Source organism: Eriocheir sinensis, chromosome 4 (assembly GCF_024679095.1).
Source record: "Eriocheir sinensis breed Jianghai 21 chromosome 4, ASM2467909v1, whole genome shotgun sequence".
Classification (NCBI taxonomy): domain Eukaryota; kingdom Metazoa; phylum Arthropoda; class Malacostraca; order Decapoda; family Varunidae; genus Eriocheir; species Eriocheir sinensis.
The window spans coordinates 13,412,032-13,484,120 of record NC_066512.1 but is presented as its reverse complement, the minus strand read 5'-3'; the positions used below and the strand labels follow the sequence as shown (position 1 = coordinate 13,484,120).

General features: G+C 43.4%; 3 protein-coding genes and 1 long non-coding RNA gene across 5 annotated transcripts in view; all 4 read right to left on the bottom strand.

Moving 5' to 3' along the window:
- Positions 1 to 16,870, bottom strand: part of LOC126982219 (nucleolar protein dao-5-like) — a 140,970-nt gene extending 124,100 nt beyond the window's left edge. The window contains exons 1-5 of the mRNA XM_050834126.1: positions 16,706 to 16,870; positions 7,321 to 9,223; positions 6,514 to 6,666; positions 585 to 761; positions 373 to 487 (exon numbers count right to left, since the gene is read on the bottom strand). Of these exons, the coding sequence (XP_050690083.1) occupies positions 373 to 487; positions 585 to 761; positions 6,514 to 6,666; positions 7,321 to 9,221 (2,346 nt within the window). The 5' untranslated portion in view covers positions 9,222 to 9,223; positions 16,706 to 16,870. The remainder of the gene's footprint in view (positions 1 to 372; positions 488 to 584; positions 762 to 6,513; positions 6,667 to 7,320; positions 9,224 to 16,705) is intronic.
- On the bottom strand, positions 3,733 to 5,218 carry LOC127008656 (uncharacterized). The gene is made up of 2 exons (XR_007761227.1): positions 4,902 to 5,218; positions 3,733 to 3,903 (listed from the first exon to the last, which is right to left on the bottom strand). It is a non-coding gene; the product is annotated as an uncharacterized LOC127008656 (long non-coding RNA).
- Positions 16,871 to 34,383: 17,513 nt separating the features above from the next.
- LOC127008635 (uncharacterized) lies at positions 34,384 to 59,864 on the bottom strand. 2 transcript variants are annotated; one of them, XM_050880924.1, is made up of 3 exons: positions 59,740 to 59,864; positions 52,561 to 53,050; positions 34,384 to 36,009 (listed from the first exon to the last, which is right to left on the bottom strand). In XM_050880924.1, exons 2-3 carry the CDS (start codon positions 53,019 to 53,021, stop codon positions 35,283 to 35,285), a joined length of 1,188 nt encoding a protein of 395 aa, XP_050736881.1. In that variant the 5' UTR covers positions 53,022 to 53,050; positions 59,740 to 59,864; the 3' UTR covers positions 34,384 to 35,282. The 2 variants fall into 2 exon arrangements, with proteins under 2 accessions (XP_050736881.1, XP_050736875.1); XM_050880918.1 differs by lacking the exon at positions 59,740 to 59,864 and adding an exon at positions 59,405 to 59,435.
- A 202-nt stretch (positions 59,865 to 60,066) lies between these two features.
- Positions 60,067 to 71,427, bottom strand: LOC127008647 (peptidyl-prolyl cis-trans isomerase FKBP10-like). The gene is given in 7 exon segments (XM_050880940.1): positions 60,067 to 60,782; positions 64,896 to 65,059; positions 66,231 to 66,284; positions 66,286 to 66,463; positions 66,671 to 66,834; positions 67,048 to 67,233; positions 71,265 to 71,427. Coding segments are annotated over 6 exon segments (789 nt in total). The 5' UTR covers position 67,233; positions 71,265 to 71,427; the 3' UTR covers positions 60,067 to 60,738.
- Positions 71,428 to 72,089: the final 662 nt, after the last annotated feature.

The window sequence follows — 72,089 nt, the reverse complement described above, 5'->3', positions numbered from 1 at the left end:
GTGTGTGGTGTGTGGGTCCCAGCAGTGCCCAGAGATTGACTATAATGAGCCTTTCTCTATTCGGGAAGGTACTTGTTGGTGATGACGAGTCCAGCTCGTGATCAGACAGTAGTGAATTACACACACACACACACACACACACACACACACACACACACACACACAAGCTCACTCACGCTTTGTTATACGAAACGTGCATTATTTTTTTTTCTTCCTTCAAGCCCTGAAAGCCACGAACAAAAATAGCCCGATTAAAAGTAAGCTTATGAGAAAATTAACTCCGTGACCAATCCACAAACTGGCTTGTGCATAGGAAACCTGACATGACACGCAGAGGGGAAAATAATGACACACACACACACACAGTCTTACCTGTACAGCCTCCTCCAGTCTCTTCTTGTGTTCCCGCAGCGTGGAGAGCTCTCGGTTCAGGCGATCCAGGTCACGGTCCGTGCAGCGACAGCAAGACGCAGCAGAGGGCTCGGATCTGCATGACGTAGGGAAGGAGCGAGGTTAAAGGGACACTCACACATGTGTGGACTTTAACACAATGTAAGAAGGTTATATATCCGTCTTTCTCTCACCTGGTCGCCTCCCTCCGTATCTCCGCCTTCAACCTCTCCTGTGCGTGGCGGGCCTCCTGTAGCGCCCGCCGGTGGTTCTCCTCACGCTCCCGCTCGGCTCGCAGCAGCTCGCACTCATGGCTCCTCGACAGAGTGTCCCTTTGTTGCAGCAATGTCTCGCGTTTCTCGTCCTCCAGTCTACAGGCCAAAGAGAGGATTCGTTAATTACTTGTGATCTTACTTGTGAACAAAGAGCTGTGTATCTCCCGCCGTCTGGTAGTTAATTACACAAATGTAAGAAAGTTGAAACTAAAATAGTTGTAACTCTCAACGCAGTGCCCGAACCCGAACTCTGAAGAGCCAGGTGTTAGACAGTTAGAACATGGCTTCTCGAAGTAATGGCCGCGCCCCAGCACTAGGTAACGATAGACTACTCAATGAGTCGCCACTTCTTCACAAATAAATGACTAAATACGAGGTGGCGGAACTTACCTCAGTGCCGTCGAGAAGTCTTGAAGTGGGTCGCGAAGGCAATATTTGTAATAAATTTTGGTCACGGAGAAAACTTTGAATACAAGTACAGTTTCGAACAGCAGTGCTCACCTGTGCTGCGACAAACCACCACTACAGACACAACTGGCCGAGTTGAGAAATGAGTACGTGGGTGATAATTATTATTTCCAGTCCATTTCCTTCCCGTTTCATCCATAATTATGCTTCCTTCCTACCTGTTCATTATTGCTCCGCTCATCCTATACACTCTCTTGCCATAACACACTACTGACTCGTTCTCTATCACACAAGCAGACGTCACGTCACTTTGCTGAGTCTGCTCAAAGTCTATTGTATATATCAAGTCAAGTCATACGCATCTTTGTGGGAGGAGACACGGCAGAGGCGTGGCTTATGCGTGACGTTGATTGGAGCCAAATTAGAGAATGTAGAAACAGGAACTTAGGGAAAACGAAGAAAGGCGGACTAATATAAATCAATCACTTCAACATGACCCCTCTCACACCCCACACCGCCGTTTGTAGGCATTGGAATTACAGTCACGCATAGCACAATAAAAATAGCATATTTTTTTCGTCAGTGGCTTGCCTGAATGCGCGGTGAAAGAAAGCGAGATTGCACATCCAAAGTGCACACACGGCCGCAACTTTAGTCACCCGTGAACTGGCTTCAAGTGACGTCATCCCGCTGCTCCGCCCCAAACCGCCCCCTGCGCGTGCTGGTCGTAGTTTTGAAGGCAGAGTGACTTGACTTGGTATATATAGACTTTGACTCTGCTCTCGTTGATTTAGAGACACGCCAGTCCTCGTCGACAGACCGACTTGGTCGGCTAGATTTCGATCGCCGATAGAGTCGGTCTGTCGGCACCCTGCCTTTGTCAACGGCCCGTGCTCCCCCGTGCAGGGAGGGAGCAATCTTTTCCCTCCCTCTCGTTGATTTTACCGTCACGTGCTTGAAACGAGTGTTTGGATGTAAACATTCGTTGCCATCTGTCTTTAAGTGCTGGCTTGTAGCAAAAAATATTGTTCTTTTCATGACCAACTCCAACAACAAAACGGATCAATAACTATAATGAATTCCGTACCGGTTACGTCCTTTCTACTGTAACTTCTGATATCCAACCCATTATAAGGTGTAGTAGGAGGAACACGTGACCCAGAATGACCAGCAAATACAGAAAGCTTATCATTATCTTAACTGTTCAACGTGTCAGCTCACACCTTTAACGACAATCCTGTGGGTCAGTGTCTCGTCACGGCACAACCACCGCGACTCGGGCAGCGCTTGGCGGAGGACGCATTCTCTAGCCCAGGGGTTCCCAAACTTTTTTGGTTGCGACCCTAAACACAGTCTTGATCTAGTCTGGCGACACAAAATCTGTGAACATGCAGTATTTATTTCCAATTAGTTTTATATTATACTTTCAGATATTCATAATTATATCCTCCGCCTGCTCATTGTCTGCTCGGCGGACGAGTATTATACATGAATGCGGTTAAGATTCGTTTTAGGTCCGTGCCAGTATCTCATTACCTACCTTGTGAAACATCAGTATCTCTTCATATATATTTTCTACAAACCTTCAACAGTCATGGAAACACTTTGAAAATCCAATTCAAGGACTTTTTTTTTACTCTTGAAAATAAGGGATAATGTTTACGAAAGCGCGTCGCCTCCTCTGGTGCTGGCCGCGGCGACGCTGCAGCCGATGTTGCGAGAAGTACCTCCTCGCTGAAATAAGTCACATATACATGAGGGGGGGGTCCAGGGGGGGGCGTACTCCCCCCTGGTTAGAAGGGGGGGTCGAGGGGGGCGCAGCCCCCCCGTTAGTAGGTCGTAAAGTTCGGTTGGAGTAGTTTAAATATGCTCCCCGACCCTAGGCCCTCTGCGAGCTATTTTACGGCTGCGGCGGCTGCAGCGTCGCCGCGGCCAGCAGAGGAGGCGACGCGCTTACGTAAACATTATCCCATATTTTCAGGAGTAAAAAAAAGTCCTTGAATTGGATTTTCAAAGCGTTTCCATGACTGTTGAAGGTTTGTAGAAAAGATATATGAAGAGATAGTGATGTTTCATAAAGTAGATTATGAGATACTGGCACGGACCTAATACGAATCTTTACCTACTCGTATGACGTGCCGTATGTACGTATGTGTATGGGTGCTTTATTACAACGTTACTTTAGGTAGTATGTGTTTAGGAGAATCTTCATGCTGTCCTACTAAGTAATTCAACTACGTCACTGAAATATCTATATTTGACGTAAGTGTGATAAAAAAAAATCGGCCGTTATAGTTTGATAAAATTACGGCGACCCTCAGAAACACTCCCGACCCTCATTTGGGTCGCGATCAAGCCGGTGGTGGTGTGGGTGACAATAGTTTATGGCTGGCGGTATCTTGGAGGAATAATACATGGAGTGGTCCTCGGCGGGCCGCTCTTCACTGTGAGGTGAACCATGGGGTGTAGGGGTGAGCGGAGCTTAGCCGGTGGCCTTGAGCCAGCAATTCCACTCACACCTTGGCTTTCTCGCTCCCAGATCGTCGGAGTAAATAAACTTGTCTGCCTTATTTCTTCCACATATCATGTTTTTAGTTATTCAACTGCTGCAGTATATGCACTAAGGATGTATGTACAGGTTTTCATTGAAGAAACACCAGCATTTCCTTATCTTTATTCCGTAGAAGCTGAGAAAAGATGTTCCACACCCGCCTTGATCCCTCACACTTCCTCTGTATAATATTCATTATACATTGATCATGGCCTTACTTTTAATGTAGAAGGATGTACAGCGTTCTATGTAGAGCGTCTCAGATGTGATCAAAACTCGCTATGAGAAAACAGAAGGAAGTATTGGGGCAGGAATGAGAAAAACTTCGATACGCAAATAATAGTCTATATTTGACTCGACGTCAACCAACCGTCAATCATGCATGTCATTGTTAGAGGTATATTAAACAGTAAATGGAGAAAATGCAACATACAGGTCACGGACCAATTACTGAGAGGGGTTGGTTACATATTTTTAGGGAGAGAAATGGTTGTGAAGTGGTGGGGATGGCTTGATCACCAGAGATGAAAAAAAAAAAACTTACAAAGTGGAATAAATAATAGAAGATAACTCCTGTAAGAGAGAGAGAGAGAGAGAGAGAGAGAGAGAGAGAGAGAGAATGAAAATGAGGGAGAATGATAATGATAATAAGACTGAGAATGAGAGATCGAATGAGAATGTGAGAATAAGAATGAGGGAGAATGAGAATGAGAGAATGAGTGAGAATGAGAATGAGAGAGGGAATAAGAATGAGAAAGAATGAGAGAAAAGGAGAATGAGAATGAGAGAATGAGAATCGAGTGATTGAAAAGGAGGGGAATGATTATAATGAGAGAGGTAATGAGAATGAGAATGAGAAAGAATTAGAATGAGAAACGAGAAAGAGAATGAGAATGAGAGATAGGTAATGAGAATTAGAGAATAAGAATGAGAGTGAATGAGAATGAAAGAATAAGAATGAACGAATGATAATTAACGTTGTCAGGCTAATGAGTGCCCGTGGGTTGACTCGACACGGTAACTTGCCCAGGTTTACACTTTTATTTTACATGTTTTGCAAAATAACTGTGTTCATTGTACTTCTGATAGTACCCAAAGACCTCTACATTCTAATAATGTGATCTGTTTGTGTGTAAAAGCCATGGGAGATGAATTACAGAAGACTTCCTTGAAATTTCCACCAAGGAATCATTCGCATTCTTTTGTGTTGCTTTTTTTCAAGCTCAGTTTTCTCGCCTCCTATATTATGTTTCACCACAAATATCATTTTGTCTTACCGATGAGACGTTATGCTGCCATCCCCGCCTCTGTGGGCGCAACCAAAGGCAGAGCCAAAGTCAAGTCAAGTCACTCTGCCATCAAAACTGCGACCAGTACGCGCAGGGGGCGGTTTGGGGCGGAGCAGCGGAATGACGTCACTTGAAGTCAAATACCCGCCAGTTCATGGGTGACTAAAGTTGCGCCCCTGTGTGCACTTTGGATGTGCATTCTCGCCTTCTTTCACCGCGCGTTCAGGCAAGCCACTGCCGAAAAAATATGCCTTATTTATTGTGCTATGCGTGACTGTAATTTCAATGCCTACAAACGACGGTGTGGGGTGTGAAAGGGGGCATGTTGAAGTTACTGATTTAAATAGTCCGCCTTTATTCGTTTTCTCTAAATCCCTGTTTCTGCATTCTCTAGTTTGGCTCTAAGTAACGTCACGCATAAGCCACGCCTCTGCCGTGTCTCCTCCCACAAAGCTGCGTATGACTTGACTTGGTATATATATATATATATATATATATATATATATATATATATATATATATATATATATATATATATATATATATATATATATATATATATATATATATATATATATATATATATATATATATATATATATATATATATATATATATATATATATATATATATATATATATATATATATATATATATACTTTGGGCAGAGCATGCCGGCATAAAGGCAAAATGTTGAGGTGTGTGGGTGTCGCGCGTCCGGCCAGCCGGGCAATGTAAGTTGACCGGCGGTGGTCGGCTGTGTCTACGGTCCTCAGGGTCGACCGGCGGTAGACCGGCGGTCTGCCGCCGACAATCCCCGATCTTATAATAGGGGCTTTACAGCCGGTCGACCGGCGACCGGCTTATCGGGAGTCATCGGGGACGATCGGAACCGGGACCGGGAATGTGTGAGAACGGTGGAATTGAGGGATGGGGCGGAGCAAAGCCAAGGCTTCACTTCTGTGACGTCATGCCCTCTCCTTGTACTCTTCCTCCAAGGGCGGTATACACTGAGGGGCTACGTGCACGTGGTAGGGCATTGATATCCTTTTATAACGCTCCTAAATCTTATATTGAGTGATTTATCATTATGATTTTTTTACCGTTGTTATTTCCTATCATTGTTATTACTATTTAAGTGTTATCATCAAGATCAATATTATTATTATTACTATATTTCCATTATTATTATTATAATTATTAGTATTAGTATTGTTACAATTATTAATCATTATTATTATTATTATTATTATTATTATTATTATTATTATTATTATTATTATTGTTACAGTTATTAATCATTATTATTATTATTATTATTATTATTATTATTATTATTATTACTATTACTGTATTATTATTATTATTATTATTATTATTATTATTATTATTATTATTATTACTATTATCATTATCATCATTATCATCATTAGTAGTAGTAGTAGTTATTACAATTATTATTATCAATATTATTATTATTATTATTATTATTATTATTATTATTATTATTATTATTATTATTATTTTTATTATCATCATCCATTCTCTTCCCTCCTCCTAGGTCTACTTTTCATTTCTTTCTCCCTCTTCTGCCCTCACCTGTTCTTCATGTCGGCGAGCAGCCCTTCCGTCCTCCTCAGCTCTGCCTCCCTCAGCTGGCGTAGGTTGAGTTCGTGGGTGCGTCTGAGAGCCTTCCTAGCCACCACCTCCTCCTCCAACCGCGTGCGGGCCTCGTTCAGTTCGCTCTGAAGTCTGATTTATCAAGAAAAAGAAGGCGTTAAAAACTAAGCAGTAGCGTAGTGTACACGACTTTTTTTTTGTTTTGTTTTTTGTTTGTTTGTTGTTATTGTCGTTTAAAGATTTTGTCCCTCCGCGGAGGCACCATGGGCCTTTGCGGGTGACGGCCCATGAAAAGGATGCCGACAGACAGGTCTGTCGACGAGAACTGGCGTGTCTGAGACTCTGTTCTGTTGTAATCAATATAAAAATCTAACGTAACTTGAATTAGTTACAGTAACCTTACTTTCAAACGCTGTCGAGTGTCCAGAGACAAATCAGGTATCTTAGCAATTAGAAGAAAAAATCGAAGTCGTTACGAGTGATGGATGTTGAAAGGAAAGATCATGCTGCCTTACTATTACAAGATAAAAGAAAATTTTTCTGTTCCACTTATTCGATCAACTGGATAGATTAGCCACCAATGCAAGCAACTCTCTATAAACACTCAAAGGTGTAGACATTTTTCGCGGAATGAGCATTGCCAAACATGTTCTAGATGATATGGAAAGAAAGGACTGGCCTTATCAAATTAACCAATAGCATACCCTGTTAGGAGACAGTCTCGAGGATCAAAAGAGAATGAAGCGAAGTCTCGAGAAGTCACTAAAACTTAGATTGTTCACTTACCTGTCCTTTTCGACGCCGAGTTTGATACATTCCGCCTGCAGTCTGTCCCTCTCCGAGTCATACTTCTTGGTAAAGGTCCCGTCTCTCCTGAAAGAGGGCAGAGAAACGGCGGCCCACACCGAACCTTTCTCTCCCGACTTTCTGAGGGAATCCTGTCGGGGTGGCTTCTTTGTGGGGCTTCTACTGAGTCGCTGGGGCGCGCGCGACTCTTCGATTGACGTCGAGCTCGCCTGCTTCTCCTTCGACACCAGCGGTCTGGTTGTCTCTTGCTTTCTCAGCAAGCTGCTACTCGTTGTTTTGTTATCTTGCAGCCTTTTAGCCGAAGCCTCGCCTGTAGGTGGTGTTTTGGGGGCAGGCTTCGGCGTGGGCTTCGACGATTTACTATGGGTCTCTTGAGGCTTGACGGTGTTCTTCCAAACATTCGCCAAGGTTCGTCTTGCATTGCTTTTCAGTGCTGTTGCGGCGGAAGGTTGCTCCTGGGGCTTTACGTTACTTTTTGTTTCTAGGGCTTTCGTAGCTCTGTTTTCTTTGGTTTTAGTTACACGTGAAGGGGAATTCTTCTTTATGGGTTTTCCTGAGTTAACATTATCTGAGTTAGGCTCAGAAGTGACTAGAGGAATAAAGAACTGCAGGGGCTCTACGATTTGACCTCCGGCTGGCGTGGCATCTTCGCCGGTAGCGTCGTCGGCAGACTTCGTGATTTTGGCTGGAGGAGGACCGTCCAGGGTGAAGGTACCCTCGCGCTTGACGGTCACCTGGGAGGGGCTGGCACTTGGTTCTTGGGTTTCAGGCGTTCCTGGTAAATCTTCAGTGCCATCGGGCAAAGTTCCATCTTGCTGTGGCGAAGAGTCAGCTTCGCTACTGACGCTGAACTCCTGAGTCCCCGGCGTGGGGCGGCATTCACCAGGGGCGTCACTACCGGACCTCACACTACCTTCTGCTGACTGGCACGGAGGTAGCGGGGCTTGACCATCGCGTAGGAGCCTCTTGTTGCCGTGTTCACAACTCTCATCAGGTACTGGTGGGTTGGGGCACCTCTCATGGGCACACACACACTCCTCACACGTACTAAACGCAGACACACTCTCACATCCTTCATTCACTGCAAGGTATGGCACTGCGGACGCCGTGACATCACAGCTGACATTCTTTTCCTCGCCAGGTTCGGGACATGTCAGACTCGTGAACTCGGTTGAGGATTTGGCAAGGCAATGCTCGGGTGCTTCGGCGGTGGAGGGGCGGCCGCTGGGTGCATGTTCCTGGGTACCCCTCCCTGTCTCACCTCCGGGGGCGCCGCTCTCAGTGGGGCGCGGAGGGAGGGTCTGCTCAGTGTGGGCGCCCTCACCGGCACACGCCGAGCCTTCTCCAAGATCGCCATTCTTCCTCACCTTCGAGTCACCATTGCCTTTTTCTCTCCATGCGGTCTCAACGCCATATTCCGTTTGGGTTTCAATTGTCGACTTCCTCTTCTTGGATCTCTTTCTAAGAAGCTTCTTGAAAGGTGAATGGATAGCGCGGTCTTCCAGGCCCTCGTCGCCGCCTTCTGCGGGATGAATAGGGACCACGTGGGGGTCAAACACGCGCATGTCGACAATGACGTCATCGCCCGCGTCACTTGTGGAGAACTTGACCTTCTTTTTCTTTCTCTCGAGTGTCTCCGAGTAGGACTTTTCGCGCTTAAGCTTAGGCAACCTCGACAACAGGGGAATCCCTTTATGGGGTTGTCCTGCCTGCGTCTCCGGCTGCTGCTCCATCCCTTGCCTCGGCGTGGTCGTTGGGGTCGTCGTTTTTTCGGTGGCACGTCCCTGCGCACGGTCGTCGGACGTTGGGGGGTTCATGGTCGTGTGGGGGGAGTCGTTGTCCGAGAGGTTGGCAGAGATCGTGTCTTCGTTAATCGACATTACTGAAAAGAGAGAAGAGAGGCAGAGTACAGTAAGTGAGGCTGCCAGATTCCTGTGAGAGAGAGAGAGAGAGAGAGAGAGAGAGAGAGAGAGAGAGAGAGAGAGAGAGAGAGAGAGAGAGAGAGAGAGAAAATTAAATTAATACCACACAGCCCCTATGGTCCAGATTAGGCGGTCTATCCTTAAGCCAAGTGGTGTACTGAACCACTGAAGATGGGAGTTTATGCCATTCTCGTGCTACAACATTGTTGAAGAAAAACTCAGTGCAGGTTGAATATATTTGTATGCGCCAGTTTTATGCCGTTATTTTTTTGTTCGAGAGGTGTTATCGATCATGAGCAATTTGGATTTGTCCACATCTCTGAAGCTATTATGTATTATGAAACATTCGATCAATCCTCCTCACAAAGAGAAAAATTCTAAAGATCAGAGCCTTCCATCGTATGGTTTGTTGCGCAAGGAAGAGATCATCTTCGTTGCTCTACGTGGAACACCAAATTTACCGATGTCCTTTCCGTGGTGGGGAGACGAGAACCGCACCGAATATTCAAAGTGGATTTGGCTAAACTAATGTACATTGGTAGGTAGTATTACATCTTAATTCTTGAATGAGAAGGTTGTTTTAATGAAACCCAACATTCTATTCGCTTAATCGCTGCATCAATGCATTGCAGGGAAAAATTAGATCTGACGCAATTTTGACATACAGGTCCTTAACACACTGTACGCATTCGAGTTTCACACGATAAATATCATTACCGAACCTCATATTTTTTTCCAACTTGAAGAACCTTGCACTTATCTAAATTAAAGGGCATCCCCCATCTATAAGACCTAGCTGAAATTTTATACAAATCTTCTTGGAGGCTTTCCCTATCTTGGCATGAGAAGACCGAGCTTCCAATCTTCGTGTCGTCAGCAAAGTTAGTCATAAAATCAGTGAGTCTATCGGCACTGATATAAATTTTAAACAGCACTGAGCCAAGAATCGAGTCCTGGTACCTACTCAAAGGTAAGTTACATTAATTAATACCCTTTGTTGTCTGTTGCTTAACCAATTAGCGATCCACTGGTGTACTTTATTTTTAATACCTAGTTGCTTGATTTTATGAAGTAATTAAGAATACGGAACTTTATCAAACGCCTTTTGAAAATTCATATAAATTAGGTCCAGTGATTTGGTTACGTCATGAACTGAGACGTATAAAAGGTTACTAGGTTAGACAAACAGAATCTCCTGTTTCGGAAGGTGGGTTGTGAATCCTTGATTATAATGACTGACTTTCAAAGTAGCTCACTATTTTGTCTCCAATTATGCTCTCAAGTAACTTGCCTTAATTGCCTACTACTCAGGTTAGACTAATGGGCTGGAATTAGCCGGTATGTTTTTTGTTTCCTCTCTTAAAAATTGATGTAATGTTAGCCATCTTCCAGTAAGATGGGACAATGCGTTTTTGAGAGAACATAATAAATAAGGATGTGAGATGAATGCGCATTTTGCTTTCTGTTTCTTTAAGTATTTTAGGATATATAATATCTGACCATAGACTTTAAGAAGTTTTAAGGGATTGGAATGCATAAATGACATCATCGATAGCTTTTTTTTAAAGAGCAGGATATAAAGTGGATCTACATAGGTAGACTACAGTTGTCATCGTGAAGGTGGTAGCGGTGGTTAAATTGGTATTGAATACTGAAAGATAATTATTCAACATATTCGCAATGTATTGGTTTTCACTTACTAAAAGTTACCTGTGCTGTCAGTTAGGCATTTAATCCCAATTCTGATCTCCTCACACTAGTGATTGAAGAAAGACTTCGGATTAGTTTTACAATGAGAGGCAATACTTTCTACATACCTATGCTTTGCCTTATATAGTTTTTTTTCTCTCTCCTCACCTAGTTTCATGATTATTTTCGTTTGTTTATTTGTTTTCGGGCGAGTTTGCGCTTTCCTTAACAGAATGTTAGATTTCGCTGTTAAACCACGGTAGACCTTACATAGTGTTATGTCGCTTCAAGCAAAAGTGAACAAAATGTACTCTGCTGAGTAAGTAATTGATTTTTAACGTTTAGCCACGCATCCTCTGTGTTGGAATAACCTGATAATTGCATTTTCATAATTTTTTTTTTTGTAAGATTTCTACGAAATTTGCACTTCTACTTTAACAGTACTGCCTGGGCCACTACGCATTCGTGGTGCAGTACTTAGCTTGCCTAGCTACGAATCCGCGGGCCCAAGCTCGAATCTCTCCCTGGGGTGTCGGAACACAGCTCACCAAGCTCTTGATCCTCCCTTTCGGGCTGGTCGATATATAGGTACCTCAGGAAACCGGGTTGAGGTAAACTGTAGTAACCCGGATGTCACACCTGCCATGTGTCCCGGGGTAATGGGTTCTTCCCACTACAGACTCGAAGGTCAGTATGACGGAGATGAGCACTGAGGCCACGTGCAGCTATAGCGTACGCCCTCACCTTTACTAAAACAATATCTAGTGTGTTATTTTGGCGAGTGGTTCTGTAACCATTTGACTTGGTCATTATTTTATAAAATTTCAACTTTTCAAGCATGCTAAGTGACTCAAACACACACACACACACACACACACACACACGTGAATATTGATATCATGAATTAACCTCTGAAGCTGTTTGCATTACTATAAGGCCGGTGTCACACTGGGCGGTTTCGCCGCGCGGTTAAGGGAGGATATGTTTTTCCTCTCAAAGTGGCAGTTACCTATTACATGGTAATTTCACATGGCCACCCTCAGTAATGAAAACAGCTCCAGAGGTGAATGCAAAATATCAATAACCACGTGTGTGTGTGTGTGTGTGTGTGTGCGTGTGTGTGTGTGAGAGAGAGAGAGAGAGAGAGAGAAAGTAGTTACCCAGGAAGCATTAAACTCCATCACAAAAGCGAGAACATTTCGACTAAAATTTTTTTAAAGGTAACGTGACATTATATCTCTAAAATCATTCACGTCTTGCTTAGAAGTATTTTACAATTCAGAGAGAGAGATTTCTATGCGGTGGTGAATGAAGATGAACGGTGAATACCTCAGCAGCCTTAGCTTCTTAGATTACCTAATCTTACCGACTAACTCCACGGAAAACTTGTAAAGAATGGTCAAGGAAGTCCACGGAGTCTGAAAGTAGGTCTGAAAATGAATTTGAAGATAAAGTTTATTTTAACAATAATCAGTTGCCAGAACAATCAATAATGATCGGGAATGAAAACACACAAGAACACGCACATAACACCCTCCTTCACTGACCTACCAGGTGAACATGCCTACATCTTTGCTCTCCTTAATGATCTCGAGTACCTACTGGCTCAGCACACTTTTCGCATCCTTGACAGCCTTGGAGATACGCCCATCACTAAAGTCTAGACTCGAGAGACTTTCCGTAATCTCTAACTTTAAGTTAAACTATACCCTCTGTTGGGCTCCTCCGATCACAACTTATCTCCGTTTACAGTTCTGTAACCACTTTTCTATATGTATAGCTTTTGGACCCACCAAAGAAGCGGTGCTTGTGGCATTATGCTTCAACTCGGTGTACTTTTCTCATTTCCTACGGAATGGTTACTGCTTGGGTGTACAGTCACTGCACCTTGTCCCTCCTAATGTATTGTTGAGAAACTTGGTGCCTCACAAAATATTTAGTGAAAAAGATAAGAAGCGCTCAAAGGGGAATAGAGATAAAAGAAAATGTTATACATAACATGAAGTCAGGAAGCGAGCATCGTGAATCAGGGAACTGACAAAGGTTGAAGATTCTTTATGATGGCTATGGATAAGAAATGGGTTTAAGAAGGTCATATCATGTATACAACCAATAAGTGGTGGATAACCAAAGCAGCAATATCAACTCAGTAATTGTAGAAGTCAGGTCAGGCAGAAAACCAAGTGAAAATATGAAATTAGAACATTTGCCGGAGCAGGATGGCGTATACTAACTTAAGATAGGTGGAGAACATTGGGAAAGAGCCGAAAGACCTTCGTCCTGATAATGATGATAATGATGATGATGATGATGATGATGATGTGTGTGTGTGTGTTTGTGTGTGTGTGTGTGTGTGTGTGTGTGTGTGTGTGTGGCTAAGTTTCGTGCGAGAGGTCAAGTTACGGTAAACATGAATCCAAAGTTACCAGGTAGGAGCAGCGGTAACTTTACACAGGGTTATTGGGACGGTAGGTCGGGGGAGAGGCGGAGTAGTGACTAGGATTACACCAAAATTTCCAGACAAAGGGCTTCTTCTCAACAATAACTGGTGATTTTCTTCAGTATTTTGGCAGAAGTAACATGATAACGTAAACTAGTGGACGTATGATTAAGCCTAATAATGATTCCTTCTGGCAACGATTTTTTCTCACTTAAGCAAAACTGGATTAACAATGAAAAGTCACATATTTAGCGACCCCTTACTTAGTCACGTACTTAGCAACCCCCGACGACCCCTTCTCCCATCCACCTAGCTGTCCCTTCCTCATCTGGCACGAACGATGGGAGAAGAGGGTAAAGCCACAGTTACCCACACCACAGGGAGCAGAGTTGTTGAAGGGAAGGATGGGAAGGATGAGAGGGGAAGGAAGGAGGGTGGGTGGCCGATTGCATGTTCTCCCGACCACTCGTAGTAAGGTATGAAATTGTAAGAAAATATCCATGAAAATTTATCATCATAAAATAAAGTTACTACTACCGTTATTACTCCATTAATTCATTAATTTGTCACTTGCTCTTCTCGGTCACGTGAGTTATGAGTTCAGTTAACGATATGGTGTGAAATTTGAACGTTACTTTTAGAACGAACATGTAATTCACATGAAGACGAGAGGCACCGGACGATACCTTGTAGTAGTGTGTGGAAGTGGCAAGTTACCCCCACTGCCGTCCGTTAGGAAGAAGTATCGGAGTGGAGTGGAGAGAGAGAGAGAGAGAGATTATATGGACATGACAATCCCATTACTCTCTCTCTCTCTCTCTCTCTCTCTCTCTCTCTCTCTCTCTCTCCGAACGGTACGATAGCTTCCCTCACAGTATATATTGTTACTTATTTTCCGTTACAGTACATTATTTTTCTCATTCTCGCCCTACTCTCCTTCCTCTCACTGTATCCAAGCCTCATCCGTCCACTCCCACACAGCACCAGCCTCTGCCTCGCAGCTGCTACCAAAGACCCTTTCAATAACCTTAATAAAAGCTTCAACACAAACACCAAAGAAAAAGGTGGAATCAGAATACGGTACTGCTCTCCCGTCTCGTTCTCCGTTCCGTCTTTTCTGTATCTATTCCACCTTCCGGTGTTCGCTTCCTTACTTCATATTCCATATATTTAATTTCCCACGTCTCCCTCCCTTGTTCCCTTTTCCCCATTTCTTTACTACTATGTCTTCCTGTCCCTTCTTCCATGCAATTTATGCATTCTTCCCCATTTCAGCTACATCCCACACGTATCCCCTTTAAAATCCCGTGTTACTTCCCCCTCCTATTCCCTTCCTAATCCTCCCTAATCCTCGTTCTATGCTATTTTGCTTCCTCTAACCACCTCCCACAGACAATTCCTTCTCTCTACTTAATATTATGTATTGGTGCCACTGCCGCTACTAGATACCTAAGCTGCGGTGTGCCTCGACGGAACACGGAACATCGCCATACTTTCGTCACGCATTATGTTCCCACGGCGGGAGGCGTGCAGTGGTGGTAGGTCGAGCAGACCACAGCAAGTGGCCCGGCCAGGGAACACAAGCCTGCCTCGTTGTACGGTGCCACCCAGTTCCATCCAGCTGTGGTCACTCCCAGGGTCCAGAGACCCTGGTCACTCCTTCCCACCCGCCATTTGTCACGATCAGGCCGGGAAACCTGAAACACCTACCGTAAGTTTCTTCCCAGTCGACCTACACAGGCCAACTGCCTGTGTAGGTCTGTAAACGTAAAATCATCTGGTTTTCCTCCTAAAACTAAATTTTTTTCTAACCTATCTTGAAAGCGTACATAGTATTTGCACTCACTATGTGTAAGTTGTCTTTTCTACTGTAAATTACCTGCTACTTTTGTAAACAAATTTTAGTCGATGTCTATACTAAATCTGAGTTTAAAGCCATTCATATGCTGAATCTATTCAATTATAATCTGTTTAATTTTATTTTTGTTAATTCAATATAAATACCTTGATTGAAAACCAAATCAAAGTACTGTCCGGTGTGGCATAGCCGTCACACCCAGACCTCTTGCCACCCCTGTATAAACTGAAACATGCAGCACCAATCTCAAATCCTGCCTACATACAAAGGCTGTGAGCGACTTTAGTTTATGCTATTTTTCTGTTTTCGGAGGCCCATACCTTGCAGCAGGAGTGACATAACACTATTTTACTGCACCTCTGCACACCTTTACTTTCCTTAGTCCAACAGTCCTTAGTCAAAACTTGTTCTAGCGTTTATCTCCTGTTACTGTTCATTGCCTTCCAAAATTCTTTATGTTGACTAAGTAACCATGGGGGAGTAGAACATAAATCAGTTACAACATCGTCACAGATTTTTATTTGCTATATCGTACCAAACGGGTTCAAATAGCGATATATAGAGAGGGGAGGGGAAACCAATCTTAGCAGGGGAGACTACTATTCTTTATAAAATTATATTGTGATTAAGGTGGGATCTCGTGATGAGCCTGCTAGAGGGGTTAATTTCCCACTCATAGAGCATGACACGTCTCTCTCTCTCTCTCTCTCTCTCTCTCTCTCTCTCTCTCTCTCTCTCTCTCTCGGGGTTCATTTCCCACTCCTAGAGCATGACATACATCTCTCTCTCTCTCTCTCTCTCTCTCTCTCTCTCTCTCACACACACACACACACACACACACACACACACACACTGGAGGTTAAAACAAGCTTGATAATAGAGGCATTCAAGGGCCACTCGACTAAATATTCAACAGTAAATTGACAATTATATTCACAGTCTACTACATACTTAGCCATGTATCATCAGAGACCATTAATTTTTTCCATACATAATTTCGCTCCTCTGATTACAATCAACTTAACCATAAGCATTCTCCCTTATATTTAGTGATTTTGTATTGTCCAATTTGCATATGAAATTCCCCATATAATAGCCCGTTCTTACGCCTCAGCCTCCCATTGAATTTCAGAGCCGGTCACTAATACCATAACAATTTTACTCCCGTGATACATTTACTTTACATGACCTAAAGAACAAATGGCCTCATAAGCAATGATTACGCACTTGCACTCGCAAATATATATATATATATATATATATATATATATATATATATATATATATATATATATATATATATATATATATATATATATTGCAAATACACATCACTAGTTAAGACTATCGCTCACTTTCAAGGGAAATATTGCTCCGACATGAAATGTTATGACTAGCCAAACTAGTCATAATTATAATTATATGTTGATAAAAACAGTAGGAATATATACTTACCGATTCGCTAACATAGATCCACAAACATGCGTCGTTGCTTACAGGTACCATACAACACACACGTAATAAATATCCTTAAACCTAAGTTCGAGAAATTAAAACTATCAAGGTTCGGTCGTGTTCATGGCAGAAAACTTGGCTCGAAACTGCGAGGCTGCAGGGCGACGTCACACGAGGGAGCCGCGGGGTGTGGTTTCGAGGATGCCATGTACTCCTTTCTTGGGGTCTGTCACTACTCGAGGCTGGCAACCACCACTGGCACCACATACAGACCCACGGCCCATGCGTGATGATCACCACCGAGGAGTAACCATGTGCACGCCCTTACCACGGAACGTTTTTTTTTTCTTTTTTTTTTTAACGAGTGCAAAAGCCAGCCAGTAAAATAAATGTGCTTCATCAGTAAAGTACAAAGATAAAGTTGAGCGTACGCTATAGTTGCGCATGGCCGCGGTGGTTATCTCTATCTCAAAGGACCATATGGGCCTGTGGAGGGTGAGAACCAGGGGCGGATACAGGGGAGGGGCCAGGGGGCCCGGGTCCCCCAAAAAATCTCCGCCCCCCCCAGAAAATCTCGAGTGTATGCGGATAGTCGGTACATAACTGACACCGATAGCTGATACCTGCAACTATAATACGGAATGTGTCGTCGGCTGTAGGCATATGCAGGCGCGGATACGGGGGTGGGGAGCTGGATGGCCCGGGCCCCCCCAAAAAAAATATTAGGATAACTAAAATATTTGAAATACCCATGAATTGAGAAAACAAAATATATTTAAGATACCCCTAAAAAGCTAAAGAGCTGGGGAGCGAAGCCGGCCGCCGCTAGATAGCTCTGAACACTGTCCTCCAAACTTTAAAAAATTCCTCCTCGTTGGTTCCTTGGGCTTTACTATGCGGAGGTGGACAGGATGCTCAGGCAAGATTTAATTTTTTTCGGTGTCTGATGTAATTTTTCACTCTCCTACAGGGCCAGGGCCCTGCGCTCTTATGGGGCCCGCACTCATCTAACAATCTATTTACTCGTACAGGGCCGTAATACGCCGCACCCAGGGGGGGGGAGGGGCCGGGGGTGTCGGACGACCCCCCCCCCCCTCAATCTGCTAAAATGTCCACTTTCAGAGTGAGTCAAAACGAAAACTGGTACCTTTCTGTTGCATTTCTGGAGAACTCAGGATTTTCTTTATTTATTTTCAGTATTTAAGTTACGGAATCGTATATTGAATATTATAGAGCAAGATTTAAAGGCCTAGGAAAATTTCTTTGTGGCCTCATTCCTCACATGCAACCAGAAAGTGAATTTTAGTGCAGGCCACTATCATCATTCGGCACTTCGAAGAGGAAATTAGGGACGACTTCTTTTCCTTTGTGCACGCCCATGACCTCACCGGTAAAGGTTTAGCCTGGCTCCTTTTGCGCACCGTTGAAGACCTCGGATTGGACATGGCCAAGTGCAGGAGACTTGGTTTCGATGGGGTGTTCTGTATCGTCTTCGCCAGTTCTGCTCCACCGCGCAGTTGCTATCCATATATAGGGCACCTGTAACAGGGGCCTTGTCCGCCCTCGTATGGAGTATGCATCTCACGTGTGGGGGGACTCCACTCACACAGCTCTTCTGGACAGAGTGGAGTCTAAGGCTCTTCGTCTCATCAGCTCTCCTCCTCCTACTGATAGTTTTCTACCTCTTAAATTCCGTCGCGATGTTGCCTCTCTTTCTATCTTCTATCGCTATTTTCACGTTGACTGCTCTTCTGAACTTGCTAACTGCATGCCTCCCCCCCTCCCGCGGCCCCGCTGCACACGACTTTCTACTCATGCTCATCCCTATACTGTCCAAACCCCTTATGCAAAAGTTAACCAGCATCTTCACTCTTTCATCCCTCACGCTGGTAAACTCTGGAACAATCTTCCTTCATCTGTATTTCCTCCTGCCTACGACTTGAACTCTTTCAAGAGGAGGGTATCAGGACACCTCTCCTTCGTGGCATCGAAACCATTTTTGCCAAGTTCAGAGCAGATGCGGAGAATCATTTCCACGACGTGTTCATGAAAGCGGAAGAACTTTTGGTCGAGGTGGGGTCATCGCATGACACCATCCCTGTGCCACGACTCTGTGGACGACAGACCCAGCGATCAAATGTTCCGTGCGAGAACGCTGAGGAGTACTACCGCCGGGCGGTGTACATTCAGTTCGTGGACCACGTCTTGGCTGAGTTGAAGAGTCGGTTCGGCGACGACACAGTGCCTGTCACACTTCAGCTCAAGCAACTCCTCAAAGGCCCCGAAACGGATGTTGCGGCTGTGCTTCAAGCGGCGAAGCTCTACGAGCTCGAAATCGAATCCCTGACACTCGTGAAGGCGGAAGCGGAGCGCAGGGCATTATCTGTTCCGGTCTTCAAAACTATCAAAGAAGCCCAGGCACACACCAGCACCAGCATGTTCCCCAATCTCGCCATTCTCTTGAAAACTCTGTTGACGCTTCCAGTCTCCAACGCGGAAGCCGAGAGGTCTTTCTCAGCATTGAAAAGGCTGAAAACCTATCTGAGGAGTACCGTCGGCCAAGAGCGCCTGAACGGATTTGCCCTCCTCTGTGTTCACTATGATATCCCCACTTCAGTCGAGAGAGTGATAAGCAAATTCGGCGTAAAAAACCGCCGATAGTTTGAAGCAGCTGACCTGTCCCCCGATTTTCAAAAAGGGGGACAAGTCAGCTGCTTCAAACTATCGCCCAATTAGCTTAACATCGGTTATAGGCAAGATGCTGGAGTCCATAATAGCCAGGAACATTCGGGAGCATCTAGAGAAACATAGCTTAATTCACGACTCGCAGCGTGGGTTCACGAAAGGTAGGTCATGCCTCACCAATCTTTTGTTCTTCTACAATAAAATATTTGAGGCGGTAGACAGAGATTAAAATTATGATGTAATCTATCTTGATTTTAGTAAAGCGTTTGGCAAAGTTCCTCACCAACGACTATTGCTTAAATTATAGGCTCACGGTGTAGAGGGTAAAGTTTTGAACTGGGTCACGGCGTGGCTTAGCAATAGGAAACAAAGAGTGCAAATCAATGATAAAAGATCTGACTGGGGGTATGTTACGAGTGGGGTCCCACAAGGCTCGGTATTAGGTTCACTTTTGCTTATTATTTATATCAATGACTTAGATACAGGAATTAGTAGTGATATCAGTAAGTTTGCAGATAATACCAAGATCGGTAGAGTAATTGAGTCGGATCAGGACGCTAATATTCTCCAGGATGAACTAAACAGATTGTATGACTGGGCGGATAAATGGCAAATGGAGATCAATGTAGGTAAGTGCAGTAGTCTGAGTGTAGGTAGGAACAACCCCTCACATAACTATTGCTTAAATGGCACTCTCATAAGCAGGTCTGGGTGCGAGAGGGATTTAGGGGTCTTAGTGAGCTCTGATCTCCGTCCAAAGGCACAATGCATTCAAGCTAGAAATCGAACAAATAGGGTACTGGGATTTATTTCAAGGAGCGTAAGCAACAGAAGGTCCGAAGTCTTCCTCAAACTATATTTAGCATTAGTTAGACCTCATCTTGACTATGCGGTTCAGCTCTGGTCACCATACAATAGAATGGATATCAGAATGTTAGAATCGGTGCAGACCTCAGACCTTACTATTATTTCCGATTGGGGAAAGAAGAACCTGGTGTCCTTCAACGCCTCAAAAACACAGTTTCTCCACCTATCCACTCGACACAATCTTCCAAACAACTATCCCCTATTCTTTGACAACACCCAGCTATCACCCTCCTCAACACTAAACATCCTCGGTCTATCCTTAACTCAAAATCTCAACTGGAAACTTCATATCTCATCTCTTACTAAATCAGCTTCCTCGAGGCTGGGCGTTCTGTACCGTCTCCGCCAGTTCTTCTCCCCTGCACAGTTACTGTCCATATACAGGGCCCTTGTCCGCCCTCGTATGGAGTATGCATCTCATGTGTGGGGGGGCTCCACTCACACAGCTCTTCTGGACAGAGTGGAGGCTAAGGCTCTTCGTCTCATCAGCTCTCCTCCTCATACTGATAGTCTTCTACCTCTTAAATTTCGCCGCAATGTTGCCTCTCTTTCTATCTTCTATCGATATTTCCACGCTGACTGCTCTTCTGAACTTGCTAACTGCATGCCTCCCCCCCTCCCGCGGCCCCGCTGCACTCGACTTTCTACTCATGCTCATCCCTATACTGTCCAAACCCCTTATGCAAGAGTTAACCAGCATCTTCACTCTTTCATCCCTCACGCTGGTAAACTCTGGAACAATCTTCCTTCATCTGTATTTCCTCCTGCCTACGACTTGAACTCTTTCAAGAGGAGGGTATCAGGACACCTCTCCTCCCGAAATTAACCTCTGATTTGGACACTCCTTTAACCTCTGTTCGGGAGCAGTGAGTAGCGGGCCTTTTTTCTTTTTTTTTCTTTGCGCCCTTGAGCTGTCTCCTTAGCTGTAAAAAATTAAAAAAAAAAAAAAAAAGAGGAGGATGACTAAGATTATTTAAGGATTGAGAAACTTGCCATACGAGGAAAGACTCAAACAGTTAAACTTGCATTCTCGAGAAAGGCGAAGGGTGCGTGGAGACATGATCGAGGTTTATAAATGGATGAAGGGCTTTAATAAAGGGGATATTCATAAGGTTTTGTTGGTAAGAGAACCGGGTAGGACACGAAGTAATGGGTTTAAACTGGATAAATTCAGATTCAACAGGGACATAGGCAAAAATTGGTTTACTAACAGAGTGGTGAATGAGTGGAATAGGCTTAGCAGTCACGTGGTTAGTGCCAATACAATTGTCACATTCAAAAATAGATTAGATAAATTCATGGACAGCGATATTAGGTGGGGTTAGATACACGGGAGCTAAGGTTCAAAGGAGCTGCCTCGTACAGGCCTACCGGCCTCTTGCAGACTCTTACGTTCTTATGTTCTTATGTTCTTATGTACTCTTTGCTTAGTGAGGCACTTGTTGAATACTTGGGAATTTGTAAATATATTTCTTTAGATCAGCCAATCTTTGCAAATGTGTTAACTGAATCCCATGTAAAAGAAGCCTTATTAGAATTCCTTTTTGTCTTCAGCTGTGTCTAATTTTACATATTAGCTCTTTTTTTGTAAAGGTTAGGTTTGTAATTTATATATGACCTGTATTATGATCACCCTTGCTGCTTACATATCGAAATAAACGTTTAGTTTTCTTCGAATGCTCGTATGGTGATGATTTCTACCTGTTCAGATCTGCCTTTTTACTGGTCGGATGTACAATTTGAATTGTTTCTTGTTATTGCTTGCCAGCTTAAATATTGATTACACTTCATATATAGATACAAGAAAAATTCATTTGTCACATATACGTTGATTGCTCGGGAGCTGCGGATTTTAACCCGGTAACTGCGGGGATCATGTTTCTTAAAGGCCCCTCTAAGCTACAAAAATGAGAAAAAATCATCACTCAAGCAAACCATTTCATAATATATATCAACGCATTTGTGATCAGTTTATGCATCATCTATTTTTGGGGGTTTATATCATGGCAAAAATTAGGCTCGTCGCTGGTTCATGGTAAAGCCACAAATTTGGCCTATTGCTGCTACCGGGTCAAGCAAAGAACCGCCATCACTATCCATTGGTCTTCACTGTTTTGAGGCTGTCGCTAATTTATGAAATTTTACCAGCGGGGCCCCCCAAAATTGATTTTCTGGATCCGCCCCTGGCGAGAACCCATTACCCCAGAACACAGGGCAGGGCAGGGTTACCATAATTTATCTTCCCTAGATTACCTCAGGTACCCATTCATCGACGAAAAGAAGTATGAACAAATGGGGGAGCTGCGCGCCGACTGCCCAGAGGCAATGATTCGAACCTAAGGCAGCAGAATCGTAGCTAGGCGTGCTAACCACTTAACCACGGAGATGCTACTATAATAGCTCCATGTATTTTGTCACTAAGTCTGGGGCGTAGTGTAACATTTTCGTGTCTGGATTGGGTCACACTTCCATTCATTAACCATTACAAAAAATTCCACATCTGACCAAACCCCGAGATAAATTTGTCTGTTTACCACCTTCAGAACAATAGGTACCAACTACTGTGCATTATAATGTTGCATATATTCAATGATTTTTTTTTTTTTTTTTTTACAGCAGAGAAACAGCTCAAGGGCCAGAAAAAAGAAAAGAAACTAATGAATTCAAGGCCCGCTACTCGCTGCTCCCATAAAAGATTTCAGAGGAGTGGCCGAAAGATAAGTCATTTTCGGGAGGAGAGGTGTCCTGATACCCTCTTGAAAGAGTTCAAGTCGTAGGCAAGAGGAAATACAGATGAAGGAAGATGGTTCCAGAGTTTACCTGCGTGAGGGATGAAAGAGTGAAGATGATGGTTAACTCGTGCGTAAGGGATTTGGACAGTAAAGGGATGAGCTTGAGTAGAAAGTCGTGTGCGGCGAGGCCGCGGAAGGGGGGGGGGGATGACTGCAGTTAGCAAGTTCAGAAGAGCAGAAAGCGTGAAACTATCAATAGAAAATAGAGAGGCAACATGACGCGGCGGAATTTAAGAGGTAGAAGACTGTAAGGGAAGACTACTATTAATTATCTACGCTTCATCCAGTAAGCGGCGCTTGGGACCCTGCTCAATCACCGCAAGGGTTTGAACGGACACGATGTGGATAAAGCTACAATCACACTGACTTTACGACCGTCTAACGACCACCTGCGTCCTCAAAATGCTGTGATTCACACCCACCGCTCTCCGACCACATAAGTGGCAAAGTAGTCGTGCGACCGAACGGCTACCGGCGGTCGTTTAGTGTCCGCCCAGTGGGTGACCGGACGGCGACCATGGTAAGATTCACACCTTGACCTCACACCTGGAGTCAGGCCAAGACGCCCCCCATACACCGACCGGTGACCGACAGGCAGACCAGTACGCGTCCTGTCGCAATGAGGACGGCGACCTCCCTTAACGACTTGCTGCTGACGTGTTACAGTATATAATATTTTCACCCAGTTATATTACACATTTCTCATTCTTATTTCTGTAAATTATTTGTAAAAAAAATAGTTACTTATAAAGGTAATGAAAGTATTCTGTGCTTCACTGCAGCAAAAGACGGATGTTTGTGACCCCCCCCCCCCCCTATGTGCCGCAGACATGCAAAAAATGCTCTTGGTTTAACCTGTACGTTGTTAGTATGTATGTAACATTATATTCGTTCTAAAGCATTTCCATCACCCTGGGCAGAGCAGAGGATGAAATTAACAGTTCTTTTTGAAATGGATAAAAGCCATTAGCTCTACAGACTCTCATTGTTACTGCTGTGCACATCATGTCCTGCAGTAATTTATTTTGGTTAGGCAGAGGTGACCCATACACATTTGACCGCGTGCTTGACCTGTGGAGCAGGTTGAGTTGGGACGGAGCTTGAACGGGCTGAGGGGCGTGGGACGTCACTGCTCAGGAATGTACCTCATTTCCGGGCAAGGGTGGTTTATCTACCACCGGTCGCCGCACAACTCGCCGTATAGTGGAAGACCGGACGTCGACCACGGCCAATGACAGATGAAAAGTGGACGGCGACCATCAGCGACCTCCTACTATCTGACGGCAACCAGACGGCGTCCGCTTGCCATCCGGTCGTCGTTCAACAGTTAATGGTCACCTGTCGGCCACCGGTGGCAGTCCGCTTGCCGTCTAGACGCAGTCCATTCGGCCACCGGACGGCAACCTTTCTTACGACCGGCAGCGACCTGAGAGGTCGACTGGAGGTTTGAAGGCCCAGTCACACTGGCTCTACGACCCTCTGCCGACCTCCAGCGACCTACATGTCGCGGGAGGTCTCACATGGTCGACGATTGGTCGTGCGTGCGATCGTCATGTGTCTCCGTCTGCCCTGCGACCGATGGAGGTTTTAGGTCATGCTCTAAAACCTCCAGCCGACCTCTCAGGTCGCTGCCGGTCGTAAAAAAGGTTGCCGTCCGGTGGCCGAATGGACTGCGTCTGGACGGCAAGCGGACTGCCACCGGTGGCCGACAGGTGACCATTAACTGTCGCCGTCCACTTTTCATCTGTCATTGGCCGTGGTCGACGTCAGACCTTCCACCACACGGCGAGTTGTGCGGCGACCGGTGGTAGATCAAACCACCCTTGCCCGGAAATGAGGTACATTCCTGAGCAGTGACGTCCCACGCCCCTCAGCCCGCCCAAGCTCCGTCCCAACTCAACCTGCTCCACAGGTCAAGCACACGGCAAATGTGTATGGGTCACCTCTGCTTACCCAAAATAAATTACTGCAGGACATGATGTGCACAGCAATAACAATGATAGTCTGTAGAGCTAATGGCTTTTATCCATTTCAAAAAGAACTGTTAATTTCATCTTCTGATCTGCCCAGGGTGATGGAAATGCTTTAGAACGAATATAATGTTACATATACTAACAATGAATTAAACCAAGATTGCTTGGAGCATTTTTTGCATGTCTGCGGCACATAGGGGGGGGGGGGTCACAAATATCCGTCTTTTGCTGCAGTGAAGCACAGAATACTTTCATTACCTCTGTAAGTAACTATTTTTTTACAAATAATTGACAGAAATAAGAATGAGAAATGTGTAATATAATTGGGTGAAAATAGTATATACTGTAACACGTCAGCAGCAAGTCCTTAAGGGAGGTCACCGTCCTCATTGCGACAGGACGCGTACTGGTCTTTGCCTGTCAGTCACCGGTCGGCGTATGGTGAGCGTCTTGGCCTGACTCCAGGTGTAAGGTCAAGGTGTGAATCTTACCATGGTCGCCGTCCGGCCACCCACTGGACAGACACTGGACGGACACTAAACGACCGCCGGTAGCCGTTCGGTCGCACGACTACTTTGCCACATATGTGGTCGGGCAGCGGTGGGTGTGAATCGCAGCATTTTGAGGTCGCAGGTGGTCATTAGCAGGTCGTGAAGTCAGTGTGACTGTAGCTTGAATCGCAGCATTTTGAGGTCGCAGGTGGTCGTTAGCAGGTCGTAAAATCAGTGTGACTGTAGCTTGAGAGCATGACCTAAAGCCTTCATCGGTCGCAGGGCAGATGGAGACACATGACGATCGCACGCACGACCAATCGTCGACCATGTGAGACCTCCCGCGACCTGCACGTCGCTGGAGGTCGGCAGTAGGTCGTAAAGCCGGTGTGACTGGGCCTTAATTAACCAACGCAGAGGTGGGAGCCAGACTACACTGAGACTCAGCCGTACACCAACATCTTTACCCCGGCTTCCCATCCAGCCCTCACCGCCATTCGGGGTTGCTGTTACCTCGATCCCTGCCAGTCGGTTGCCCCCGTCATCGCTCTCCTCCATCCTGGACGTTACGGCCCCACCACACTGCCGCGTCACCACCTAGCTTGTGGCACCTGGCCCGTAGGGTGAACACCCGTCCCTTAAAATACGGAATCGTTCCGTATTGGAGAATGAAATGGTGCGTTCCGTTTTGAACCAATACGGAACGCCATGTGTTCCCTATTTTTCTGTCTGAATGGGAAAGCAGATAAAATTCAGCATTTTAAAGCTATAGTGATGGCATTTTTCGGTTAATCTAAAAAACCAGGCCGTAAAATTATGTATGTCAAGGGTCGTCCTGAAATACGCGTGTACAGTACGCGACCCCCTTCTTCCTACCTCCACAAGCAGCAGACATGCAATGACTGCCAAGGCAGGGCAGGCTACAGAAATTTTAGGGTTGCCACCCGTCTCTTATAATACAAATTCGTTCCGTATTGGAAAGCGAGATGTTCCGCATTTTTCTGATCTCAAGGTGGCAACCCTACGCCTGGGCCTCTCCATCTAGGACGTCACGACACCCTCACACTGCCGCTCCACCACCTAGCTTGTGGCTCCTGGGCGCCTCCATCCGGGACTCCTCTTCGAAGCCTAGCTGGTCACTCGACGCCTGGATTGTTACCAATCTCCCGCATCGCCCTCTCCAGTGGACGGTGTCGCTACACACCGACGGGCAAGACTTGTGTGTGGGTTAAGTGAGAAGGCGATTAAATGTTAAAAGTTTCTTGTGGTTTATATCTCGCCCGCCCCCGTGGAAGTTGAGGGATACAGAGCCTAAAGAGGGGATTGGTCTGGCGCATCACCTCCATCTCAACAACGCCTGGTCACATTCCTTCACAAAGACTATCAGTAAGAGGAGGAGAGCTGACGAGACGAAAAGTCTTAGACTCCACTCTGTCCAACAGAGCTGTGTAAGTGGAGCCCTCCCCCGGCCACGTGAGATGCATACTCCATACGAGGGCGGACAAGGCCCCTGCATATGGATAGCAACTGTGCGGGGGAGAAGAACTGGCGGAGGCGATACAGAACGCCCAACCTCGAGGAAGCTGATTTAGTGCGAAGAGATGTGAAGTTTCCAGTTAAGATTTTGAGTTAAGGATAGACCGAGGATGTTTAGTGTTAAAGAAGGTGACAGCTGAGTGTTGTTGAAGAATAGGGGATAGGTGTTTGGAAGATTGTGTCGAGTTGATAGGTGGAGAAATTGGGTTTTTGAGGCATTGAAGGACACAAGGTTCCTTTTACCCCAATCGAAAATGATAGCAAGGTCTGAGGTTAAGCGTTCTGCAGCCTCCAGTCTGGAGTCTTGTAATTCCTGTTGAGAGGGTCTTCTGTTGAAAGAAGTTGAATAATGCAGAGTGGAGTCGTCAGCGTATGAGTGGATAGGACAGTTTGTTATGGAAAGAAGATCATTGATGAATAATAGGAAAAGAGTGAGTGATAGGACAGAACCCTGTGGAACACCACTGTTGATAGGTTTAGGGGAAGAACAGTGACCGTCTACCAAAGCAGAGATAGAACGGCCGGAAAGGAAACTGAAGTTAAAGGAACATAGAAGGATAGAAACCGTAAGAGGACAGTTTAGAAAGCAAAGACTTGTGCCAGACTCTATCTAAAGCTTTCGATATGTCTAGCGCAACTGAGAAAGTTTCACCGAAACGGCTAAGAGAGGATGACCAAGTCAGTTAAGACTCAAGAGAGTAAGAAGATCACAAGTTGAACGCCCCTTGCGGAACCCATACTGGCGATCAGATAGGTCAGAAGTGGAAAGGTGCTTTTGAATTTTCCGGTTAAGGATTGATTCAAAAGCTTTCGATAGACAGGAAAGTAAAGCTATAGGGCGGTAGTTTGAGGGATTGGAACGGTCACCCTTCTTAGGCACAGGCTGTATGAAGGCGTACTTCCAGCAGGAAGAAAAGGTAGATGTTGATAGACAGAGTCGAAAGAGTCTGACCAGGCAGGGTGTCAGCACGGAAGAACAGTTTTTAAGGACAATAGGAGGCACTCCATCAGGTCCATAAGCCTTCTGAGATTTGAGGCCAGAGAGGGCATAGAAAACATCACTCCTAAGAATCTTAATAACAGGCATAAAGGAGTCAGAGGGGGATGCGTAGGAGGAATATGCCCAGAATTGTCTAGAGTGGAGTTTTTACAGAAAGGTTGAGAGTTCAGCTTTATAAGTAGATGAGACGGCGGTGCTGCCGTCAGGGCTAAGGAGAGGATGGAAAGATAAAGAAGTGAAATTAGAAGAGATATTTTTGGCTAGATGCCAGAAATCTCTGGAAGAATGAGAAAAAAGCAAGGTTTTGACATTTCCTATGGATGAAAGAGGTTTTGGTAAGTCGAAGAATAGATTTGGCACGATTCCTGGCAGAAATGTAAAGATCATGGTTAGTAGGAGTGCGAGGGCTCTGGTACTTTTTGTGAGCTGCCTCTCTATCTCTGATAGCACGAGAACAAGCGTGATTAAACCAAGGCTTTTTTGCATGAGGAGTAGAGAAAGTACGTGGAATGTGTGCCTCCATTCCAGAGACAATCACCTCTGTGATACGCTGGGCACTCACAGAGGGGTCTCTCTCATGGCAGCAGTAATCATTCCACGGGAAATCGGAAAAGTACATTCTTAGGTCGTCCCACCGAGCTGAAGCAAAATGCCAGAAGCATCGCCTCTTCGGTGAGTCCAGAGGGTGTACAGGAGCGAAGGGACAGGATACAGAAATAAATTTATGATCGGAGGAGCCCAACGGAGAAAACAATTTGACAGAGTAAGTGGTTAGAGGTAAGGAAGAGATCTGTAGTATGTGGGGCTTGTCTCCAAGACGGTCGGGAATACGTGTAGGGTGCTGAACCAACTGCTCTAGATTATTGAGGAGAGCAAAGTTGTAGGCTTGTTCACCAGGCTGGTCAGTGAAAGAGGATTGATTGATTGATTGATGAAAGCCAAAGCTGGTGATGAACATTGAAATCTCCTAGGATGGAGATTTCAGCGAAGGGAGAGTGGGTCAAGATGTGCTCCACTTTAGAGTTCAAGTAGTCAAAGAATTTTACATAGTAGAGTTAGGTGAGAGATGAACAGCACAGATGTATTAAGTAAAAGAATGACAATGAAATCTTAGCCAAATGGTGGAAAATTCAGAAGAGTCAAGGTCGTGGGCACGACAGCAAGTGATGTCGTTGCGTACGTAGGCGCAACATCCACCTTTTGATTGAAATTTAGGATAGAGATAGTAGGAGGGAACAGAGTAGAGATTGCTGTCAGTAGCCGCCGAGCCCTGCGTTTCGGTGAGGAAGAGAAGGTGCTGTTTAGAGGATGAGAGATGGTGCTCCAAGGAATGGAAATTGGAACGAAGACCGCGAATGTTGCAGAAATTGATAAGAAAGAGGTCTGAGGAGTTATCAATACAGACACCTCTCAACTCGGCACCCAAAAGGGGACCAGCATATCAAACACGGGCCCTTCGTCCAACGTAATGTAGGGAACGTTCCTACCTTCTTCGAACAGCGGGGAGGCCCCAGGGTGTTGTTTGAGGAGAGCCATGAACCAGAGATGCTTGGAAGCAGTTGACTGTTGTTGTGTTGTAATTAAGTGGCCACAACAAGTGACGCCGCGACGTCTTCAACAAAGCCTGGGTGTGAACAGGATCATTCACAACCTCCGACGTCTCCATAACGGTGTCCTGACCCTCACCTGGATCAGAAGTGGGGTCCACATCTTCAGCAGGTGACGGGGCAAGCACTTCCGAGCGCAGTTTCTTCTGGGCACGGGGTAGTACGACGGCAGCTTGTAGCAGACAACCATCAAAATCGGCAGAGTCAACACTGCCAGTGCTGACTGAAGCAGAACTCGGTGAGCGCTCTCCGAGGTCCTTCCCAGAGAGTGCAGAGGCATGCCCTTGCTGAGGGATAAGCCGACTGGAACGGGCAAGGCAGCGATGGCGAACCTTGGGCCTCATGGGAACCGCAAGGCGCGGAGGCGCGTGAAGCACAGCCAACTCGCATGCTAGCGGGAGACGAACTGTTCGTTAACTTAATATCCACATCATACCGCTGCCTTAAATGCTTTCTTTGGCTACATAAATGTAGCAAAAACATTTATCCCTTCCTCTAAATCTTTTTACAAAAAAGCACACACGAAAACATCGATCCATATACTCCCTCAAGTTCCATCCACTTGTGCCCAAGAAAACCGTATGCTTAGACAAATGTGTAGAGGAAAAAGTGCATTACATATCAAAACTGTATGCTTTAAGCGCAAAGTGAATTACACATTTGTGTCACCCAGCCTTGCGCTACACAAATTCGCCCCTTAGCTGTACACATTATTGGAACAAATGTGTATCGCAAAGTGAGCCATCCCTAGACTACCCTGTGCACTTTGCGTTACACATTTCAGAATTTTCAAAAATTTGCGTTGCATGTTGCAATACAGCTTTTGATTGCAGCTATATATATGACTCAATTAGTATGTGGAGGGTAAAAACTTAATATTTAATACTTTTATGGGAAAAAGTGACAGCCCAAACATACTCGTAGGTTTAAACTTGAAGGAAGAATACATCGAGTGGCCCTCAGCGGGCGCCGCTCTTCACTTTGAGGTGAAGCATGGGGGGTAGGGGTGGGCGGAGCTTAGCCGGTGGCTTTGAGCCAGCAAGTCCACTCAAGTAATAATAAATTATTGGATTTCTCGCTCCCAAATCGTCGGAGTAAATGAGCTTGTCTGCCTTATTTCTTCCACATATCATATGATTTTACTTATTCAACTGCTGCAGTATATGCACTAAGGATGTATGTACAGGTTTTCATAGAAAAAACACCAGCATTTCCTTTTCTTTATTCCGTAGAAGTTGAGAAGTGTTCCACACCCGCCTTGACCTCTCACACTTCCTCTGTATAGTATTCATTATATATTGACCATGTTTAATACCGAGATTTTCTCTTTCCTACTACACCCGGTCCCACACGTCCTCTGCGTGTATCGAAACACACGAGAAATTAATCAAGACAAGGAGAGGGTTTTGCCGGCTGCCCGGGATTGATCCCGCGACCAGCGTGACGGGAGAACCACTACTTTACCAGTCGGCCAAAGAGGTACCCCACTCGCTGAATGGGTTATGGGAGGCTCGCCCATCAGGCCTAGTCGCCGCACTACACGGCTTTCCTCCCTATGTAGATTGATTTGTGTGTTGAGACCTTGGACAGTGACCCCAATCGGTGCACTACTCCACGATGTCCAATTGAGACATACCTCCAATATTCCCATTTTCTATGAACCTCAGAGAGCATGGGCCATCACTTTACTTGTTGCCCACTCGGGGAGACACAACAGAAGCACAGGAGAGGATGCCCACCGCTATGCCACCAGTTTATTACCGAGATTTTCTCTTGCCTACTACACCCGGTCCTACACGTCCTCTGCGTGTATCGAAACACACGAGAAATTAATCAAGACAAGGAGAGGGTTTAGCCGGCTGCCCGGGATTGATCCCGCAACCAGCGTGACGGGAGAGCCACTACTTTACCAGTCGGCCAAAGAGGTACCCCACTCGCTGAGTGGGTTATGGAAGGCTCGCCCATCAGGCCTAGTCGCCGCACTACACATGTCCTTACTTTTAATGTAGAAGGATGTACAGCCTTCTATGTAGAGCGTCTCAGATGTGATCAAAACTCGCTACGAGAAAACAGAAGGAAGTATTGTGGCAGGAAGGAGAAAAACTTACCCATGTGCAAAGAATAGTCTATATTTGACTTGACGTCAACCAACTTTGTTACACAATCATGCATGTCATTGTTAGATATATATTAACCAGTAAATGGAGAAAATGCAACATACAGGTCAGGCACCAATTACTGAGAGGGGTTGGTTACATGTTTTTTGGGAGAAAAATGACTGTGGAGTGGTGATGTCTTGATCACCAGAGATGAAAAAAAAAACTTACAAGAGTGGAATAAATAATTGAATATAACTCCTGTGAGAGAGAGAGAGAGAGAGAGAGAGAGAGAGAGAGAGAGAGAGAGAGAGAGAGAGAGAGAGAGAGAGAGAGAGAGATGGAGATGATGAGATGAGAGCTATTCTAATTATTAACCACATCTTTTATTATATGTGAAGTGAAATTAAGTTATTGGGAACTTAAATATTTATATATTTAAAGTTGATTAATTTCGTGTTTTACCAACTGAGGTCATCATTTGCACTAATTTTCTCATTATATGTACAATCTCATGGAATTAGGTCTATACAGGAACAGAAAAGTTCTGTACCTTCATTATGGACCTGTGTTCTATATTCTATTATTGTACTTTTTCATTTTTTTAAGTTCACCTGCAGGTGTTGATAACACTAGCGACAGGCAACCACCAATATCACCATATCAGACTGCTACGATGTTTCCCAACCTTTGGTGCCGCTGCATCCATTGCGTATCAAGGGCGATTGCCAGGATGAGCCACTCCATCATCAAGCTGCCTAGCAATGATGAAGCGCCAAGGGTGGTGAACTTCATGGCAATAGCTGGAATGCCTGGTGTGATAGGCTGCATTGACTGTACTCATATAGCTATAAGAAGACCACCTGGAGATCAGTCTGAACTTTTTAGGAACAGCAGGAAGGGAACATTTTCTCTAAACGTGCAGGCTGTATGTGGACCGAGACTGGTTTATTAATGTTGTTGCTAGGTGGCCAGGAAGCACACCTAATGCCACAATTTTCAACAAGTCGTCTGTGTGTTGCAATGGAAGGCGGGGTTCACAGAGGTCGTCTTCTTGGTGATGCAGGATATCCTTGCACAAGGTTTCTGTTAACACCCCTCTCAAATTCCCAGTCACACCAAGAAATGTGCAACAACCGATCTCATATCATCACACGGAATTGCATTGAGAGCGCCTTTGGAGTTCTCAAAAGGTTTGGCGCAAGCAAATGTAAACAGACCTTGAAAATACCAAAGTCCTCAGTATTACTGCAGCTATTCTCCATAACTTGGCACTGAGAAGGAGAGTTCCCATTCCAGATGAGGTAGTAAAACTGCAGTTAGACGAGGAACAGGATGACATGGATCCTATTCCTGGTCAGCATCCTGATGGAAGGTTACAGGGTAATGTTGAAAGGAGACAGGCAATAGAAAACTACTTCTAGTCATTCTGGCTCTAAGGCCGGGCCATGAAGAGATGAGCCCTTCATGCAACGTGCAGCCATAGTGTATGTTCCTGACTTGAATTAAGTACTTATAAGAATGCATGGTAATTTAAAATAAAATCGATAACTAAAATTTATTGACTTCCAGTTATCCGAGTATTTTTGTTTTATTAGAAAATCCTTTTCTCTTATCTTTAATTATATTTCCTTTATTTCTAAATCAGCATGTTTTAACATTTCACCTTATCTTTGAGCTTCAAATCTGCTTCTTTTACCTTTAGTCCATTTTCTAGAATTTATTTATTTTGCAAGTTTTCCAGGTATATTTGTTTTATTAAATACTCCTTTTCTTTTACCTTTAGCTCCATTTCCTTTAATTTTAAATCAGCATCTTTTATCTTTTCATCCTTACTTTCTAATGAGCCTCAACTCTGCTTCTTTTATCTTTTCCAGCGTTATATTCTTTTGCAATAGACTGCCAAGCCTCTGCCTTCTTCAATTTTCCTTTCATTATGAACTCTGTCTCTTTAAAATTGTCTTCCAGGATATCTCATATAAGTCAAGCAACAAGTTTTGCTCTTTTTGACGAATAACTGGTTGAATTATCGACTTAATCCAAAATTTAGAGATTTTTTTTGGGGGGGTAGTTCGTTGGGGATATACACCAATACCAGAACATGTGGCACATCTCTGCTCAATATACATGGTGATTCTCCATTGTTGATCTACGATGGGCTGGTGAGCCAGCGGTGCCGGCCTGTTCACTGTATCTTAAAATTAACTGTAGTCAACCAGTTGAGGAAACCGTTATAGCTTGAGTACGATAAATAATGCGTAGGGCACCTATACAGGTGCGGTGACTCCTCCCCGCCGAAGTTTCATTTTTGCTAATTCTAATGGTGTCCAGTGTTCATGGGTAAAAATGCTGGAGAAGTATTGAACAATTGGGGTTCACTTGATCATTTAGAGATTTTAAGGCAGCTAAGGAAACCAGCGGAAAGCCAAAGAGATGTAACCAAACACAAACAGCGGTACCAACTTTGCCGCATTTCACAACTGTGTCGTACACAATTCTGAAAGTGTCACGCGACACAATGATCAGCTTTAAGCACATGAAAAATTTGTGTAAGCCACATGTGGAGTGTACCGGTAACACTTTTGTGAAGACACACATTTCGTATCTTATGTGGAAGGAAAACTATACAAAACTTATGTCTAATTTTATTAAAGGGGTAGAATCTTTCATTGAACTAAAATGTAAAACTTGTATCCAAGTAAGTTGAAATAAAATGTTTTAGTTAGATACAATTTTAACAAATAAGAACAATTTTTAAACATTCCACCGTACACTGTTTATCTGTTTCACGGGTTCGTTATACAACTGCAATATATTAACACTTCTCACAAATATTCTCTATTAAAATTTCTTGGGTATTTTTTTATTACAATACTGAAGAAACTTCATTATATAGCAAAAAAATTAAATAAAGTAAAGCACATCATAATAAGGCTGGCTGGCATGAAGTTTCATTACTATAATCATTACCCTCCTTGTTTAACTAAAAAGATTCATTATTTTCATAGAGCACAAAACATATACAAAAATAAGAAATCATAAAATAGTGCCAATATGAACAGTTCCTCTTAACATAAAGGGCATTCTGTGTCATAACAAAGGCCGTCGACATTATTTAAGATATAATTGCTGTATCATGCACGATGCAAAAGATACAAGATTTATTTTTCCTTAACCTAATCAATAAAATTTAAACTATTTGGCAACTCATAATGTTGTAAGCAATAACCGGCAATAAAATTATTGAGCTTTCATTTGGTCATTCCTCTGCATTTTTTTAACTCACTCATTAAGAGCTTGTCACAAATTATAATAATTATTCTGATTTAATTATATACTCAAAATTAAACATTTGATTTAAAATCATTAAAAAGAAACCATAATAAATTCCACTGACATGAACTTAAAATTCTATCATTAAATATATCCATAACCTTACTGAATTTCCTTAAAAACACCATCTCCACAGGTCAAGTTATACTATTTAAATTTAAATTCAGATACAGCTTTGGATAATAGTATACATGTGCTCAAGGCATATGAATCAGTTCTGAAACGGTTGGTATGAGCAGACTACGAGATACTTCCATTGGATTTCCAATTACAGATTTTTTCCCATTGGATACTTCATAAGGGTTCCAAGTAACTGATCTAGGAGCAGAGGAAAAATTCATAGTATTCAAGTCAGATTCTGAAGACTGTGCACAGTATTCAAGTTCCCTGTCCCACCAATTACCATCAAAATGTGGGTGCCTCCATATCTGATTGTTTCCTCTCCCTGGGGACTTTGTATTAGCCAAAATGGAATCTGGTAGGTTTAGTGGAGTCACACAAACATTCTCCAAGGGTTGTGATTTTGATGTCATGCCTGAGAAGTTATCTGGACCAATGTTCAACATATCCAAAGATGCTGAGTTTGACTCTAGAGATGTTTCAATAGAGTTCAACTGATCATTGCCATATCCTGAAGTATTCAAAATCCCAAAATTTTCCTCCACTAATTTATAAAAATACAAACGTTGCAAGTTAGCCAACACTGTCATGTCAGTTCCATCTAGACAGGTGCGAAGTCTGTGTCCTGTCATGCCAGCAAACCCAGCAGCTTCTTCTGGATCATGAATAAAATGGCAGCGAGCACCATACTGGCAGTAGCCTGCACCATGGTAGGTTCGACAGAGGTCAGTTTTGTATCTTGGGTGACGGAGGACACGCCGCCGCTCACGTTCTCCATGTGCAAAAGTGCAGGATGACCCAAATCTATCAAAAATATGGAAAATATGGAAAAATATAAACAAATGTGGAAACAAAAATAAATAAAACTGTTTACCAGCCTACCATGACCTTCCACATTCTTGATACTTCAGAAGAATGAAGTATCATAGCCCTGTGGAGTAAGCAAAATTAATTATGTTTAGTCATTTACTGTAATCCCATTCCCTGCAGGAAGGTGTTTAGAGGTCAACATGAGCATATAATCACACACAAAATCTGACAAAAAGAATGTCTAGTGAAGAGGACAGCATTATGCCACGGGCAATTATCACTTCACATCCAAAGGCACGAGAGTTGACAATTAGTTTATTTTATAAGTCTAGCTTGGATCTTTGACGCAAAAAAGTTTGACACAGTTTTGAAAGATACTTTATTTGGGGCGATTTTTTTAAAAATTTTGACGCGATTCAAGTCAAAAGTTCATGTAGACGATTCCGTTTTGCCGCGAATCGCGTCATGGTGCATGAGAGGGTTAATCTATCTAGATCTTAGATGCATAGTTCCCTGACCACGGTATAAGCATTTCCAACTTTCCTTGTACCAGCATATATCAATCCAACAGAAACCAACTCTCCTGAACACTAGTCCACTTTATTAATCCATTTCACTGGGGGTGTCTTATATAACTCACTTCTACAAAGCTCATTCATGATTGCGGTGATACTTTCCATGTCCAGGTCTCTGGTACATGCTACAGGGTTGAGGGGGGTACCATTTCTTATACCCCTCTTTACCCTCATGCTCATACTTCCTTCATAACTCTCTCCAAAGCACCTTCTACCTGTCTACCCTTAACTGCTCTCTCCCACCATGCTTCCAAAGAACAGTCTTTAAGTAACTAAATTACTTCATCCTATCTTCTCCCAACTAGATCTTTCATTCTGAAGTGTTTTCTGCACTAACAGTGTATGGCTTTGCAAACTATTAGTCTGCCCTCTTGCCCTCTTAAATACCATAAACTTGCTCTTTATCAATATTTTCATTCAAGTTTCTACTCTTAAACACCCCGTCCGTCATTCACAATCCTCTCCAGCACCCTCCGACTTTCTGTTAATACTCTATCCTATGCAAAAGGATCTGCCAACAAAAACTGCTTCAAATTCCTCACTTCAGCCTTTGACCTAACTTCATTACTCTGACAATCATTTCTTTCATACAACAATACACAAGCATTAAGCAGCCACATGGTGACACAATACACCTTTGTTTCACAACAACACTGAAAACTCAATCAGCTCCCCATTAAAGTGTATAGTCACTTGAATCCTTGTAAAAAGACAGTTTAGAGTAAACTTCCCACACCCTATTCCTCAGCACATTCCTTAAACCCTCTTGTCAATTTTTTCCACTCCATGAAACAAGCAACTTTTATCCTTCCATAGGTACTTTTCAACATAATGTTTAGTGAAATTTTGTATCCATACATTCCCTCATTTCCCTAAATCCCAACTTTGTCCTCTGCCTACAGTTTTATTGGTTATTTTCATCCTTTCATTAAGACTTCCAGATACCTTACCAGGTTCCCTGAGCAAGAATATTCCCCCTGTAACTATTACAAGCATCTCTACTTCCTTTCCCTTTGGACAATGGCACAATGCTAACCTTTCTCCAGCCTTCCAGAAACTCAAACTTGCTCCCATGCTTGATTACATACCCACAACATTCACAACCTCACATTTCAGCAAATTCTATGTCATCAATGCCATAGGCCTAACTAATCGTAAATTTCGAATTGCCTCCTATATCTCACTCCTCTCCACCTTCTCTTGTGGATATGACTGCTATCTAACTAATGGGAAGAATACGCCTTGGGGGGTTTCACTTCATTCACTCAATCACCATCTCCACTCCCGACAGTCCTCTCGAGCAAGCTCCAACAGCTGCCCTATCCATCCAGGCAGGATTGATCAATTCTTGCCCCAGCCATGCTTTATGTGGGCCTCCCCTTGGTCTCCTCCACTCAGGGTTGCCTCAAAGAAACAACCCTGTGAGCAGAATCAACATCAGGGAGGCATGCCATGTGCCCATATAGCTGGGAGTTGGCGTTCATGGAGTAAGCTGGTAACAGGGCTTGTTTCAGTTTCAACATGTAGTCGCTGGTTCAACACAGTCACAGTCTGGTGATACTCCATGATCTTGTGAATAAACTTGGTACCAAAGGCATCAGCACGCTTCTACAAATCACTATTCACTGTCCATGTCTCAGTCATATAGTGAGGCAGGAAGCACAACAACAACTTGAAGATTTGAATCTTTGTCCGCCTACATGGATATCGAAAATGCCATATACTCTTGTTGAGAAACTCCATATCACCGTGAGCCAGGCCAATCCATCAAGCGACTTCCTGATAAGATCCACCATTGTTATGCACTACACTACCGAGATATGTAAAACTTTTGGTGACTTCAACATCACTACATGCATGGACAAATTAAATTGCATCATCCATCAAGCCACCAAATTACTGGACCTTGGTTTTGGCACAGGGAGACCCTCAGTCCCAGAGACTTTGCCTTTTCATGCAGCACTTGAAGAGCCAACACCAGGACTGACAGTTTCCATGAGAGGTACAGCATCATCATCAAACAAAAGATCAGTCTCCCTGATGTCACCAACAGATGCTCGGTAGCAACTTTGATCAACAACTTTGCCTCATACCCAGTCCATGCAAGTGTTGAAAAAAATAAAGCAATGACATACCCCTGCCTCACTCGTAAATTATCAGGGAAGAAGCCGGAAATGCCTGCCCAACATTTCACAGCACTCAGAATATTGCCCAAATTTTTACTCCACTATACTCCAACACAACCTCTGCGTATAACAAAACACACTTGAAATTAATCCAGACCAGACCATTAATGGTAAAAAACCTGAATGGGGTAGTGTTACTGGTGGGGTTCATCAGGGGTCAGTTTTAGGCCCATTTTTATTCATTATCTACATCATGACATGGACAATGGGATAACCAGTGACATTATCTACATCAATGACATAGATCCCCCTTTCCCAACCCTGGTGTCGCAACCCCAAGTGGGGTTGCCAAGAACTCAAAATATTAAACACGGTTTTATTATATTATAATAACACATATACAACTAAACTAATGGGGTCGCAGTCATGTCTAGAGGTGCATGATTGGGGTCACCTGAGAATAAGGTTGGGAACGCCTGACATAGACAATGGGATAGCCAGTGACATCGGTGAATTTGCGGATGACACCAAAATAGAACAAACTATTAGGACATGGGAGGATGCTAGAGCACTGCAGGAGGATCTAAACAAACTGTCAGCTTGGTCAGAGAAATGGTAGATGAATTTTAACATCAAGTGTAGCGTACTAAGTATAGGAACACGCAACCCATTACATGGGTATAATTTAAACTCTAGAGCGATAGGCAGGACAGAGTGTGAGAGGGATTTGGAAGTGTTAGTAAACTCTGACCTTAAGCTAAGGAAGCAATGTATTAGTGTGAGGAATAGGGCTTTGTGCAGTGGCAGTAACGTAACCAATGAGGTTTATCCGTGGTGCGTTTGTTGCCGATGCGTAGAGCTCCCTTGCTCTGGGGTATTGGGAAAAGAGCAATACAGCTACCCTCTGACTGGGAAGGTAGCCTACCCCATCCTCACCTTCACGCGGTAAGCACCGTTAGTATACACTGCAGGGTAGAGCCAACAGGGAGGGGGGCAGCGACCATCAGCTGATGTTTTTAATCCTTTTAGCCCAGACAAGGAGCAAGTCTCCATAATACTACATTGGACTGGCCACTCATTGGTGGCCTCTAATACTTTTATAGAGTTTTAGAGGCAGGAGCAATGGCCAGGGGGCAGCAGGAGATTAGGGAATGCTTGAGACTGGTGTCTATAAATGTGAATGGGGTAGGTGATGAGGAAAAGAGGAGTGATGATTGAAAATTTTGTGAATGGTAGAGTGGATGTGTTGGGAGTGAGTGAAACACATATTCAAGGAACTGGTGTGAGTGATGGTAGAGAGGGTACATGGGAGGGTGTGCCTGGGGGGGTTGTATGGATGGGGATGGATGAGAAGTATAGAAGTAGGAGTAAGGAAGGATGTGCTATTGTGATGTCTGAAAGGGTGTGGAATGGTATGACTGATTATGGTTGGAAGGGATCAAGAATTGCAGAGGTGGGCAAGTGTGGTACTTAGTGCGGTAGTACCGCATCACAAAAAAAGTACCGCACTACCACAAACTTTCTGAAAATACCGCACTACCACGGACCGCACTAAAAAATCCTGCGGTACTTTTTGCAGTACCTAGAAAACTATCAAAGACATTTGCAGCGCAGCATGCTCACAGAATTTTTTTTTTTTTTTTTTTTTTTACAGTGAATCAGACTCAATCAGTATCAGTCATCAGAATCAGTGATTCAATCATTTTGACTTTTCAGTTATTGTTCAAAATTAAATACTAAATGAATAACTCGGTGTAAATCTGTTCGTCACTTAACCTAAGGCGACGCGCCATGACTGCCTCTAATGATGACTGTACATGGCAGTGTACAACAGTACAAGCAAGCACTAACATGATTGCTGCTCAATCTCATGTCCCATACAAATTTTTCTTTGATGCATAGGGGAGAGCGGTGATGATTCAGCCACTTTTTAGAAAAATATTTAGAAAAAAAAAGTTTAAGAAGTTGTGTAATTTTGTTGACCTCAAAATGTTCCTCCATCATTTGGCTCTTTAGGCTGCTAGTATGACACTCGTAGCTATTTCCAGTTTTCAGATGTAGGTGATGAAAGACAAGTTTCTAAATCGATCGAACCATCCCCACCCGTGGTGATGGTTCGGCATGGACACTCATAATACTCATAATATTAATATAACTTAAGTTTGATTGGGTAATAAACAAGATTATATCTACTACAAAACATTTGTATAAGGACAAAAGTATCCTCTCGATATTTATAAGGGAAAAAAATAAAAGGAGAACTACAAGAAATATCTCAAAAATTTGGGTATTATGGCTTCCTTCTCTTCTCCCAAGCACAATACCTGAATATAAATCAACCAAATTAACCTTTGCATAACCGCTGCAACACCTATAATGTTTAAATTGATATAAATTTAATAAAAATCATGAAAAAATCAACTGTCCGAATCATCACAACTCTATAAAAAGCAAATGTGTGGTCACCCTCCTTTTCCAGTACGAGAGCTGGGTGATCGTGTTACACGGCAATACCTTCGCTGTGCATCGCTGCATCACCGAAATAATTTACATCTCACTAATTGGCACGTTTTTGAAGTGAGAGCTTACGATACACCCTGAAAATATTACATACGAGATGCAAAAATACATAAAATCGGACTTGCATCGAAAAGAACAGCTCATAGGGCGTGGTTGTCCCTTTGTGGGCCAAGGCAACAAAGTTTTGCACATTCACACAAAATCTCGCGGCACTCAGTCCCATACACTTTACAAGAAGTGCTATGGCCGGACCATCCCACTATCCGAATCATCACCGCTCTCCCCTAACATAGACTATAGTAGGCTACATACTATATCTGTTTTTTTTAACTTCATTGTAACTTTTTTATTTTATCATTCTCTCTCTCTCTCTCTCTCTCTCTCTCTCTCTCTCTCTCTCTCTCTCTCTCTCTCTCAATGTAGCCAAAATCAATATTGTTTGATTATAATAATAATAATAATAATAATAATAATAATAATAATAATAATAAAGCATTATTATTATTATTATAATTATCTTCTCATTGAAATTTCCACATGGTTTCTTTGCTGAGGCCTGAGACGCCAGTGCTTAGAGCTTTCCCAAGGTCTCGCTATTACCAGTTGCAATTGATGTGTTTTGCTCTAATATGTTGGTCACTTTGAATAAAGTTTCACTCTTCCCGTCATGACTTTCCTACAGTAAACCCTCATTTATCCGGGTGCACCGTATCTGACCTCACCCGTATCCGGGAGTTTTCAAAAATAAATAAATAAATAAATAAATAAATAAATAAATAAATATAGTCACGTGCCGCCAAAAGTCGTTCAAATTGCCCGCGCGATGCCTCTAGGCTCTGCCTGGGTGGCGTACCGCACCACCAAGGTAAAGAGATTCTCTTTACTTTGCGCACCACAACACAACAAGCACCCCGCCCGCCATTGTTTATGTTCACCATGGCCCAATTTTAAGGGGAGGTTTCCACTTGGGAGTTTCTCATGTTAAATGGCTTGCGTTCTTTTCAATTCTCCTCCCTCATTTCTTAACCGATTTGCTTCATTCAAAAAGCATTTTATTCAGGAAGGATGAGGGAAGACGGTGGAGTCCTTTATTGTTAATAAAAAGGATTTTTTTTTTTTTCGATAAAAATAATATATATATATATATATATATATATATATATATATATATATATATATATATATATATATATATATATATATATATATATATATGTGCGGGCGTGGAACGCTGTCGTGGGCTTACGGGCATGATATTAAGTAGCTTCGTTTGTGCCGAGGATATATTAAATGCGGTAGGCAAAAGTATGGCTTTTGGGTCCGTAGACTTAACCTCCACCATATCCGGGTTTTTCCCACATCCAGGTGCCCCCGTGGCTCTATTAAGCCGGATACCAGAGGGTTTACTGTATTAGTAACCTTTAGTTTTCGCTCAAACGCCGGAAAATTCCTCCCCTTCCCCTTCACTCCCCCATATCCTCCCTACCATTCCTCCCCAGCTAGTGCTACTGCAGCTGTCGCACCACCCTCCTTCCTTCCTTCCCTCCCACCCCTCACTTCCTCCTCTCTCACATGATGCTGATCTTCTCCTCCTCCTCCTCCTATCGACTTGCACGTTGGCCCAATCAATGGCAAATGAAATTCAACGTTGACAAATGTAAAGTGTTGCACATTAGAAAAAATAACAATCGCGTTCGGTACGTAATGAATGGCAAACAACTTTCTGCAGTAAGTAAAGAAAAGGATCTTGGAATCACTATATCAAGCGATTTAAAGCCCGGTCAGCATTGTTCAGAGGTAGTTAAAACTGCAAACAAATTGGTTGGCTTCATCGGACGAGTCTTTAATAATAAATCGGAAAAAGTAATATTAAAACTGTATAATTCATTGGTTTGACCCCGTCTAGAGTACTGTGTACAGTTTTGGTCTCCCTACTACAGAAAAGACAGAAAAGTTGGAACGGGTTCAACGAAGAGTAACAAAGATGATTCCTAGGTTGAGAAATTTATCATATGAACAAAGGCTTAAAGAAGTAAATTTATTCAGTCTATCAAAACGAAGAATGCGAGGCGATCTAATAGAAGTGTTTAAAATGTTTAAAGGATTCAGTGATGTTAATGTGGAAGATTACTTCACAATTGATCGATCAAATAGAACAAGAAATCACAATTTGAAGATAAGTGGTAAAAGATTCTCGTCGCACGAAGCTAAACACTTCTTCAATCGAGTTGTTAATGTCTGGAACTCTCTACCCTGTGATGTCGTTGATAGTACAACAGTTACGGCCTTCAGGAATAGATTAGACAAGTGTTTTGAATCCAACCAGCAACTAAGATATTACTCATTGTCGTAATAACGTTAAGTTCTTTCGAATACTGGTGTCCTTGTCCGCTTTTATCGCCCGGTTATTGGTAGCAGTAATGGTAGTTCTTTCCTCTTTCCTACATAATTTCCATGCAGTTTTTCCATGCTGCATGGTTCTTTTTCCTTTCCTGCCAGCTTTGGCTGGAGGGATGGGGGGGTGGGGAGGAGCCTTCACCTTTGCTGTCCTTCATCTTCCACCTTTGATTAGATAGTTAGTGTAGCTTGTCACAAACAGCTTCGTAAGGACCAGCAGGTCTGCTGTTGTTTGTTCTTCCTTTGTGTTCCCTCTCCCCTCCCTCCTCCCTCGGAAAGTTGCATTCCCTTCCCTCCCCCTCCTCCCCTTCCCGTCCCCTTCTTTATTTGTTTTTGTATCTCAAGTTTTTAGATAGCCAGGATAGATAGGCACTGAAGTATTTTTTTTGTATTGACTAGTGACTACCGCTACCGCAGTACCGCACACCACGTACCACACTGGGAAAGAAAAAAAATGGTATCACACTACCGCAACCGCTGATTTTTCAGTACCGCGCCCACCTCTTAAGAACTGTGTGGGTGAAAGGAAAAGTTGGTTTAATAAAGTATGTTTGGGTGTGTATATATGCACCAGTAAATGTGAAAAGTAAAAAAGGACTGAGAGAAAAGGAAGCTTTTTGGGAGGAAGTGAATACATGTCAGAAGAGCTTTGAGAAAGAAAGAAAACTTATTATGATGGGAGATATGAATGCTAAAGTGGGTAATGAATGTGTGATGGATGTGGTGGGAAAATGGGGGATACCTGGAAAAAATGAAAATGGTGAGTGCCTGGTGGATGTCTGTGCTGAGAGGGGGCTGTTCCTAGCGAACACCTTCTTTCAGCACAAGAATATCCACCAATACACATGGAGGAGGGGAGAAGACCATGAGCAAAAAGGATTGATTGATTATGTAACAGTAGATGGAAGGCTTAGAAAAGATATTTGTGACGCAAAGGTAGAAAGAGGAATGTTCGATGGCTCTGACCATCTTGCAGTGCTGGCAAAGTTAAAGCTGAAAGAAAAGTGGGTGTTTGAAAAGAAAGGTGAAGTAAAAAAAGGAAGTACTGAAGATAGAAAAGTTACAGGAAAAATAAATAAAAGATGAATATAAACATGAAATGGCAGAGGCCTTAAGTGAAAAATGGGAAAGTGTAAAAGATAGTACAAATATTGATAAAGTTTTTGGAACATTTAAAGGAGTAATGGTAACTACAACAAAAAAAGTGGTAGGGATGAAAGTGGTGAGATGGAAAAAGAAAAGGAAATTCATGGTGAACAGAAGAAATAAGGAGGATAGTAAAAGAGAAAAGGGAACTTTTTAAGAAAACTCAAGAAAGAAATGTGGCTGAGCAAGTAGAAAGGGAAAGGAAAAAGAAATATAGAGAAAGCAAAATGAAATTAAAACGAGCAATAAAAGAAAGTAAGAAGAGAGTTGATGAAGACTTTGGAAAAATACAAAGTGAAAAATATAGAGGGAACAGGAAATCATATTGGAAAGAAGTAAAAAATTAAAGAAATGCAGAAAATATCTCTCCAAGTAAAATAAATGAGGTTATGGATGAGAATGGAAAGATGTTGAAAGACGGGGAAGCTGTGAAAGAGAGATGGAGAGAATATTTAAAAAACTTTATGAATTTTGAGGGTGGACATCCAGCAGCTGTAACAGCAGCAGTTTTGAGTAGAGGTAGAGGAGGAGTATATGAAGAAAGAAGTATAACATATGAAGAAGTAAATAAAGCAATAAAAAGATTAAAAAATGGAAAGGCAGCAGGAATTGATGGAATCACAGCAGAAATGTTGAAGTGTGGATGAGATGTAGTTGTTAAATGGATGGTCAAGATATGTGAAGTGGCATGGAAAGGGAGGGAGGGAGGGGGGGGGTGCTGCCAGATTGGACAAAAGCCATCATTGTCCCAGTTTACAAGGGCAAGGGCAGGAGAGGGGAGTGTGGGAGCTATAGAGGTACAAGTCTCCTGAGTATACCCAGAAAGGTATATGGAAAACAGTGGCAGTGCCAGGAAATTTTCATTGGGGGGGGGCTGAGGGGGGGCCGGGGTAAAATGTGGAGGGGCTTCACAAAATGTCATCAAAGTGAAGAAATAAAATATATAGACATGTGTAAGTACGTAGTTAACATGGCAGAGAAGAATGATTCTATATGAAGTTAATACAATCTGAGGAAAAACAGTTGAAGTTAGAGCATGGTAAACAGCCCAAGAACTTTAAATCGAGAGGTTACTTTAAAACTATGCGCTTGTTCTCGTGATTGGCAGCAAATGTGTCTATAATAGCATCAATGTTCAGCTGTTTGGCCCTCCTAGAATTAATTGATATTACAGCAAGGTTGCTGGTGAGGTTGTTGCCACTGCTGTTCCTCAAGTATGTCTTGAGGAGCTTCAGACATGAGAAGCTCCTCTCACAGGCAGCTGAGGTGACAGGGAGGGTCACTGCAATGCAGACAAGTTTATGCAGATCCATGAAGGTGTCCTTGTATGGCTCCAGCATGGTTGCGAGCTCCAGTGGTGTGGACACTTCCTGGCCCTTGCCTCTCTTCCTAGCTATGAGTCTTTTCAATTGGTGGACATCCACTGCAAGATCATCCTCTGCCACTCCATAATTGGCTGCCATTCCTGACAGCACTTCTTTGTCCAGAAATGAAGTATGTTTTGGGTTCAAGGCAGTAGTACCCATCAGAACATTGCAGGCATTAGATGAGAATCGCCTGGTCAGCTCATTGAGCATTCTATCTATGATAGCATAGAAGGCCTTTCTCCTAGCATCTGGTGTAGCTCCATCTCTCTGACCTGTACTAGATGTTATGATGAATTCATCCAGGTGTCTGGGAGCAGATCATTGTCTACCTGGACGCCGAGTCTCGGTGCGTATCCCAACTGCCTTGCACAAATCCTCAGTAGCCTCCTCTAACTCCTTCCAGGCAGCTTCAGTCCTCATTTCTGAGAGTCCAGACATGACAGACTGCACCAAGTCCTCTGCAGAGGCCAGCTGGAGGTCAGGTGACTGGAGGTGGTCTGACAATTGTTTGGTCATCAGCAACAGTTTTTCCATGGCCATCAGACTTGCCACAAACTGCTGATCTAGCAAGATACACAGGCCCTTTGCCTCAGTGGCTCTGTGCGCATTATCTCCCTCCACGGCCTCCAAAGGCCTCACAGCGTGGCTAGCCAACTGCTGCCAGGGTTGTCAGACGTGTGACCAGCTTACTTTTGTTTTATATATAATTTTCATAATTTTTTTTAGGGAACTGTTATGGCAAGCCATAACATAGTTCCCTAATTCTTCAAAGGGCCGTTTGCCTGTTGAATTCTTGTATTGCAACACCTCAGACCAGAGAGAGAGATAATCTGTGCACATCACTGATATGTACACTATATTATTATTCAGATCAGTGGTGCACATGCCCCCATGTAATGCTATGCACTTAAAAAAATAGCAAGAGGAAAGAAACTATACGCTGCCTTCATGAATTTAGAAAAAACTTATGACAGAGTCGATTGGATTGCATTGTGGGATGTTTTAAAGATTTATGGTGTGGGAGGAAAATTGCTTAGTGCAATAGTCTTTCTATGAGGATGCATCGCATGTGTCAAAATTAGTGGAGAAACAAGTGAACATTTTGAGATAAAAGTGGGCTTAAGACAGGGATGGGTCATGTCACAATGGTTGTTCAATATTTATATGGATGGTGTTATTAGAGAAATGAAGGGCAAAGTTGGGGAAGCTGAAGTAAAAATGTTCACTGAGGAAAGGAAGTGGGTACTGAATTCGATACTGTTTGCTGATGACACAGTGCTCATTGCAGAAAATGAAAGTGACTTACAAAATTTGGTCAGTGTTTTTGAGTGTCTCTAAAAGGAGAAAGCTGAAAGTAAATGTCAACAAAAGTAAAGTGATGGTTTGTGAGCGAAGTAGAAGTGAAGTAGATTTTGTATGCCCATATAGAGTGGGAATTGAATATGAAAAAGAATGCAAAATAATTTTGAAAGCTGAAGAAATGGAGGAGGTCAATGAGTTTATGTACCTTGGATCAGTTATGTGTAAGCATGGAGGTACGGAGGGAAAGGTAAGAGAAAGGGCATTGCAAGGAAGAAGGGTGGTAGGGTCTTTGGGATAAATCATGAATGGCAGAAGTGTGAGCATGGAGGTAAAAAGGGATTTGAGAAATACAATAATAGTACCAACCCTCACATATGCAAGTGAAACGTGGGCCTGGAAGGAAAGTCAGAGGTCTAGAGTGCAGCAGTGGAAATGAGTTTTTAGAGGAGTGCTTGTAGTGTGAGTAGAATGGATGGAATGAGTAATGAAAGTGTGAATGAGTGTTTTGGAATGTGTCACAGGGGTGAAGGGAAGAAGTGTGGAGTGGTGGAAGAAGTGAAGCGACAGACTTTAAAATGGTTTGGCCACATGGAATGAATGGAGGAGAGTAAGATGACCAGGAGGGTGTATGTGAATGAGATAGAGGGAGGGAATGCTAGAGGACGATCTCCAGTGAAATGGAGGGATAGATTGCAGGAGTACGTTAGGGAGAGGAGGTAAAGATCTTTGAGACACTTTGAGCAGGCAAGGAGGGAGTGTCTGTATCGAGAAAGTTGGAAACTTCTGCCATGGCCATCCCCTGGTGGGAGCTCCTAGGAGCAGGCGTCGATGAAATGATGATGATGATGAATAAGGCTAACAGGGTATTAGGCTTTATAAACACGACAGTAACCAACAAAGATGCAAAGGTTTTCCTCAGACTCTATTTAGTGTTAGTTAGGCCACACTTAGATTATGCTGTTCAGTTTTGGTGCCCATCCTACAGAATGGACATCAACTTCCTAAAATCAGTTTAGAGGAGGATGACCAAGACAATTCAGGGGCTTAGGAACCTCCCATACCAAGATAGGCTTAAACATCTCAACTTATATTCTCTAGAAAGGCAAAGAGTGCGGGGAAATCTGATAGAAGTATTCAAATGGGTCAAGGGTTATAACAAAGGCGATATAAGTAGAGTGCTGAGAATTAGCCAGCAGAATAGAACACGCAATAATGGATTTAAATTAGAAAAGTATAGATTTAGGAGGGTGGTTGGGGAATGGAATAGACTCAACTGTCACTTAATTGGTGAGTATGGTAATGATAGACTGTTTTAAGAGTAGACTTGATAGCTACACAGACAAGGATGACAGGTGGAAGTAGGGGGGGAATCTGGAGATGCCTTGTACAGGCCAAACGGCCTCTTGCAGTCTCCTTATGTTCTTGTTTTTCCTCATAAGGTTTGTTAAGGAAGAGAAGGAAAAGGAAGGAAGAGAAGGCAAAGAATGTGCAACAATGAAAAATGTTGCATCAGGTAAAGATCGAACTAACATTGTTAATTTGAAGCCATACAAGCAAGATGACATGAACATTTGAGTAAAAGGGGAACAATATACTGAAAAGAGAAATACTAAATATTTGAAGCAGCAAGAACATCCTGATCAAGGAAAGAGTAGAAAACTGCCCAAAGAAGCTTCCGGGCATTCTTATGAGAAAAACATCAACAAAAACATGGATAAAGACTCAATCCCAATGCTTCATGCTACACTAGAATCAAAGAAAGGCTACATTCTTGAGACAGTGACTTGTCAAGAATGTACAAGAATTAGAGATGAATGGGGATTGGTGGAACAAGTCTTCAGGGGGGCGTTTGTTCATGAAATGGTGAAAAACGCAATTTCAGGGAAAAAATTCATTCACCCTCGTATTGCCTTCGAGTGTAAATACGAAGTACCGTGTATTTCATCAAAATTCGCAATAATTTCACTTTTATGGGCACGTAATGGACCCCCACTGCCTCAAGCATGACCTCATGATGCATACCAGTCACTGCTGTGTATTGCCGTTATCTACGAAAACCTAAGGTAAGGTAAACGTAGGTAAAGTTGGGGGCATACACTGTAGCAGCGCGTGGCCTCGGTGCTCATCTTTGTAACATTGGCCCTTGAGCCTGTGGTAGAAGGGAGCCCATTACCCCGGGACACAGAGCCAGTGTGACATCTGGGTTACCACAGTTTACTTTCCCCAGGTTTCTTCTCCAGCCTCCAGGTACTCATTTATCGACCAGCCCGAGAGGGAGGATGAACAGATGGGTGAGTTGCACGCTGACTGCCCAGGCCAGGACTCTAACTCGGGCCCACGGAGTAGAAGCCAGGCACACTGACCACTAGACCACGGAAGCCACGAAAACGAAGTACTACTATAATAGTAAAAAAAGTGATATCTGGCAGACTTTCCTTCCCATGGCATAGTAGGGCTTGTGGCTGCAACCCTTGACTACTCCATGGAAATTCAAGAAGAACGAAGAATCAATATATCAGCAGCACACAGAACAAAACACTCAAATAGAAGAAGGAAACTAAAAAGGATAAGAAAGCCTATGCTTGTGGAGGATTTTAGAAAAAAACTGGCAACAAAGAGTAGCTTGGGCAGCTATGAGACCCTCTCCTTGTGAGGCATGGTATTGTGAGACAATACCATGCCTCACCCCGGGGCATCGGGGGACCATGAGCCTGAAGAATGAAGATTTTTAAGCCTGGACATCAAAATATAGGATTGAACATGAAGAAATATTACTTTATATATGATTATTAAGAAATGAAGAGGTAAATACCACGATATCACTTATATTTGTGTATTATGCATCCCATTTCTCAAAACAACATTTATAACTTTGAACTACATCTCCTCCATCATTTTTCAAATGACTTCAATGAAACAAACTCAATGCCTAAACTTGAAACAACACCTCCTTTTCTTCACATCTGAAATGACTGAATTTTCAAAGAATATTTTTCCCACCTCTAGAAGAGTGCTAATGGCACTGATAAGTAAAAATTCATATTCCACAAACTAAGGACTTTCAGTAAAATGTAAATGTGTTGTTTTCATTGCCAAAACAAGGTTATTTCACCATAGGCTACATGTTTCATGGGTGTAGAACAAGAGAAGATGCGATTTGAAAAATATACCAAAATTTGGAGATCCATATATACAGTGGTACCTCGTGATTCGAACTTAATTGGCTCATTTGGGGTGTTCGAATTGAGAATGTTCGAATTAGGAAACAATTTATCCCATTGAAATTAATGTAGAAAAAAATAATCCGTTCCAGCCCCCCAAATCCTCATTTTTTTTTTTTTAACATTTTTATGAGTTTGTTGTGCCCTGTGGCCAGATCACTCAAATATTGTCAACCAGACATATATTGTCAACTGAATATTGCCAACACATGTAACGAATGCGTGAAGCAGGTTCGATACCACATACAAATGCGTGAAGCAAGTTCGAACGCAGGTTAATTGTGTTCGAAAATTTTCCATTCGAGTTCAGGTTATTGGTTATTCTCTAATGTTTGTTAGTTGGTTTGTTATTCTCAAGTAGCTAATAATCTGTTTTCCTGAAGACACGTCTAAGTTGTACTCAACCAATAGCGATGCTCCGTGTAGGTACGTACATACGCAGAGTGTTACAGTGTTTGGTGGTTCGTGGGTCAGTATCAGCACAGATTCTTTATGTTCAGCTTGTTCCCTCACTGAGCATGCCTCGATTGAAAAAGCATAAAGCATACAAAGACGACAAAGAAGCGTTGAAAATTCTTTATGATCACAGGGAGAGAAAGGCTGCTCTCTCTCTCTCTCTCTCTCTCTCTCTCTGCAAAGGACATTGCTAAACTAGAAGGTGTTCAGCGTCGAGCAACAAAAATGATCCCTTCCTTGCGCAACAAATCCTACGAAGAAAGGCTTTCCACCCTTAACATGTTCTCTCTTGAGAAACGTCGCCTCCGAGGAAAACTGATCGAATGTTTTAAAATACTTAATGGTTTCACGAATGTAGACAGAACAAAATTGCTTATGATCGATGACACTTTGCGAATTAGGAACAATGGCACAAAACTCAAATGTAGACAAGTAAATTCAGACTGCACCAAATTTTTCTTCACCAACGTTGTAGTGCGAGAATGGAATAAGCTCCCACCATCAGTGGTCCAGTGTAACACGATTGACTCCTTTAAAAACAAGCTCAACCGTCACTTCCTTCAACTTAATATTAACCAGAGTAGAAAAGCAACGTTTTAGAGCCATCTGATTAATGTAAAATCACTTAGGTTTAAGGACAGACCACCTAGTCTGGACCATGGGGGTCTGTGTGGTCTGATTTTCTATGTAAATCTATGTAAATCTCTCTCTCTCTCTCTCTCTCTCTCTCTCTCTCTCTCTCTCTCTCACGTGCACACACACACACACACACACACACACACACACACAGATGGGTGGGATCGAGTCACAAGGAGGGGGAGATAAGCACTTTGGTCACAGTGCCAGCAGAGTCAAGCTGTAACTGGAGTCCGCGGTATCACATTCACCAACTTGGCTACACTAGTGGCGTTGTCTGCAGCCATCTGTTTGTGTTCGAACTGCGACGCACATTCGAATTGGAGGACAAGATTTGTTCGATAAATGTGTTCGAATTGGAAATTGTTCGAATTACAAGGTACCACTGTATGGGTAAAAAAAGTTAAGAATCCTAGATCGGGTTTGAGGGGCTAGAATTCATGTATATGGTGCCCCTTACTTCGTGCATAAATAGTATCACCATAACCCAAATAATAAAAACAAATTTGGACCAACCGCACCCTCTATAAAGCAAATGCAATGTCAAGAATAATCTATCCATGCTAAATATGCAGTCACTCCAGGGCACTTATTTTTGTACTATCACTGAAATGTTCTGATATTTGCCTCAGTGTTCAAATGTACAATCATCTCTATCTTAGCATTTGCTTCTAATGCCTAAACATTTATAAAATTCTTGTTTCTTGACAAGTATCCATAGCATTTGTCCATCACAAAAGAAATAATTTTTCACACACAAAAGGGTTAACAGCATTAATATAATTTCAAATATACTTACCGACATTCTCCATTTTCTTCGTAGCTTCTACAGAGTTCAGTTTTGTAACGTAGAGGGTTAGATGGCCGCCCAACAGGCTTCTTGCTATTGCCACCGTTGCTGCACTTGCTGTAAGCACTGTTTGGGCTGCTTAGGATGCTCCCACCATCACTGTCAAAATTCATGCCGACTGGGCTCCTATTAGGATTACCGAAGTTATCGCTCAATGGTGCACTCTTTGTATCCCTTGAATAGCAGAAGTAGGGTGATGATCTGTCATTGCTTTCATCAAAGTGGCCGTGGTGTCCTCCGCTTCCCCACTGGACTTTGCGAAGTGGTTTACTGGGTTGACGCACTGGGCTTGAGTGGCTGAGGGGCAGATGAGGGGAGCTGGACGGCTGGCCTCCCATGGCCATGCCTCTTCGAGTGTGGGTGTAGACAGAGTTTCTACCACCAGTACTAATAGGCTTTCGATGCACCATTGCTGCCTGTTGTCAAGTCTTCAAATGTTCTGAAACACACGAATTTAAGTGAATTACAAATTACCTGGCTGAGTACATTAGCAATGATTTAATGTAAAATTTAAAAGGACATTGTGCATTATATACCCGACTGAATACTTACATTGGAGAAAAAATTAAAAGAAATATAATTAATTAGAATATCTGAAACCCACACTTGAGGAGGATGGAAAGTAGGAACAGGAACATGATCAACTAGATACAGCCACCTTAAATTTGTTCAGTACACACAAAATCATTACTATACAATATAACGATAACATGATAAACCTCAAGTACTTAACCCCTAAAGGACAAGTGACCCGCAGGCACAAATTTTGGTGGGTTCCATTAAAGGATGAGTGTCTTACATGCGGATGCCTCCATTTTCTTGGATTTGTTTTGTTTCCTCGTGACCTTCGCTATTGTTCTACATTTGAAATACACTAATCAACAACCTTACGACTAAATACACACATACAAAGGCCTAGAGATTCATTCACACAGCTAGTTGTGACACAGTTTTTCTTTTGTTTTTGGGCATCCCAACACAAGGAAATTTGAACATAAAGACAAGTCCTTTACCTCATGTGCACACGCAGATCTTAATTATTTATTTCTAATCATTATCATTAGTTATTTCACTGGTACGATTTTCATTTGTAATATAATGAGTAGCTTTTACGAAAAATGAACTTAAAAAACGGCTGTTTTTTGCATTCTCCTGGGTCACTCCTTAGATTTTTTGCATCCCTTAGAGGTTAAACCAAATCAGATGGAGATGATGGTCTGAAGGCTGAATTCTACAAACCATTTACAAAAAGTGACATGCCTGGAGAAACTATCAAACTCCTTGGAAAATTAAAAGAATGGTAAAGACAAACCAATGGAATGGAAAAGATCAAGAACAAAAATGAATGAAAAGAAACCCTACAGTAAAGAATTTAAGGCCCACTGCATTGACAAATGTTTCACATATAATATTAATGAAGATAATAAAATATGAAATTGAGAAACATCCCACAACAATGAAGATAATGAGAACCAAGGTGGCTTCACTCCAGGTGGCAAGATTGATCAAAACCTTTATACTCCAGTTTTGTGTGGAAGTTTTAAAATCCAAAAGCCCTTAATAGTTAGTGCAATAAATTTCAGTAAGGCATTTGATTCAGTTCAGAGAAATACTAATTGAGATTCTGAAGGAATACAAAATCCATTCCCTTTTCTTGGGGACCGGCATGGTGGTGCTGACGAGACATGAGTTCATCGAGCCAAACCTGGGGTTAACCTCAGTGTGGTTGCCTGGAACACCCTCGGCCTCTCGGAGGATCAGTGACTACCCCATCTATCAGCTGAACTCTTAGGCTGAGTGGACATAGTTGGGTTCTCTGGGATGAGGAGGCCTAGCAATGGATAGGTCAGTAGTGGGAGTTATACCTACTACTGGTAACTCAGGCCAGAGCAATGGTGCCTATCTGAAAGGAGTAGCTATCTAGCCGATTGCAGTCCTCTACTGTTGGGGTTACTCAAGTTGATGAGCGTATGATGCTGGCAAGTTTGACATACACCTTGGGCTTTGTAACTCTTACTGCAGTGTAGGCCCCAACCAAAATATGTGAACTTGAGGCGAACGATGTTCTACTCCAAGTTCTGACTCTATAGTTGACCGGTGCCCCTGCGTGACACACTCATTGTCTTGGGTGACTTCAATGCATCAACTGGCACAGAGAGAGCTGGCTCAGAGTTATGTGTTGGTCCCCATGGCTTTGGCACCAGAAACATATACAGCCTTTTGAACTTTGCCAAGTCCAAAAGGCTGAGGATTGTTGGTTCCTGGTTCCAGAGACATGAGGCTCGCCACTGGACTTGGTATAGCAATGCAGACTGTGTAGCAAAGGAGACTGATCACATCCTTGTTAGCACTCGCTGGAGGATCATCCCGAACTGTAAGGTCTTCCAGAGTGCCAAGTTCTTTCAACCAACCGCAGACTTGTTGCAAAACTAAGGATACGCATCAGGTCCAAGAAAAACTCAAAGATGCAACCTTCCAGGGTTCCATCTTGAGAAACTTAGGAATCAAGCATGTACTCAGGAATTTGCAGTAACAGTCTCAAATCAATTTGAAATACTTGGCACTCTGGAGGACCCTGGAGAGTTGTGGCATACCTTTACAAGTAAAACTCAAACCAATCGGGGAGTGCATTGGAGTGTGTCCAAGGCTGAAAGTCGGGGGTGAAGCCATGATCCATTGGGTTGCATATGGTGTTGTCTGCTGTGTGACAGTTCAGTGCTATTACTCTTTACTAGAAAAGGGAACAGGACTACAACCATTACAGTAATATTACACTGCCCAGGATGCTGAACAAAGGGCTCACTCATCTGTTGCTGATGCGAATTCAATCTCACCTGCTTCACAGACCTGAGCAGTCTAGGTTCACGCCCAGCAAGTCAAAATTTGACCATATCCTAGTACTTTGTGTCCTTGTGGAATGCCAACACAAGTTTCAACAGGGGTTACTCGCAGCCTGCGTCAATATCAAGAAGGCTTCTGACTTCGTGCAACAGGAGGCACTGACATTTTATGGATCTGTGAGATTCCTGCAAGGCCTTTACTCTGGGACTGAGAGTGCTGTAAAGTGTGGGGGAGGCATCATCAAGGTCAATGACCTTGTTATTACTGCTGAACTTCTCACAGGATTGCTGGTGATCCTGATGATGGCTCTCAAAGCACTGTACAAGGAGGCAAAGCCTCTAGGACTGAAGGTGTTTTGGGACAAAACCAAGGTTTAGTCATTTGGGAGCTTGCTGCATGATAATTCAGTCTGTCCATGCATACGGTGAGGATGTCAACCACCAAAAGTTTCATATACCTTGGTAGAGTAGTGCATAACAATGGTGGGTCTTACCAAAAAGTCACTTGACAGATTGACCTGGCCCACGGCATTATGGACTCACTCATTAAGAGTATATGGTGTTGTCGGTATCTATGCAGGCAGACAAGGAGTCAAATGTTTAACCCGTTGACTGTGGATTTCCTACAAGAAGACATCACCAAGCTATAGGAATGGATAAAAAAGTGGCTGCTACAATTCAATGAAGAAAAATGTAGTCTTGCACCTTGGGAGGGGATATCCAGCATACCAATACCACATGGGAAACACTCCACTATCCACCACAGAGGCAGAGAAAGACCTGGGAGTATATGTTATCAGGCTACCAGTGAAAGCCAAATTCGTTCCAATCGCAGCGGATGGGTTAAGTTGCTTCTGCTCCCTGCCTAACTGTATGGCTGTGAGATGTGGACACAACAGAGACCTGGAGAGGCATGTCAATGCCTTTGGTACCAAGTGACTGTAGGATTATGGAGTTTCACTGGAATGATTATGTCAAGCCAGTGACTACATGACGAAAATGAAGAGACCTGTTACCAGCTTAGTTTGTGAATGCCAGCTCCAGCTAAATAGGCATGTGGTACACCAACCAGATGTCAATCCTGCTCATAGGGTTGTTTCTGTGGAAGACAACCATGAATGGAGGAGACCATGGGGATGCACACATAACTCTTGGCTGGGGCAAGTCTATTGACTTGGGATGGAGAGGACAGCTGTGTGGGAGCATGCTCGGGGGAAACGTCAGGAGTGGAGGCCGCGAGTAAGTGGAGCGAAAGCACCCCAACCCCCCCACCCCCGGCACATGTTCCCCACTGATTAGTACAGAAGCCACTCACAAGTAATTGACGTAATCAATATATAGTGGAGACAAAACTACCACTGATTTAGGATTTCAACAGGGAATGGACATCACTAGTGGCATCAGACAAGGGTGCACAGGATCAACATCCCAGTTAAACTGGTGACATAAAATTATGAAAATTTTAGAATAAGAATTAGGTTTTAGTAGTGCAACAATTAAAATTGGTTCCCTCGATTTGGCCAATGATACCCCAATAATAAAGTTCTTGTGGGTAAAACCTTTTGAAAAATGTGGCCCCTGTAGAGGTAGTGGACAGCTTCTGCTACCTTGGGGATATCATATGGTGTGAAGGAGGAGCAGAAGCTGCAGTGAGAGGGAGGATAGCTTGTGCTTGGAAGAGCTGGCAAGCTTATTAGTGAACCAGAATATCCCGCTTGGCAGCAGAGCACAGGTGTAGAGCGGGTGTGAGATCGGTGCTCCTATATGGGGCAGAGACTTGGGTTACGACGAAACAGCTGGAAGCACTATTGATACGGTGTGATGTGAGAATGCTTAGATATTTGATGGGAATCAGATGGCAAAATGGAATTTCAAATGAAGAAGTAGTGAGAAGGAGTGGCCTGGAGGGGTTACTGAGTAAGACCAGATTAAGGTGGTTTGGACATGTGAGGACAAAGAGGAGAAGAACACATCCTGAGACGAGCACTAAACTTTGAGGTAGAGGACAGAAGACCACCAGGAAGGCCAAGGAAGAAATGGAGAAGGGTGGAGGAGGAAGATATGAGGATGCTGAACATCACGGAAGAAATGGCTATGGACCAGCAACAGTGGAGGCAGCTCATATCCCGTCCAACCCCACCATTGGGAATAAATGGACGTTAAATGATGATGATGATGATGGCCCTTTTAGCAGATTTATGTGTATGGCACAGTTGTCACAATCTAACAGACTGAAATAAACTATATCACAGAAAATGGAGTTTATAATGAAATTTTAGGAGGCTTTAAAATGCTATTAGTACCTAGAGGAGAGATTGGAGCCTCCTCAATGGAAACACTGATCATGCAAAACTGCAATATGTATATAGAATAACTAATGGAAAAAGGAGTTATCCAAAAGCATAATGATGCTGTTGCTAGAAAGAAAAAATGAGGGTGGTGGTATATTGATTATATGGTGTAAAGAAACCAAAAAACATGGTAAGAATAGTCAACAAACGGCAAAAATAAGAACAAAATTGAAAAATAGGATACTATTAAATGGGACGCAGAATTAGAAGCCAGAGTCTGAAGTTTTAAGCCAAATAGAAAAAGGAAATTTATGACAACACTACATCTTGTGGTTTAGAGCAAGAACTAATACCTTTAAATAAATCACAAGAGGCACCATATTTCAGATATAAAGAGTGACCTATGCAATGCAGAAGAAAACTTAAGTCACTTATTACCTAATGACTTGCATCTAAAAGATGAAAAAATGCAGAGAATTACAGCAGCCATATGGAAAACCTAAATGATGCCATAGGAAAGTTTTACAGTATAGAAAACAAAATAAAAAAGAATAGCTGCATGAAACCTGGAAAAAGAAATTAAATTGCAGGAACAGGAACCACAGTGAAAAAATACTAGTGATAAGAGCTGTTACACAGGCTATACTTTACTCCGGCAACTAAAATGGGCACACTGATTCTACTGCAGATTCAAATTGTCATCTTTCTTTTGTTGTATAAAAAGTGTACTGCCCAGGCCTGTATTTCAGACTCCAATCACACTTGACATGAATTATCATGCAAAGTTGGATAAAACTACATTTTTTGTTTAGCTGTAAAAAGATAGCTTACTTTCCAGTCTTGACCAAGAAACCTACAAACTAAACACTACTATACAAACAATCAAAGCCACAAAACTCCGTATGCGATACAGAAAAAAAATCCCACACCCAGCAACATTTTGTAAGACTTCGGGGGTAGTATTCCCCCACGTGCTCACCTCGTTTGCTCACCTGTAGCTGAATCCTTTACAGACTTCAGATGATGAGACTGCTGGTTACACAGAATAATTTGTATGATCAAGTGAACCCCAATTGTTCAATACTTCTCCAGCATTTTTACCCATGAACACTGGACACCATTAGAATTAGCAAAAATGAAACTTCGGCGGGAAGGAGTCACCGCACCTGTATAGGTGCCCTACGCATTATTTATCGTACTCAAGCTATAACGGTTTCCTCAACTGGTTGACTACAGTTAATTTTAAGATACAGTGAACAGGCCGGCACCGCTGGCTCACCAGCCCATCGTAGATCAACAATGGAGAATCTACCATGTATATTGAGCAGAGATGTGCCACATGTTCTGGTAAACATGCATTTTGACAGCCTAATTTTGCATCCGCAGTTATTTGTCAATTAGAGAATTACTCTTACCCTACATACATTACTCAAGCTCTCGCTTCTCTTATCTACCCTCCTAGCAAAGGACACACCGTCACCACCGCCACGACTCGGTCGGTCCTCGTGAATCTCTTCGCCGACGCCATGGCCTGCTGGACAAAGGACAGTTCGCCAGGAACCTACACAGACAATTTTCTACCTAATAACATGAAGGCGAGGATGAATGAGCTTCACAGAAATATGAAAAAAAAAAAAAAATCTAGATTACACCGACGCTTACCTGGAGCTTCCCTGACTGCCCGTTGAAGAGGCTGCAATGAAATAAAGAAAAAATCGTCTGTACAGACAGCATGGTCCCTAACACCAGCAGATCAACTTACTTCTGGACACTCAACCAGCCAGTTATCTCATAGCGACATCTATGTTTGACCAGCCAGCATATCATAACGGCAGAAGCAAGCAGGCCTCATACCGAAACAAAGACAGAAATAGAAGCAGCAAGCAGAAAGGTCTCACAGCGCGACAACCATGCATTGGAGCAGCAAGCAGGAGGCACTACTGACTTAAGAGACCATATAAAAGAAGAAAATTGACGGAAGCACAGCGAATATATACCTTTTAGCAGCACCACCTTCTCGCCCCAGCTGACTGACGCTTCAAACAGTTTCGACTCTTATATATAACCTCGGTCTGCTCGGCGCTCAATTGTTCGTTTGGTATGGTTAGTTCCAGCAGGGATGTGCTGAATAGCTAATTGATCTGGGTACATCTGTATTTTGAGTGAATCAAAATCTTTAGATTTATTTCAAGAAAAATATGAATGTTCTTATCCTCTTATATCAATAAAATCTACTTGCACAGATGTCAAATATATCAAATAATCAGCTCCCAACGTAAGTCTTTTTGAGGATTTCGGACGAATAAACTCATTTAAAGCCATAGTCTTGAAAAAATCTTTTTATTCTCATAGTCCATATTTCAATACATGTATACTACAAACGTACGTATGTCTGAACACTTTGAATTAAAGAGTATGTAAAAAAGCTTAGAACTTTTATTAAAATTGATAAATCAATTCCAAGGCACAGTAAAATAATTTAAATGGAGACTACAGATTATGATAATCTATAGCTATAGCTGCATCATGTGACACCAGTGACTACCTACACAAATATGATATTGCATTATAATTTTCTTCTTGTTTCAATGGTCTGCAGGTTATCAAATAAACTATAAAAATCTTTCTAAACTCGTTGTGTAGTAATTAGTAATATTGAGTAATATGACTATATAACAGCATGACTAACAATGCAACACGATGGGCGATGAAATATTTTAGATGATAGTAAGTTGGCTAGGTTATACGAGCATTCCTACAGTAGGGTACATTATGAAAATAAGGCATTGCTTGACGCAGGGCGTGTTAAATAAGGCACTATTTAGCATCTCCCCACTCCTTGCTGTTACATAGTATAATATAATGCACTTCATAACTGATACGGAAACAACAACAAGGACGCAAAGCTTCTTTCGGCAGCCTTTTGGCACCAAGGAGTCTAGAGGTTACTCTGGAAACCTTGATTGGCCCAAAGAGCCAGGCAAGGTGACCAACGCTTAATTGATCTTCAACAGCTGAATTGTGAAGATAAGCGTTGCATCTGAAGAAAAAACAAAACATTCATTAGTAAGATGTTGGTGATGATCAACTTATTATCTTGGATAAGAGTAATGTGTTACTATTTTTTATATAGGATAGAATACTAGGCATTACGCATCGTGTCTGTCAGTGTATATAATTGTGTGTGTGTGTGTGTGTGTGTGTGACAGGCAGAGAGAGAGAGAGAGAGAGAGAGAGAGAGAGAGAGAGAGAGAGAGAGAGAGAGAGAATTTACATAAATGCTCAGGCCACATAGATACCAGAGGAAGCGGTGGCTGAGTGATTAGCTTGCGGGCGCCGATTCCAGGAAGAAGCGGCTTCGAGTCTAGCCAGCCGTTACAAGCTGGGATTTTCAGTCACCTCCGAATGGCCTTAAGGCCCCGTTCACACTGTGCCGACTCTGGGCCACGACAACCCAGCGACTTTTCCATTTGACAAATTGCTTCCCACGCTCCAAGAAGGGGGGGAGGTTTTATTGGGGTCTTGGTGTCTTGCCGACTGTCTGGGACATTCGGCCAACTAGTTGCCAGCATGTCGTGCTAACCCTCACGACTCCAGACTCCCGTCACGACGTCGGCGCAGCATTCGGCAACAGTCTCAAGACCTCTTTCAAGACATGCCCGACCCTTTCACATCAACACCCAAGACCTCGTGTACCCTAGAGTCGTGGGCAGTCGTGGCCCAAAGTCGGCACAGTGTGAATGGGGCTTTAGACTACCCACATGTTGAAGACCACCCAGACTCTAGATTTTCTCTCTTAAGAGGATCAAAGATGAGCTCCGGGGGGAACAGCATGAGCCAAAGCAAGATGGCGCCGCTATAAACACTTGCCTACGTCATAACGGGCTGGGGTCAACCATATCAGGCCCCACCAAAAAAAAGCCTACAGGCGCCATAGGCTGAAACGAAAAAAAAAAAATCCAGACTAAGTGGTAGGCTACATTGATAACTAGACTACATCTTGTCTTAGCGAATATAAAGGTGAAGGGTTATTTTGTTTATTTAACTGATCAATCGTATTGCAGTGAACCACTGACTTAAGGCGGGAGCGTATTCCAGCCATGTACAACATCGTTGGTGAAAAAATCGGTCTAGTTTGAATTTATTTGTTTATAATTTAGTTTTCTGCCATTATCTCCCGTTCATGCTGTTTCATCGATCATAAACGGTTTGAATTTGAAGTAATTTGAAAGATGAGATTAGTTTCCCTCAGAGGCGACGTTTCTCGAGAGAGAGCATTTTGAAACAGCTTTTCCTCAAAGAGTTTGTTATGCAAGAAAGAGATAATCTGTATTGCCTTACGTTGAATTTACCAATGTCCTTCGCATGGTGGAGAGACCGATACTATTCCTACCGCATGTTCGAATGGAGTGGTAAGGTAAAGTTGGGAGCATATGCTATTAACTACGCGTGGCGGCAGTGCTCATCTCCGTCCTGTTGGCCCTTTGAGCCTGTGGTGGGAGAGAACCCCATCCCCGACACAGGGTCAGTGTAACATCCGGGTTACCACAGTTTACCTTCCCCAGGTACCCTTTTATTTACCATGCCGAAAGGATGGATGAACAGCTGGGTGGGCTGCACGCTGAGTTCCCGACTGCCCAGGCCCGTAGATTCGTAGTCATGAACGCTAACCACTGCACCGCAGAGGTCTGACTAAACAACTGTACAGAGGTAGCTATACATCTTTATTCTTGAATGTGAAGTTTCTATTGATGAAGCCTAAGATTTTGTTCGCTTTATTCGCTGCTTCAGTGTATTGCTGGAAGAATTTGAGGTTGGACGCGTTTTCGACACCAATTAATATTCTTAATACCTTAACACACTGTTTGCATTTGAGTTTCACACCACACATTTCATAATCGATTTCCCGATCTAGCGTACCAACTTGAAGACCATATAAGTATATGACCATCTCCATTCTTTCACACCAAGCTGAAATTCTACACAAATCCTCATGGATACCTTGCCCGTCTCTGTTTCGTCAGCATTATTTGTAATGAAATTAATGAGTCCAACATCGATATTACTTATGTAAACTATGAACAGTAATGGACAAGAAGTCTGTGGGTCACCACTAGTAATAGGTGCCCATTCAGAGGCAACTCCATTAATCAGCCTTCTTTGTTGTTTGTTGCTCAGCCACTTTGTGATCCACTTCTATAATTTACCGACAGGTATGATAAATCCTCTGTTGTTTTTTTCGTCTAAAAAGTACTTGTTTACATTGTAAATGAGTTCTTTCTCGCGGCTGTGCAGCCAACGACGTGGAGAGGCAGGGAGAGGGAGGGAGGGGAGAGGCAGAGGCGGGAGCGGGCCACCCATGGGCCCACCTGCTGACCCTTCCATGACCTTGACAACGTTGGAATACAACGTGTCAAGTGTCGTGGTATTTATACAAAATATTTGTTATTATCTTAAAAACGAAACAATCTTAACGCTATATGACCTTATTGGATTATCCAATTATTTAATTAAATTCATTTAAAGGTAGTAAATAGCTGATATATGAGAGGAAGCGAGAAGTGTTGAGAGTGTGGCAAGGTGCGGTGCGGAGCTGACCCGCACCTCTCACCCCCCAATCCGCCATTTCCTCCTGCATTGACTATAGCAAGTTCAGAAGTACAGTCAGCGTGAAAATATCGATAGAAGATAGAAAGAGAGGCAACGTGGCGGCGGAATTTAAGAGATAGAAGACTATCAGTAAGAGGAGGAAAGCTGATGAGACGAAGAGACTCCACTCTGTCCAACAGAGCTGTGTGAGTGGAGCCCCCCCACACGTGAGATGCATACTCCATACGAGGGCGGACAAGGCCCTTGTATATGAATAGCAACTGTGCGGGGTAGAAGAACTGGCGGAGACGATACAGAACGCCCAACCTCGAGGAAGCTGATTTAGTGAGAGAAGAGATATGAAGTTTCAAGTTAAGATTTTGGGATAAGGATGTTTAGTGTTAAAGAAGGCGACAGCTGAGTGTTGTTGAAGAATAGGGGATAGGTGTTTGGAAAATTGTATCGAGTTGATAGGTGGAGAAATTGGGTTTTTGAGGCATTGAAGGACACAAGGTTCCTTTTACCCCAATCGAAAATGATACCAAGGTCTGAGGTTAAGCGTTCTGCAGCCTCCAGTCTGGAGTCTTGTAATTCCTGTTGAGAGGGTCTTCTGTTGAAAGAAGTTGAATAATGCAGAGTGGAGTTGTCAGCGTATGAGTGGATAGGACAGTTTGTTATGGAAAGAAGATCATTGATGAATAACAGGAAGAGAGTGGGTGATAGGACAGAGCCCTGTTGAACACCACTGTTGATAGGTGCAGGAGAAGAACAGTCATGCAGTGACCGTCTACCACGGCAGAGATAGAACGGCCGGAAAGGAAACTGGAAATAAAGGAACAGAGAGAAGGATAGAAACCGTAAGAGGAAAGTTTAGAAAGCAAAAAGTTGTGCCAGACTCTATCGAAAGCTTTCGATATGTCTAGCGCAACTGAGAAAGTTTCACCGAAACGGCAGTCAGTTAAGAGAGCAAAAAGATCGCCAGTAGAACTCCCTTTGCGGAACCCATACTGGCGTTAAGGATTGATTCAAAAGCTTTAGATAGACAGGAAAGTAAAGCTATAGGGCGGTAGTTTGAGGGATTGGAATGATCACCCTTCTTAGGCACAGGCTGTATGAAGCCGTCCTTCCAGCAGGAAGGATAGGTAGATGTTGATAGGCAGAGGCGAAAAAGTTTGACCAGGCAGGGTGTCAGCACGTATGTATATGTATAGGACCTAAAACATTTTGACTTTGCCTCACCCCCCTTTGAAAAATTCCTACGGACCCTAGGGATTGACTTTCAAGGTAACTTACAATTTTGTCTAATAATCCTCTATTGTAGCTTACCTACAACTGACGTTAGCCTAATGGGCTAATAATTACCTCGCATTTTTGCCCTAATAATCGGTGCAACGTTAGACATTTTCCAATCATTTACGACTGTTCTACTTCGGAGAGAGAGAGAGAGAGAGAGAGAGAGATGCAACAAATATTAAATCTTAGAATAAAAAATGCTAAATCTACCGTTTGAAAACAAAGTATCAATACATTTTTAAACAATACAGACAGACAGACGGTGCCTCACCCGGAGGGATCACGTTACCGGCCCCCTTCTTGCCGTAAGCGAGGTGAGGCGGCACAACCAGTAGGCGGCTCTCCCCCACACACATGCCCTCCACGCCTTCCTCCCAGCCGGGGATGACGGAACCCTGCCCCAGCTGGAACACGAAGGGCTCCCCGCGGTCCACGCTGCACAGGAAGGGAGTGGAAAGTAAAGATCATGGCCAAACTGGTGGCGATGGAGTGTTATTAAGATAACTCTATACCTTGGTATGTGAGGCGCCGTCACGGTAACCTGAACTGTAATCATCCTAATTGGTACTGAGGATAACACTACATAAAGAAAGTGACATGTAGTGCGTCAATGAGGGCCAGCCGGTACACTATCAGCTCCCTTATGTGCCATGCTATTTCGTGAAGGTTAAGATTACCAGAGCTGGGCACTTCCGTACCTCTGTCCGCACCTCCGCTCCTCCGGACCTGCGGACCTTTAAACGAGGTGCGGAGGTCCGAAGTGCGGAAAGTTTTTCAAAAGTGCGGAAGTAACAGGTGCGGAACGGCAGTATTTTAAGTCCGTACCTCCGCACCTGAGGTTTTCAAGGATAAAAAAAATGAAAACGACAAACAGTCCGCGCTCTGCAGTAATACTTCCGGTCGTTTACGCGGTCTGTGCTGCAGGGCATGTTTTCCCGCCACTTGAGTGACGTCACTCATTCAGATTTACGGCCCGGTTCAAAATATACCGTTTGTCGTCCGTCTTAAAGGAAGTGCGTCATCAATGACAACACCACGTGCACGGATAGCAAGAACCCAAGGTGTTGGTTTCCTTACGTCGAGACACACGTGTCCTGTTGCCATATTGTACAAAACTGGGAATGAAAGAAACGGTCACATTATTAAAACAATGTCGCTTAGATTACCACTTTTAATTACTGCGTATCAACCTTTATATTGGAAGAAAAAGGACTTCATAGCTATCATTATCAGAGCAGTGAACTGGCGTATGGTGAAGGTATGGCAACAGTCTCACAGATTTAAAACATGATAATTTAAATTTAGACAAGATTTAAATTTAAAAGCACAAGGTATGACGGTGACGTCACTGATGACGTACGCTCTTGCATGAGTAACTGATGACCTTGCCTTGTATTTCTTTTTTTTAAGGTACGGACTAGATTTTTCAGGCGCGCTTTAATAGTTTTGGGTACGGTACCGGAGGTGCGGAGGTGCGGTACCGGAACGAGTGAAATTTTTTTAGGCGCGGAAGTACAGGTACGGACTATATGTGTTTCGAGGTGCGGAGGAGCGGTACCGGACTACCCGATATCCAGTAACGCGCCCAGCTCTGAAGATTACTCACCTTGAGTCAAACTTCTTAGCGTCCACCAGCTGCCCAGTGTAGTGAACTGTGAGAGTCGCCGTGGCGGGTGACGGGGCTACAGGTCGGAGGGCGGACCAGTGTCTGCACCACCAGGTGGCTAGGTACTGTGGCCTCCCTGTTACTCGGCTCGGGGCGGCGCAGCGGCTGTTCCTCGGCACGCGCCGTCTTGTCAGGCAGCTGTACCAGCTCCACCTCGAACGTTAGTGTTGCATCTGATGAGCGAGAACACCATGATATTGAAAACTATTCATTGAGAGTGGGAAATTCCCCCTTGTGATTGTAATACCACCTCATGAAAAAGTAAGAATTTATGGTATGACCCGTATACTTCTCCAACAGCATGTCTCTATATGGAGGTCTCTAAGTTTGTCCCTTCCCCATACCATATAAAGAAAAGCACATGGAAGCAGGTGATTTACCTGGAGGAATGACGCCTCCTGCACCCTTGTTGCCGTACGCGAGGTGAGAGGGGATAGTGAGGTGGCGACGCTCCCCGACACACATGCCTTCCAGACCTTGGTCCCAGCCCTTGATAACCTGCCCTGAGCCCAGCCGGAACTCGAAAGGCTCTCCGCGAGGCCGGCTGTACACAGGGAAGGAAAAAAAAAACTTATTTTGAGGCGTAAGTAATGAGTGCAACTTTCTCGTGGGCTAAGAAAAAAATGCGATCTCTCTCTCTCTCTCTCTCTCTCTCTCTCTCTCTCTCTCTCTCTCTCTAAATCACAATATATATATACGATAACGTAAGTATATGGAAAAAGTGTCAGGTGTGTAATGCCAACCGTCAGAGGCTTACCTTTGATCGAAGATAGTGCCATCAGTGAGGCGGCCAACGTAGTGAACTTGCACCTTGTCGCCAGCCACTGACTGACTGCTGCACACGCCAGGTCGACTGAGTACCTCGATCTTTAGCTGTCCTTGCTGAGCCGTTGTAGCCACCACCCAGCACACAGCCACACTCAGCAGCTTGCGCCAAAACATCCTTTAAAGCAGGCATGCAGAAAATCAATTGATCATGATTAGATTTGGAAAGTTTATTAAAAAAAAAAAAATTCCCATGTCATTCAATTTCCATGCCATGACGGCGTGTCTGTCCGTGCCGTCAGTGTGTGTGTGTGTGTGTGTTTAATTCAGAACGGTCTGATCACAAGCTGGACTCGTCATCGCCAGCAAATACCCTCCCGACAAGAGCAAGGCTCATTATAGTCGATATCTGGGTACTGCTGGGACCCAAACACAACACCCCATCCCCCTTGCTCAAGGAGGGACAGTTACCACTCCTTGTCAGCGGAAAAATCCCTGCCTAAGCTGGGTTCGAACCTCCGCCCGCCAGGCCGCGAAGCCTGGCAGCGCAGAGCTTTTAACCACTGAGTTACCGGAGCGGTGTGTGTGTGTGTGTGTGTGTGTGTGTGTGTGTGTGTCACGCAGTGGCGGATCCAGCTCCAGGTGAAGGGGGGCTGTTATACAAGATGGGCGCATATATATATATATATATATATATATATATATATATATATATATATATATATATATATATATATATATATATATATATATATATATAATATGCCACTGTGTGAGGTGTATTGACCTCAGTGACCTGCCCAGGCTGCCGAGTGCCCACGATGGCCACGAGGCGACAACTGACTGGCTACGTGGCTGGGGCGCTGGGAGTACAGCACAGTCAAGGCCTACGAGGCCTCGTAGGCCTTGGTACAGTAGGATTGGGTAGGATCCGTTAGGCTGGGGTCACACATACGCGGTTCAGCGATACGATTGATTGATTGATAGTTTATTGTTGCAGGTAAACAACGAGGGAGAAGTTTCACTGCGGATTGAATTTTGGCAGTTCCATGTGGACTGTTAAACAAGTCCGCACGGAACCACCAAAATTCAATCCGCAATGAACCGTATCGCTGAACCGCGTATGTGTGACCCCAGCTTTACTGGATTTGAATCCACCAAATTCATCTGGCGCCGCTTGGCGCGCCCCCGCCCCCTGGATCCGCCACTGTGTGTGTGTATTATTTCAACACGGCCTGATCCCTGATCACGAGTTGGACTCGCAATCGCCAGCAGGTACCCTCCCGATTCGAGCAAGGCTCATTAGTCAATCTCTGGGTACGGCCATGACCTCGCACACCACACACCATTCTCCTGCTCAACGGGGAGTAGGAACTACTCCAATAATTTTTATAGTCAGCGGAAAAAAGCCGGCCTGAGCGGAGCTCAAACCTCTGCCTGCCACGCCGCGAAGCCTGGCAGCGAAGCGCTTTGATTGATTGATTGATAGTTTATTGTTGCAGGTAAACAACAAGGGAGAACGACTGAGCTATCAGAGTGGTGTGTGTGTGTGTGTGTGTGTGTGTGTGCAGGGCGGTTAAGCGATTTGTCAAGTGTTTGTAGCCCCTTTACCTTTAGGGTTCGAAAATATTTATTGTTTCAAAAATAATAATTGTTTGATACTGAACTCTTTGCTACAGGATTTCTACGAGCAAGATTTAGCAAGACGGCAACTGTCACGCATAATGACATGGTCTTGTAAATACAGGAGTATGTAAGGACTCGCAACACAAACCCGCCTATATAGGGCACCCAGAAGGTGAATATCGCCACTGCATGTGTTTGCTTGTCGAATTAGTAATAAACAGGCTGCGAGGCCACATTGTCCCTCCTTACCAAACCCAAAAATCTTGCCCTCCGCCTCCTGCTATGAGCCGCCAGGTAACTCCATGGCCATTCGATATTCTCTTCCGTGATCTCAGTGCTCTGTGCTGAACGGCGGGTGGGCAGTGAAAGTCCTCTAGGACACTTGGCATCGTACTCTGCTGTTTTTTTTTTTTTTTTTTTTTTTTACGTCGCGGCCTATAGCGCCGGTAGGCTTCTTCCCGGTGGGGCCTGATGGTCGACCCAAGGCTTCTTCCCGGTGGGTCCTGATGGTCGGCCCAGCCCGTTCTGGCGCAGGCGGGTGTTTATAGTGGCGCCATCTTGCATTGGCTCATGCTGCCCTCCCGGAGCTCATCTTTAATCCTAGAATCTAGAGTCCGGGTTGATAGGTGGTCTTCTGTACAGCATGTGGGTAGTTTTAAGCCACTCGGCGGCGGCTGAAAAATCCCAGCTTGGTGGCACCGGGCGGGGATTGAACTCGCGTCCTCCTGAACGCGGTGCTGTTACTCTGTCGATTCAGCCACCGCCAGAAATAGTTACAGAAACCTCGGTCGGGTGAAAGTAACACAAAGAGAAAGTGCTACAATCATCCCCGAGCAGGAAGACACCTAGTCACGGAATAAACGGTACCTTGGTGCCCTCCCGTCACTTTATGATCCACTGACATCAATCTCTCTCCCCTCCCACAATTATCTATAATCAAGCAGCCCTTCCTAATGAGCGGCAACGGGCAGATCTTCCGGAATCCAGGCCGTGGGGAATGATTTCTGTTACATTTTCAGCACACAGCTTTTATCCAGCGGCTTTTATTCAACATCTATTTATCCTAGCGTAGCACTACGACATAATAATACTCCATTAGTTGATGATTTTTACCAAATAGTGCAATATAATACAGTGGAATAACACCAATGAGCTAATTCATATTATTTTTCGGCAATTTCAAAATTTAATTGATTAGTTTTAATCGACAGTAGGGATGTCAACGGGACCTCAGATACGAAGCTGGCACTTGCGTTACGGCGGCTTTACACGGGGCAGGGAACACGGGGCAATACGCGGCAACTTTTACTGCCGCCCCTTCCTCTTGAGCGTCAAAAAGTTGTTAGCTGTCTCCATATTTGGCGGTCTGTTAGTGTGCAAAGCATGAGTTTTGTATTTCTATACTAATCAAGATGACCTCTGAAATGTTACAACTAGCCCTATACATCATCTGCTTGTCACCTCAAGTTTAGCTAACACTGCATGACGTCTTCTCTTTCAGTGAGTAATCAGTCGTGTGCTTGTCCAGACACCAGACAAGGGAGGGGTCAGTAGGATAAACAGAACAGTTGAACCGAGAAATGTGAATGTTCATGCATGCTCAATCAAAATGCCTTGAATTACAGAAGTTAAAAAAAAACTGTTCACATACCTTTTGAAGAATAAAGAAAGCAAATTTGAGGAAATTTAGAATTTGATGCATAATGTTTTGTAGTTTACCCTAATATTCAGTATTCAAAGTTTTATCTCAAAATTTCAGTGCACATTTTGAGAGAAACAAAGGAAACTTTGGTCTTTTTATGTTTTTTTTTCGCACACTACTGAAGGGATATTGTAAGCGTGCATGTTTCCCCATGCATGTTTGTCATAGAGTTACGACGGGACAGTTTGCCTTTGCACTATATAGTCTCCAGGTACAATAAGCTTGTATTTGTGCTCTCCCTAAATGCTTAATGGAGAATACGCTAATTGTTAGATAGAGGCCAGTATACGCATGCATAAAACATCTTCTTTCCTTATTTAAACGTGGCTATTTCCAAAGCTTAGTTAAGATAAAAGTTATTCATATATTCATCTCTCTCTCTCTCTCTCTCTCTCTCTCTCTCTCTCTCTCTCTCTCTCTCTCTCTCTCTCTCTCTCTCTCTCTCCACACACACACACACACACACACATACAACTGATGATGTGTCACTCGTTCCATGCACACCAAATGAATAAATAGCCAGTCTTCCTGCATCGCTTCAAGAAAACTATTGCAACTCTCAGATCAGCTACTTTTTTCCTTAATACATACAAAAATATTGTTATGCAAATTCACTATAAACACTTAAAGGGTATGCATGCCAGTAATTTCTCAAACCATGGAATGCTTACGCTCACTACGCTAAATACGATAATATATCTTATTTTCCTCTTTCTCATGAGAATATCAAACCATACACTTACACGCGATACACAGTCACTATTCCACATCGAATACCTCAGGTCTTGCGATACTTGCGAGTGTTTTCACGATACTTGACTTTTTATAAATACTAACCGTGAATCTGACTAGAATGAGGAACACAGTGAGGAAAAACTTACTTGTGACACGGCAGCGCCAGACACCTACTTGCGGCGAGAGTGGCGGGTAGGCGAGATCTAGGAAGCAACAGCCCCGCGTCACCGCTCACCGCCTACCATCCCACGACACACACACACACACACACACACACATACACACACACTGTGCTATTCAGAGCTTTTCTCACACGCAGACACGCAAGCAGGAAGTTTCAGAACATATTAACGTGTCATAAAATCACATGTATGAGAGGGGTGGCAAAAAAAGTAAATCACCCTGAGTAAAACAATTTAAAAAAAAAAACGTACAATAAAAGTATTATTACCCACTGCAAGTGAACAAGCAACAACAAAATATAAATATTAATACATACATGGAATAAAATACACCGTTCATTTATTTGCAGCCATAACTGATATCTGACTAGAATTACAACATAATCTTCCACGCCTCATACGGCACTGACGTCATCCATGAGAAAGGTCGTGTAGACCCTTGGTGTAGACCAGTATATTATCGGACTCCTTAAATGTGCTTGTGACCTTCACTGAAAAGATGAATTTGACGGTTTATGCTCTTTGCTCTGAGCACTAGGAACTTCCTTGATAATTTTCTTCTAATATTTTTTTTTTCCCATGCAGTCCAATGCAGTAACTTCTAAAAATGAGAATGCCGTCTTTCCCTTCCCTCTCGGCTCGGAAAATAAGTTGGGTTATTGTGGATAGTCTCTCTCTCTCTCTCTCTATATATATATATATATATATATATATATATATATATATATATATATAATATATATATATATATATATATATATATATATATATATTAAATATATATATATA

Excerpts from the sequence above, each read along its gene's own strand:
- LOC127008635 (XM_050880924.1), bottom strand. The coding sequence starts at position 53,021 with ATGGTGCATCGAAAGCCTATTAGTACTGGTGGTAGAAACTCTGTCTAC. Across the intron at positions 36,010-52,560 it reads GAAGAAAATGGAGAATGTCG|ATTTGGGTCATCCTGCACTT; the intron begins GTAAGTATATTT and ends TATTTTTGATAG.